The 65,212-nt window shown below is 45.5% G+C and overlaps 1 long non-coding RNA gene across 1 annotated transcript; it reads right to left on the reverse strand.

The window, feature by feature from the left end:
- Nucleotides 1-39,998: 39,998 nt before the first annotated feature.
- On the reverse strand, nucleotides 39,999-58,978 carry LOC144112419 (uncharacterized). The gene is made up of 4 exons (XR_013310253.1): nucleotides 58,951-58,978; nucleotides 58,630-58,659; nucleotides 56,035-56,084; nucleotides 39,999-40,086 (listed from the first exon to the last, which is right to left on the reverse strand). It is a non-coding gene; the product is annotated as an uncharacterized LOC144112419 (long non-coding RNA).
- Between the last annotated feature and the right edge of the window lie 6,234 nt (nucleotides 58,979-65,212).

The following is a 65,212-nucleotide window of genomic DNA, read 5'->3' on the forward strand; positions in this document are numbered from 1 at the left end:
GACACTGCATGTGCAGTGGAGGAGTTATTGCGCTCAGCTGCTGGCCCGAATGTCGCAGGTTCAATCCTTGCCGTGGTGGTCGAATTTCGATGGAGGCGAAATTCTAGACACCGTGTACTGTGCGTTGTCTGTGCACGAAAATGAACCCCAGGTGGTCGAAATTTCTGGAGTATTTCACTACGGCATCCCTCACAGCCTGAGGCGGTTTAGGGCATTAAACTTTTGAAATCAAATCATTTGTCGTTGATGGCGGCTTGCAGAGAGCGTAGGCCGTAGTGGATGACACCATTGGAGTCAGGGTGGAACCAGCGGAACACAGACGCAGGACAAGAAAAGGAGGTACACACACCACTTCGAAATAAATCAGTTGCAAGTCCAGCGGTGTGGTGTGTGTACCTCCTTTTCTTGTCCTGCGTCTGTGTTCCGCTGGTTCCACCCTGACAACATTATGAACCAACTAGCCCAGCAATTTACGCTCCTGACACCATTGGAGAGAACGAGTAAAGAAATCGAAGCGCAACTTTACAAAATAGCGCCTCTTTTCCACTTACAACATTTTCTGTGTTTTTATTTGCAAGCTGTTCAATTCTACAACGTGTCAGACCGGTCATGTGAAGCTATTATTTTTTTTCACTGTTTTTCTGTGCTTTCGCAGTCTCCATCGTCGTGTAATCCCCTTACGGGTAACTTGTAATTATTGAACCAAACAGAGAAATAATTACCATTGATACTGACCTTCCTTTGATGCAGTTCTTGCGTTCGTGGCGTGCAACACGACGGAGCAGTGCGCATCGATGGAGGCGAGCGCCACGTGCGCCGACCACCTGTGTGTCTGCCCGTCCTTGCAGCCGCTCTCCGAGGCGAGATGCTGCAACACTACCGGTGAGCTTGGCAGCTAGCCCGAATATTGTTCGCAACGCGTACTTAATGGGAACATAGTGATATTTGTCTTGACTACTTACAGAAGGAAATGTATTTCTGAGCTGAAATAACCCACATTTTGACACTTGGTTTGCTACGCTCTTGGCTTCCTCAGCTCCTTAGAGCTACCTGAGATTAAATCGACGCTGAGGACAAATACAAGTGGGCCTGTAGCGATTGCATACCGCAATCTAACCACCGAACGGCCTCCCTTATACAAAACGTATTTTTTGGAAAGGCTAAAAAAACCTTATCAATTACTCATTTTGAGCAGATTTTCCGCTGTCATAATAATGCATCAAATTTAAGAAATTATCGCGACTGAAAACCCCGCTACCGATCGCCACTGCGATCGTTCAGTTCAGTCTTGTCATAAGAGCAGCTGGCTTTGCCCAATTGCGCGCCGTGCGCGATATAACAAAGCACGCATAATAGACAAGATAAAAGCGAGTATCACCTTCGCTGAAGATACTCTCGGCATCCGTCTTTGTCTCCTTAGCTCTTATTGCAAAAAAGCAGAGGCCATGAGTAATCAACTCGGCAAGATCGCCCTATTTGTTTTAGATACTTTTGTCCCGAATATGCGCACTTCCACGCCGTCATTGTTCATGAGATTAGAGACGCCTCGCTACATCTCACAAGTGCTATACCACGCAGTTAGTAGCCAAGTACTTGCCACACAGCAGCAGCCACAGCTTCATCGTCCGGTTCTGCTCGAACCCGCGATGCCTACACATAGAAGGCTTCTGCGGTGAAAGACGCTGCGGCACGCCACACAACACAATTCGGCTGGCGTTCCACTGTGCAGTTTTTTTTACCTTTTCACCTCGTGGTATAGGCCGAGCAGTTATAAAATTTTCTTGTTACAGTGCACACTTCCAGTTAAAACGTCAAGCGCTATACCGAGTCTTGTCGGAGCAAATTGTTTCGCCGATTCTAACAGTATTGATTACGTGATCATGAGGATAGCGATGGAAATTAGTATCGGACATGTCAGAACGCTGACGTGCTAATGTAATTATACATTCTCAGCAATATAGGGTATGTGCGTTTTTAAATTTTTCGATGATACTTGAGACGATTAAACGGCACCACCTGGTCATTTCTCTTACATCACCCCCCCCCCCCTTCTTTCGCCTCCCGTGGCACTCCTTGATATAACAGACCCATTTCATAGGTACTCAGGCCTTAGATTCTTAGGTCTTCGGCTCTTAGGTCAGGCCCTCCTTACAAGTATCTGAATGACAATAATACATATCTTATCTTCATTCTCCAAGAGCATGGTTCTCGCTGCGGTTATTGGTGTATAACATCCGATCTGCCGAAATTAATAGCATTTAGGCATTTGGGTAAAAAGTTACCTTCGTTTTGGTCGCCTGATTATGTTTATAAATTCACAAAGTCTTTATGGTTGCACAATTACATTATGGTCCGTGAAATATTTAGATTATAGGAACAATGCAATAATTTTTACCTCCTTTGAACGGTATGCAGGTCATTATAGCGACAATGCAATTATATTACATAGTCACTTGAAATTAACTAGATATGAATGGAAATACATTGCTAGTTTCTGCAGTTTTCTTTCTTAGTGAATGTTTTAGATTTTTTATTTTAGGAACATTTTTGCAGGCGAATACGTTGCCAGTAGTGTTATACTGTGTAAACAGTTTCATTGGTATAAAAAATTATTTGACTAACCTTGTCTTTCAATATGAGCTTTAAAAGATCGAACAAGAGTACAGAACGAGCGGATATGATATTCCAAAAGAAAAAGAAAATGGTCACGGTTAGTAATTCACCATGAGAAATGCCGAAATTTTAGCTGTGAGTGCGTAGAATATCTTGGTGTGTTTTTCACAGCACAATTTTAATGACTCTGTGATATCAAACATTTAACAGCTAGAGATTGATAAAGACAACCGGCTTCCTTAGGAACAATGTTTTGGTAGAAAAACTAAAGTCTTTATCTATACAACGCAAATTCAAACTTCAAAATCCTTCCACGGTGTAAAATGCGTGATTAAAGCAAGATGTTTAAATGTTAGAAATGCATCCTTTTTTGGAGAAAATTTTCACATGTAATTATTTAGCGTAGTTTAGCTTGCACGTGGGGAAAGCAAGCACAAGAGAAACTCTTGATTAAATAAGAAAACGCAAGTTTAAATGTGTCCCATATTATCTGCAGAAATATCTAATAAGAAAGGCGCGTGCCGAAACTTAACCACGAAAAGGCCATGTTTGAGACACGTGTCCATTTTTCAACACAGAGACTTGCGCACAACTTAATTCTTCCCAGCAAAACCCGAGGGGTCACCGTTTACATCACTTTAAATATTCTTCGATTCACTGTGAAGTCGACCTTGCAGCTATAATTGTCCGTCTCCGTCGTTTACCACTGCATGCTTGCCGCGATTTCTTGAGCGCCCGGCGATACGTTTTGCATTTTGTTCATTTTTGTATAGTGTGCTTAGCCCTCCATTGTGTAATCTGAGTTCAGGAAGGTGCATTAATAAATATATAGTTACTGCAATATAACAATAAATAAATATTAGAATTCAGAACCTTCAAGTTGGAATTTTAATGATAACGAAACTACCCAGGTCTTTTAATCATTAGTTGGTTACGATACATAGTAGGAATTTGTATGAATGGAAACTCTTCGGTGCACGCTTATTTTGCGAGATTCTACTTGCAGATTCCAACCTGCCACTGGTACTGGGGAGTAACTGCAGCGTCAGCGCCCAGTGCTCGAACATGGCAGCGTGCTTGGATGGACGATGCGACTGCCCCCAGGGTTACCAGCCTTCGGACGAGCGCCACTGCCACGCCATCAGGCAAAGCGGTACGCTTGCTGCGGCACAGCGAGATGCGGGCGGAGGCTGTAAGGATTGGTTGGACTTTGTTAAAGCGAATGGCCAGTTTACGAAGCCTCACTCGAAACCTTCTGTTTAAGAACTCGACGCACTGAAAAAATATTTATGTGTTCAAGACGAAGGCGAAGCAATTTAACCAGGAAATTTGTCAGGTGTTGCGCCTACTGCGAAACCAATTCTTCAACCAGTTGAAGCTGCAGAGATATTGCCTGAAAAATACCACAGAAATCTAAAGTGATCTCTTTGCTGAAGCGCCTTCGCTGGACGCTTTATGCTTTGAAGTTACAGCCGTCATTCCTCATTGAAAAGGTTCCGTCTCACTAAGAAAAAGTAACAATCTTTTAAAAATATCGTTTTTATTAGACTGCATCCCAAAAATAAATCTAGAAATATTGTATGTTTAAAAGATTTTCTTCATATAAATACTTATTATTATTTTGATGTTGTATTTTGCTGAAAAAGCTTTTCGTGGTTAAAGGAAAGCAAGCTTCATCGCGATGGCACGCAGTCATGCATTAGGCAAAATGTTCAGTCATTGCGGCAGATGTGTACCCGAAGACGCATATTTCTTTTTTCTTAAAATGTTTGTGCAATATTTTCTAACTACCACCTGAACTAAAGTGATCGCTTAGTTCTGTCGTGTTCTATTTCCTTCGCGCCCTAAACGTTGATGACTCGTGCCAGATTGTGCGGAAGTTTGTCATTCGGTTGGACTGTGAAATTTACTTTAGTGTCAAGATTAGTGAAGTTCGTTCTTCTTGGGTAACAATTGACCCGTTGAGGCCATGGGCATATAATTTTAGGAGGAGACCCGTAATTACAGCAAAGTGGTCTTATGCAGGCTCAGAAAATAGGTTTCTAACCAGAGAAACGCTTCTTTATTCCAACCTTTTGGAACGTTTTTGTTTCAGTTGCGTTGTAAACATCAATACTAATGCCGTCTGCCAAACAGCGCCATAGAGCTACGACGTAACGAACACCAGTATTAGACTCGTGTGGATCTGGGCTCCTTTTATTTCTCCTTCTAGAGCCGGGTAAGGAAACCAATTTTTGTAGTACAATATATACAACAGCAAAGATGTAAAGAGTTGCAAAGTTAAGCGTAGTCGATGTTTACCCAGGTTGCTTCTTGGGGCTGCAAATCAAACGATACAGTCTGAGGAAGCGACTATTATCAGTGTCTTTTTCCCTATTTTCAGCACTGTCAGTTACGTCGTGGATGGCCATCATGATCATGACTTCCGGCTTTCTTTTCATCCTGTTGCTTATAGTCTACGTCTACGTACTCGGCCAGAGGTGAGCACAAGTTTGCTTCGGTAAGCATTAGTGTCAGAGGCCGGGAAATGTCGTAGTGAAAGCATTTCACTACTTCCACTCTGGTAAAGCTTACTAGAATGAATAGCCTTAATGCCAGCTGCACACAAGAAGAGGTGCTCCAGATGTTGAGAAGATTTAGACCACCTATAGCCTGGAAAATCCCCAATTCATTCAGTATTAGAAATAAATTTAAACCAACACATAAGTTTACAGCACAGTCTTTGAACGCCGCAAAAAATTGGATGAATGTGTACCACTTTGGAAGCTTTGGTGGGGCGTCCGAACAGAGGGCCTTTTTTGATTGTTCGGAATACCTATCTCATGCACTTCTTACGCTCCGATCGAAATTCGTAAAAATTGCTGTAATCACGACGTTTCCACCTAAGCGTCCTTCCCATACCTGTAGCTACAAATAGAAGCCTCTCGGTGTGTGTTGCTGAAAAGCAGAAAATTCGCAGGCACAATTTTTGGCTTGTCATTTACTTTCTGGCTGAAGTTCCTGATTTATTGTAATATAAACGTTATGGAAACAAGACCCACATCCAGTGTACTGACCCCGTGCTGCACGGACGTATCCCCCTGAGACCTGGAAATGAAAAAAAACGTCCGGCATATTGGCTTTCGGACTCGCAGGCTCCGCAGCTATGCGAGGAGGTATGGCCGTGTAGAAAGCTACTTGTCGGCTGCTTTAAACTGATTATGGCCAAGGCTGCATTGTTGCGCTCCTCATCAGGAGCTCACAGTGAGGCTGGTAGCGCCTAACGTGCTGGCTATAAGGCTGTTTTATGTGGCAGATTCTGCTTCGTTAACGTTTCAAATTATAGGAAGGTGAAGGGTATGGCAGCCCTCATCATTGCAAAAGCATGCCGGAAGATCCCCTGTTCTTATTGTAGCACCAAATGCCTTCGTCTCTTTACTGAGAAGGCAGTGTACACTCGGCATCGATACATCACGGTGGTTTGGGCGAAGCATAGCATATAGAAACATTAAAGATTAAATTTTATTTCTGAACCATGTGAAGGGCGTTTTCGGAGCATATAAAGTTTGGATGCGAAGACTGGCCCCAGATGCTTCCACCGTGGTATATTAACAGCAAGTTCTACTGTGGTCATGTATACCATACCGATATTTTCGGAGCATTTTAGTGACTGATTTCATAAAGCGTTTGCGTACTATGAAATATGTTATCTAGGTATATAACATTAAATTATGCGTGGGATATGATATAATGCTCACATTAATTTTTTCCAAATAACATTCTTTGCAGACAATCGCAGTGGGTAATGAACTGATATCTGTACTGTGCACTTCCCTTGGCCTTATTTAAGGAAAAATAATGTCGTGATAGAAACTAATGTTTTTGTAGTCTGCGATACTTTGACACTTCATTCATAAATCTGAATGAAGTGAAACACAAAAGATATTTTTGAATTTTAGTCCGAGATTGAGAGGTATTAAAAAACTACAGCGAGAAGATTCATAACAGGAAACCGACCGGGGAGTGCTCATACGGGCCAATGGAAAAAACGAATCTTTATCGCACCTTTGTGCATAAATTTCGCGCATAGTATGTAGTCATCTGAAATATTTCACGAAACAGAGACATAGGCATTTCGATTAATGCCCGTTCAAGAACTCTGCAAATGCAAGCGTAGTGCATTCGAAAATATCCTCTATATATATTCACAGTTGTCAGAGCACACCGGAAGCCATGTTAGCGTAGTTACTCTGTTTTCGTGTTGTTTATATCTTTATCTTGTCCACATGCCCTAATCTCTAGAACCCTGACAAATATGTACATAGGTATAAAGCTTCGACACGAGCATGGCCTCCCTCTAGGCCACTTTACCGTGGACTACATCCAACGGCCGAAGGCCAACTTGGGAAACTGCCTTCGAACTGGAGGCACTAACCGAGACTTTATGCAGAATAAACTTTCGTCTAGCAAAGAATGTACTATTCCATGAGTGACACTTCAATGGCATGGCAGTAATTCTTTTTTTTCGTGTCACGAATCAGCTAGCGCTGATCACTCGTTGTTCTCTTCGCGTAAACAGCTTTATATGCTAATGCCGTAGCATTAGAAGCCGAATTGAGCGAAAATGCATTCTCGGTCATAAAATTTGTCCATTGGCTGGGCGCAAATGACGTCACCAGTCGGCAGCATTCTTGTTAGCTATATGGCAGTGACGTCAACAGACCTGAAATTGCGTCACATCCGGTAAATCCATCGACAGCTGCTAGTGCTATGCACAGCCAAATTATGAGTCCCTGGTAATTTTTGCTTCAATTTCTCTGGATTTGTTTGAAATATCCCGTCGCTGATTTATTTCGAGATGTGTATGTTATGCATCAACTGAGAATACTTTACACACGACGATAAAACTAATAAACTAAGTTTTTACTTGTAACCAACAGGATGTGAACAGTGAATTATATCTGTGTTCCAATGATACTGTAATCCAGCTCTCTTAAGGATGTGATATCGTATGATAATGTGTGTAATTGTTTTGCTTGCCATGGCTTACTATTGCATAGTACGGTTTGTGGGATTTATTGTCCAAAGGATGCGCCATGCGCTATGAGAAATGTCGTAGAGGCGGGCGCGGGACTAATTTTGACCACCTGTGGCTTGTTATCGTGCCATAAAATTGCGCTTAGAAAGGGCTTTTTAAATTCTTGTGCATCGAAATGCGGCCGTCGTGGCCAGAATTCAATGCTCCGGGCTTCAGCTCAGCGCAGCACCTAAACGACGAAGCCACTTTGCTAGCGCGGCGTGTTCACAGATCGAAACATTACGATGACTAGCACAAGAAATAGCACAAGAAATGTGGGGATAAGTTCTCCCCTTTCGATGCTACCTCCATATTAGGGGAAAGGTTCTCGAGGTTTTCCTGAAAGAATTATGAGCACCCCGTTAGCAGGCCTGGTTCCTCTTCGCATTCTATATTAATTATACTTCCTCTGAATTATGACCTTTTGAAATACGTCTTTGTGGCGGCGGCTAAGACGTTCTTTATTGCTGCTTTTTCTTTGTTGGTGCTTAATCTGCCCTATTACTTTCCTGCTCCAATTCAGTTTCTGGATTCGAAAGGACGGTAAGGCCAGTTATCATAAAAAGAAAGTACGCAAAGTGTGGCTGAACGACAACGTCGTGGCGCAACAAGCCATGCCAGTGAGAGCTGGAATGTTACGCCGCTTGAATGGGTTCTATTGTGGGCAAAAATTCCATTTTGCCACGACCGATCCTCTCAGTGACAGTTAACGAATCTCTACTGGTAGTTGGTCATCACATCTGAACACAAGACGGATTATGCATGTTTAAGCTCTTATCACTGGGCCACTTAAAACCTTTTCAACCTAACTGCCGCCATATTGCTCGCTGGACTGCTTTTTCTGCCTGTAGGTACGTATCCACCGCAGCTAAGTAAACAATAAGGAGATCGACGCCCAGGGAGTGCTCAGTAGCGCAAGGTGTAAAAACCAGTCCAGCGAGCAATATGGCAGCAATCAGTTTGGAAGTGTCTATGTGTCTATGTGACTCCATGTGCATCCCTATTCAATACAGCACCTATGCGACCATATTTGGGGTATTGAGTGTGATGATGTCCTATCTTGGAATAAGCAGGTCGAGTCTGTATGCCGGAAGCTAAGGACCCTGTCAGCACAGCTGTACCCCACGAAAACCTGCACAACCCTAGATTAAGAAAATTAGTGTTTAAACCTCTACGCGAAAATGTGTTATGTTATGGGATCAACCTCTAGGGATTTTGTTCGGACACGTTGAAGGATTACGTAAATAGAATCATATCCAAATGTATAAAAATATTAAATATGATGTTGCAAAGGGTGACATGAATAAAAATATTATAGCCGTGTTCGCAGATGTTTTGCCTACAAAGTAGTTACGTGATTACGTCATATATTCAAATCAATATTTAAATCATGCCCTTAAAACTGTTAAGCCTGAAAGTAAATTTAAAGTAAGGAAAACTGAATTTTACACATCCCTAAATTATACACTAAATATACTAAAAGGTGCAGAAATTGTAATGTACAATTTTGACTTCACAAGTTATCTGAGCAAGAATTATGCTTTTGTTCGGTTGCACGTGCGAAGCGAGCTCTAAGAAACATCTGTTTTACCTATTGTTGGAAATTTTGATGGTGACGAAATTGATGTCATTGCTTTCGTTTGTCATTTTTTTCTTTAGAACTGTGCATTAATTGTACAAATAGCTGTCTGAAGCCTTGTTTTTGAATATGCGTCACTCTAAGCAGCTTACATATCCGCATTTTGTTAACTTTGCTAAAACAAATTGTTACTTATTTTGCGTGACGAACCACTTGTGTATCTTGTTGGCTGCCAGTTCCGCACACAAGCACAATGTGCTTAAGCGGTGCAGGAGTATGCAATTGTAAATTAGCGACAATAAAGGAATTATAATTACACAGTTTGCAGCAAGTCCCATATTGTTTCTACATTCATTTTTGGGCAAACATCGCAGGCGCCCACCGCACACAAGTACCATGATGTATGGCCAGGTGGCCTCTGAGCCGACGCCGAACGTTTTCCTGGTACCTGTCACGGCCATGGGGCCGGGAGGCGAAACACCCGACCGCGTTCATATCAGCACGGAGCTTGGCGCTGGCAGTTCTTCTTCTTCGAGGTCCTCACCATACCCCGGGGCCGTTGAGAGGTGGCAGGCAAGGAGTTTCCACTACGTCAAAACATTTATGCGTATAAAGAAAGTTCAGAGAAAAGACGGGAAATATTTATCTGTGTCCTGAAAACCTTGGCTGATGTTTTTAGTGCCAGCATTTCATGAGGCGCCAACACAGACGAGTCGGCAGAGGTTTAGCGAGCAGAATGTCTGAAAAGCGAGTGATTTAAAATTCAGTGCCTTGTTCCTGCAAAAGCAGCCAAAGTAATAAACAAAATTTCAGTTAGTTAAGCATTAGACAAAGACCAATGTTTTCTCGCCAGCAGCTTAAAAACTATCGGTCTATGGACAGTTTTTTCTCTTTATCCTAGGCCCCATATTTTTTACAGTGCTTCAAAACGCAGCCAGCATTGGTTGTTATTTTGCTGAACGGAAGTGACTAATAAAAAATCGCAACATTCAAGAAAGTTCACTAGTGCATGAAATCGGAGTTCAGGCATACGTATTGGCTGAGGAGCTTTGTGTTCAGAAACGTTGCATTAAAATCTTGAAATCTAGACTGAAAGGAAGGCTGTGCGGCTTGCTGAGGCCTTTGATGGAGAACAGTAACAATAAAATGAATCGACGCTAATTTAATATCAATTCCTGCTTAGCTCTAAAGCCACTCCAGCAATATGGTTATGAGAAGATCAGCCTATGTTCTCACAGGTAGATACTTTAATTCGGAACCAAATATGTTGCCCGTTCCCCTCAAACTCGATTGGACAAAAACGCTATCTCATCTACCTTTAGCTTTACATGTACACGCTGGGTAAATATTGGCTTGAATACTTACCCGCCGCGGTGGCTCAGTGGTTAGGGCGCTCGACTACTCAGGAGTTCCCGGGTTCGAACCCGACCGCGGCGGCTGCGTTTTTATGGAGGAAAAACGCTAAGGCGTCCGTGTGCTGTGCGATATCAGTGCACGTTAAAGATCCCCAGGTGGTCAAAATTATTCCGGAGCCCTCCACTACGGCACCTCTTTCTTCCTTTCTTCTTTCACTCCCTCCTTTATTCCTTCCCTTACGGCGCGGTTCGGGTGTCCAACGATATATGAGACATACTGCGCCATTTCCTTTCCCCAAAAACCAATTATTATTATTAATATTATTATTATTATTGAATACTTATAACTGCTCGGTGCATGCAAAACCTGAGGAATAACGATTTAGGAATATGGAGTGTTCTGTAGCAAACAGTCGTCTCCAAGAGAAGCGCGTTCAGGCTTTCATTCCAGAAACTGTTTGCCTACACGTGGCATTCCTCGATGGAATGTCTCCCCATATTTTTCGCAGCACGCGTGTCCACCTCCTGAGCACAGTCGCTAAATTAAAAAATTTGAGGACGCTTAAGCTTCGCCTTTAAGAGTGAAACGCGACAGCATGTTGTAGCACTGCCAGAGAGTCCACGGAACGCCATTGCCCGTTCGGCGCGACGCTTTGCCCGTTAGACAAATAGCTCTGCTATGTAAGGTGAAACGGACGGGCGGAGCGGCAAACCACGTAGAAGCGCTGCCAGGCGCCTTGAGCAAACGCACTGGAGTTATGTTGCAGCCGTAGTTCGTCGGCACATCGGTCTCGATAAATCTGATGCCACGAAAGCCAGCATAGTTTCCGCGCCGAACGAACGGACAGCAAGCCGCAAGCTTCATGGTGAACGCGCTTTGGGTGTGCGCTGCGTGTTTGCTGCTAGCCGCGTGATTCCTGTGTGTCCGCACGGCCCCACCGCGCCCGAGTGAGACGAACGGGATGCGCTAGTGTTCCTGTATATGCTCCCGCAGGGAGCAGAGTGGCGCGGCTGTTTTCCTCGCGCCGCTCTTGACGCCATTCGCCGAGCGGCCGTCACGTGATTCCGCAGACGACGTTTGTTCCATTTTGAAGTGGAGGAGCCGACTTTCCACGCGCAACGCCGGTTCCTCGCCAGCCCCAGTACCCTCTCGGCTGCCATCGTGATCGGACGCGTCCGGTGCAGTCGGCTGCGGTGCAGTAGGCCGCCTGGTGCAGTCCGGTGCAGTCGGCTGCCTTTTCCGTGCGCTCCAGTTGTATATATTTTGATAGTGTGCAGTGACGGCAGCCTAGTGTGATAAAAATTACAGTTCAATATAAATTATAAATTGTTCAGCAGGCTCTCTCAAACTCCATGCGGCGACTCATGTTTGCCATCAACAAATTATCTTAATGTTTCCTGCAACGCTACAAGTTCCAAATGAAAATGTGAACAAAGGTTTTGTTCCTAACCTAACTGTGTACGTCACAGAGCATTTCTCATGTGCAGCCGCTGCCTACCTGTCTGCTTATTCTGCTGCCACCTCCAGCATTTTGCAGAAATTGTTTGTTTTTCGAAATAAAGAATGTTTGACAAGCAAACTGTATGTGAAATTTTGTTCTAGTCCCAGTCTACTACACAGAAGTGGGAGGCCAGTCTCTCTGCATGAGAACAAGCTTTGTCTAGGCTATTTAACTATTTTATTTGTTAAGAGTACCGTTAAGGTTCCACTGACAAGGATAGATAGATAGACAAAGAGGAGGAGGGAAAGGCAGGGATGTTAACCAGAAAGGGCTTCTGTTGGCTACCCTGTTAACAGTGGAGGAGAGGGGAACAAAAATAGCATGAAATACTTGAAGGCAAAATTGGATTTTCAGATAATTATTTTTCCTTGAGTAAAAGCATGGAGCAGTCCAAAACAAAGATATTTCAGAATGCAGTGAAGGTACATATACTTCGAGTAGGTGAAGAGAAAACGCAATAGTGCTTAGGGAAAAACGAGCAAATAACAGCACCAGAAAGAGATACACATCACTTTTCGAGATCCGTAGAAACTAATTATTAAAGTACGGCACGTGATGTGTTTGGCTTGAAAAGATGACCATAGAGGAAAAATGCAATGGAGGGCTAGAAGTCAGAGCAACAAATGATACGTATATTTTGTGAAAGATAACGCGCGAGTTTGCGATATCTGTGCCTTTGGTTGGTTAGATTTAATTGCGTGCAAAACGCATTGCTTTAGACTGCCCGTATTCACATCGTATGCAGCGTGGTTCCACAAGCTTCATGCCACATCGGCGGTCGCAACCCTATAGAATAATGTATTTCAATGTGGTTCTGCAGGGAGATGCATTACCGCACTTCTCTTCATCACACAACTCACGCAGGTTTTTCATTTTCAAGCATTTATGCGCCATTAATGTCCGTACTGCGAGCTATCGCTGTCATTCCGCGATCTTTCTGTCATGCTGTATGATATTTTCGGCAAATCAGATTATTTTTCGGTGTTTTTTTCAACGAAGTATGAAGGGCTTAGCATCGATCCCTGAGCACTGAGACAGTAAAAGGAAAAAAGGATGCCCGCAATCCAGCGCCGTTTGTAAGCTTTTTTAAAAATAATCCGAACTGGTCTACAACGCCAGCCCCGTCATTATACCAGCTCCCGTGCGCTCGAGGAGCTGCTTTTCCGCACAGCCTGGAACAAAATGGCGGACCTTCGCGCAACTCTGCTCCCTGCGGGAGCATATGCAAGAACGCTAGGATGCGCTGCAGTCGCACGCCACCTGTGGGGCAGTGGCGTACATTCCGCGGAGGAGGAGGAGAGAGGAGGGGGAGAGATTTTTCGCTCACGGCTGACGCCGACGACACCTGATTTTCTGCGACACGAGCTCCTTAACGCTGTCGCATTAAAACTGTGTTCCCAGAATTTCAGAATGGAATGCTCTGATAATTAGCCAGATGTGTTATCTGTGGTGTTGTGTGTTAAGACCTACACCGCCATGCATGTTAACGATATGGTCAGTACTGCATGCAATTCAGATTTTGGAGCAGTGCTTATCCGCTGTTGTCACACCTTAGACTTCGCATAACGTGGATGGATGGATGGATGGATGGATGGATGGATGGATGGATGGATGGACGGATGGATGGATGGATGGATGGATGGATGGATGGATGGATGGATGGATGGATGGATGGATGGATGGATGGATGGATGGATGGATGGATGGATGGATGGATGGATGGATGGATGGATGGATGGATGGATGGATGGATGGATGCAAGGTAGGAGAATCCCCTTTGAAACGGGGCAGTGGTTGTTGCCACTATGCTCAGTTCTTTCTTTCCTTTATTTTTGTTTACTCTGCTGTAAGTTGTTAATACAATTCGCCATTTCCTTTAAAAAAACGTCTTCCTACACTTTAAAACTTATGTCACCTCTCTGCTTTTGTGCCACCAATCCTCCAATCGCTTATTGCTAATTTCCACCGCAGATTTATTTACATGACTATTGTTACCTCTAAACCCTAAGGCCTCAGGAAGAGTAACTGTGCCTGCATCGACATCGGGATGGATACCATCGCATTTTAGGGTGAGGTGTTCTATTGTTTCTAAAGATTTACCACACACAGTACATGTGTCATCTTCTTCGTTAATTTTTTTTTTCTGTAGCTGCGCGTTCTAAGACGCCCTGACCTAGCTTCAAAGAGGAGGGCACTGCCTCTTGAGTTATCATAAAACGTTTCCTTCCTGATCTGCCTTTTCTAGCAACGATATAGTTCTACACTATGCTTCTTTTCCATTGAATCTATCGAATTTTACCTTCGACGTTTTTACCCGGTCGTTTAATGCTCTTTCTTTCTCCTTCCTCGTCTCTGGCAAGCTTACTGGCCAGCTTTCTAGTTCGTTTGCGCCACTGTGTGTCAACGCTCTTTCTGTACAGGTATTTAAATACCTTAGCTGCCCACCTGTTATCACCCCATTTCCTCAGGCGTTCATCGTATAGTACTTTACTCTGAGCTTCCCGTACTTCGAACATTTCCCAGCCCATATCCCCCTGTACTGCCTTGTTTGGTTTGTGGTGTTCCCGTGGGTACCTAGTGGTAATCCTCCGACAGTTCTCTGATTTACTTCTAATCACGACTGAACTTCAGCCCTTAAGCATAGAACCGCATTTCCGAAAGTAAGGCCCGGAACCATTATTTCTTTCCAAATACCTCTGAGGACTTCATACCTGTTGTGCCGTTGAAAACCATCACACATGACTTAGTTGCGCTAAAACTGAAACCTAGACTGTCTCCTTGTCTCCACAGCAATTCACCAAAGTGCAAATCTTCCTGGCTATCTGCTAAAAGTACAATATCGTCCGCATACATTAAACCCGGTAGTCGTTGCTCAACAACCTTTCCGCCTAATGTGTATGACAGATCTTAACCTAGATTGCTTCCTTGTAGCCTTCTTTCCATACTTATCATATAAAGCATGAACAGCAGCGGTGATAGAGGACAACCCTGCCTTAATTCTTTGTGTATCTGGACAGTTGTTGTACTCTTAATTCCTTCCCATGTTATATCAACTTCATTTTCTCGATATATTTCCTGTAGAAAATTATTTACTTCAAGACTGACACCATCACCTTTTAATATTTTCCACAGGAGTTCCCTGTTCACGTTGTCGTATGACCGCTTATGTCGAAGAAGGCTAAATACAGAGGTCTGTTTTCCGCCTTAGCTATTTCTATGCACTGGGTAAGCATAAACAGGCAACAATCTAAGCGCCTACCACTTCTGAACCCGTTCTGAAGTTCTCCCAAGGTAGATGTACACTGGTAGCGAAGGCTCCATAGACGCCCATTGGTCCAAAAAATGGCGGCTCGTGGGCACTCCAGCGCCCCCTGGATTTTGGGGGGCAAACTACGCAAACGTGACGTAGAATGACGTCACGCACACGTATGCTTTGGCGCGAATTATAAAGCGGTCTTTCTGTAGAATCCGCGTTTTCGAGCCCGTACCTCTCGAAGGTTGCTGCCTTTCAGCGCGCCCCAACCTTTGCCAGTCAAATGTGCTCGCCTTGTGTGCTCGAGTTCCTGTTAGTTATGGCCTTGTTAATGTGCAATTGGGAACGCAATGAAAGTGACTGGTAAAGGAGGGGCAGCATAGAAAGGCAGCAACACTTCCAGACACTGGCATGGCCGGGTTAGCCGGGTATCGAAACAAGGCCTGCAAAGACGCGCTGTAATGCACCGCACACTCATGAATAGGGGGCAGGTCAAGAGTGTTGCAAAAATACAAATTTTGCCAGGTTTTAATAAAATTACTTACCTCTTTCATAAAACAAGGTGCTAGTATATTTTTTCTTTTCTATTGGCAGATTACATTCCAATTTTGTAGCTTTATCATTTCTTTATATGAGTGTTTTGCCCCCCATCCTCTGGTTGTGCTGCAGTTGCGCTAGACCACTTTTCGGCCCAGCCTTCGCCACCACTTTAAATCCGCCTTGGTTCTCCGAGTATTCTATTACTTTCTACCCGTGAGTGCATTTTATTTTCACCGCCCGCATCGCCAGCCTGTATGTAACTGATGTTATCGTAATCGGTCGGATAGATTTTATGTTCGTCTTATTGCCTTTTCCTTTATAAATAAAATTCATGTTACTCTGTTTCCAGCTGTCTGGAATTTTCGGATTCGTTATGACTGCCTCCAATAATTTTATCAGCGTTTCCTTGCCTCTTGGGCCAAGTTCATTAATTAGCTTCATTGGAATTTCGTCGATCCCTGCTGACGCACATCTTGGAATATTTGCTTCCGCCTTTTTCCAGTTAAGATTCGTCAGTTGCACGCTGTTTTCTATTGTGTGTTCCTGTGTTGCTCCCTCATTTGGGGTGATTACTCTTTCGTCTTTCTTAAATGACTCAGCTATAACTGATGAAATGTAGTTCACAGCGTCGTATCCATCTAAACATTTTCCTTCAGCATCGTGAATCTGTTCCTGCTCTCTGTGATTCGCTTTGCCCAGCCAGCTTATATGGTTCCAGAATTTTCTTGGCCCCCCTTTAGTTGCATCGCGAACTTCAGCCAGCCAGCGATCAGACGACTGCTTTATTTTAGCCTGAACGAGGACCCGCACTTGCTGTTTCTTTTGTCGATGAGATTCCCATTTTCGGCCTATTTTCTCTTCAGATAACTGCGCCCTCTTTGCTTCTCTGTGTTCCCGTGATGCCAACCGTCGTTGTTCGATGGCCTCTCTAATTTCGTTATTCCACCAACTTCGTGGCTACCTCTTTCCTCTCCAGCAGTTTACTCCTTTTACTTGTTTTATTTTTGTACTAATGAGGAGTTCTAACTTATTATAATCCCACTTTTCCATGGGATGTGTCTCTATTGCTTCCTCTATGCACGCCGCTATTTGCGCTATTAGTTCGTCATTTGATTTTCCGCACTCTGTCTGACTCCCCTTCATTTCTCTTCTAAGCAGGGCTCCAAACTGTCGACTATTACGCTTATGATCACTACCGAGGCTGTACTTCCCCTCTTCGTATATTTCCATCATTGCGAGCTTGCTATACATCCCCTGCGAGATTAAGCAGTAGTCAATGGTCGTTTGCCTGTTACGGGAATCCCACGTGACTTTTCCCTCACACTTAGTTTCTCTATTTACAATAACTAATTTGTGTCGCTCACAGAAGTCTAGCATCAACTTCCCGTTATAATCTGTTTATCCATCCAGATCCTCGATGTGGCCATACATGTCCCCCAACAGAAAAATATTGGCGCCTTCTACAAACTCGTCATTGAGACACTTAACTAGATCCGTGTTCTCTTGCCTGCATTTGTCCCCTGTCCCTAAATAAACAACTCCTAGCCATGTCCTTTTACAGGCAATTGTACCCGTTACCCAGACATGTTATTTGCAAGTTGACTTTATTCTTTGCTCATTTGTTCCTTGATGTATCAGCATACCTGCTGCTCCTCCGTTCCTCTCCGTTGTTGTTCTGTTGCTCCCTTCCCATACGTAGCCATCAATATATGGTGGGTCTTCTAGATCCCTGAGATGTGTCTCGCATAGCGCGTATACACCTACTTCTTCGTCCTTCAACTGCTGTTCTATCTCTAACCACTTCGCTCTCTTTCTACCGCCTTTCATGTTCATGTACCTGATCCTAGTGTTAAATATATTTTTTGTAGTTTTCTTCCTGGACCTTCTTCTGGCCATTTTATATGGCGTCAGCCTTCATTGCTACACTTTCTACTTTGCTTCTACCTGCCCCTATGCCTTGAGCCGCAGTGGACCCCCTAAAAAAGCTACTGCCCGGCCTGCCAGGCGCCACCCAATCTCGGCTCCTAGCCTTCTATTAAAGTGGATGCATTCTGGTGTAAAGACTCCGCCAAAGCCTGCTCTGTGCACTTCCCTGTTTATGTCTGCCACTTCAAAGCCTTTCTTCTGGCTTAACTTCCATATCTCCCGATTAACAGCCACAACGTCCTTGGCAAATTCTCCGTTCCGTCCTTGCACTTCCGGCACTGTACACACCACGATCAGGACTTGCTGTGCTATCGCCCTTAAATCGTCGACTCCCTCCGCTAATCTCTCCACTACTTTTGCGGCTTCACCATTCAAGACATCATTTAGTCCCGCGCTATCACTACCAAATTGCGCTCTTCAACATTCTTAGAAAGTACGTTTTTTTTTCTCTCAGCACTGCATCCATTTTCCTGCCTGGGAATGCACCAACTGCTACCTGCTTATCACCCTTTACACGCTCCATTATAGTTCTTTTGCACCTACTCATATTTGAGTTGCTCGAGGCATGAGCACCCTCTCTGTGCCGAAGGCATAGATAATAAGTTTGTGTTTAGGCTGCGAGCAGTTGTAAGGAAATGCGTTAGTAGGACACTTGTAGAAAGTGGTCGCCTGGACCGCGCCGTGAACAAAGGCAGAAAAGAAACCTTAACAGATGAATGCAATCGTGCCTCGCCAGCACGACCCGCCTAATATGCACTACTCGAATTGTGGAAAATTTTCCTAGGAAGAAAATTTCTTCAATGTACTTGCGCCTGATTAATATGGAAACCCGCTCTCTGGGCAATGCACAGAGTGAAAGTGCACAGAATTGATTGATGTGCATGCATTTTTTCCGAGCTCATAAGGACAACTTTCACTACCATATCTTTCCTTTGCTGCATTCTGATTGCAGGACCTGATTGAAAAGCAGCAGGAACGTGCAAATGCTTAAGAAATCACTTTTTTTTTGGGGGGGGGGAGGGGGTGGAGGGAGGGGTTAAACTTTACAGCTTCAAGGCGCTCGCCCACGCGCTTTGCCGAATACTACCAATTTCCTGGACTGCATGAATAGTTGGGATGAAAAGTCCTTCTGTTGAGTACAGAATATTCAAAGCCGCATTAAGCAGCTGTCTGCCGACTGAGCACATATATTTGCTAGCGGGTGGTGAGATGTGAACAGTCTTAGTACGAGATACGTCATGACGCCACTGGACCTCGTCACGTGTCTCATAGAGCACTGGGTGTTCAAAACTGCACCAAATTGTTTTAAGCATAATGACGACTAGGATAAAATATTCGAAGCTCCGAAGGTTTTGATAATTGCTACTGCAGTTTTCACCACTATGCTCATAAGCAGACCTAGCTGGAGTGTAAATTCTTTTCCTGAGCATTTTGTATTCTTCACAATTCGTTACTGCATACGATTCGCTTTAAATTTACGGAAACCTTCGCACAGGAACCGAGGTTTCCAGATTAAACAGGTACTAAAGCATAGTTAAAAAATAATATTTGTGTAGGCGCTCGTAGGTTGTCGACATTTGAGCTGCAATCGTAAACTTTTTAATTTTGTTATTGAACTTTCCAAGCTAGCACCAGCCTAATTTAGTCTCAGCACTGTTCTTTTCTCCAGATCTTGGCGCAGCACGACAGTACGTTCAGCCTATAAATCCGCTAGATTCCTGCATCCTGACTATCAGCTTTTCAAACGTTTACTCCCAATCATGACGAATGGAGATGTCGGTTAAGAGCTACACTATGTGGAAGATATTTGGTTACTGTGACAATTTACTCGTACCACACGCGCGGAAAACGCTAACGGAAGTACTGCAATTATCGCGTAAGGTTCCCTTTGTTTTCTTGCTACCAACAATCTGCTAACTTTAAAGTAGAAAATACGTCTATATTGCGTGAGCAAGTGGTAACTAATTTGATAGTGAGGCTCAGAGTAAAACAATAAGTAAAAAAGGTTTTTCTGCGTAAGAGAAAATGTCATGTTCTGTTTTAAGGAGCAGACAAGTTTTCCTCTGTTAGACTCGTAGCGTTTCAACGACGAAACGAAGATGACTATATATGAAAAAATGTCCACGCGTTCTGGTGAAAACTGACAGCTTGCGTGACAATATATATTTTAGCTATGGAATGTAGGCTTCTCCTCTCAAACTAGCAGTGGTCATGGAACTTTGCGTTGAAGGTGCAAGAATACGCACACGGCATGACGAGTGGCTCTCAGGATACGGTCCAAGCTTTTAGTTTTTTAAGCGGGAAAGTAAAAACCACGTCCAATTGAGAGCTAATTTCACTGCGTAGCTAAAAACAGCAACTTCTCGTACATTCACAACGCGGGCGTTCATTGGCGATATATCTCTTTCTCTCTGCAGGCTCGCATTGCGCGTGCCGCGAGCGAGACGCCGAACGTCAGCGAGCGTAGCCGCCAGCTTCGTTCGTGGAGCGATTCCTCCATTCGAATTTCACGCAGTGCCAAGTATCCGCTGCTGCAAAACATCAGCACGCCTTCTCGACACGTCAACGTGAAGAAAGGCAGGCGGAAGACCGGCACTGCGTCCCAAAAGGTGTGGCTTGAAGGTTTTCAAAGAAGATGGTTTGGAGTACAACCGGAGCACTCTACTAAAAGTATCGAGGGCCAAAGAAACTATCTTTTCTGATGCATTTATGAAAGCTTCACTCACTACCATGACATTCACATCAAAATTCTTAAAGACGTTTCGTACACAATACATCCTTGAATATAATAATCATAATGGCAGGAAGCATCATAGTAGCCCCTCGTTTGTTTTGTTTCTTTAATATCTTTTTTCGTGGAATGGATTTAAGGCGTCCTCATTTTCTGTGTTATTGTGGAGCGAAGCTCACAAGCAGCGCTCACAAATTGGTATTTCAGGGGGCAACCGATAGACTAGCGCTTAACCTGTAGGTGCGCTGGCAACGCCAGCGGCGCTTATGAAGGTGAAGCTGGGAGCGCGACCTGGCTCGCACAGAAGATAACGCTTTCGCCAACCGGCCTAGCCAGCAACGTCGACAGCCCGCTACGCCGGCTCACCAGCCGCGGCTACCAGGACTCTAATAAATGTGGATTCACCTTCCACAAACCTTTATATACTTGGTCCAGGAATTTTGCATCAAAGAAACCGAGCGCAAAGCCAGAGGAATGCTTGCGTTAAATGATGAGGCAGTGGGTATGCCGTGCATTGAAGAATTGATTCAAGTAGGTATTGTCCGGTAATAGCGGCTCTCTGCTGATGTTCCATGCCTCGAAAATTTTGTGTAACTAGCCATCCAAAACGACGTTCGCAAATTTTTGCTTTAGTGAAGTACTACAGGCGTTATCCTTGTTGGCGGAATTGTATTTTAGTGCACCTAATCTATTTTCACTTGCAGGTGAGAAGGAAGAAGGGAAGAGATTTGTCCTCGCTGCCCGTCAATAAAGGCCAGCGCCGACATGAAGACCATCCTTCGAGTGTGAACCAGCACGTCGTGACACCAGCCGAGAATGTGCACCGCCACGGGTCCAACGCTGCTGCAGCGAAAGAGAGTGTAGGCGTTGCGCCCGAAAGCAGCAGCAGCTGTAAAGACCAGCTGGCCCTTTCGACCGTGACTTGGGGAAGCATTGGCAAATCGCTGGACAGCCTGCTCTCCATTCCTGTGGTGGCCAGAGTCCACACTTGCCCCAGCACGATCCAAACAACACTGGAATCTGAGGGGGATCTAGTTTTAACACCGCATAAGCTTTAACTGACAATAGATATTGAAGAAGACGTACGAGCTAGCTAGGACAGTGAATAATTTTATACACATTGCTCTCGCATTGCATTTTTTTTGCTCGTTAATCCTGATAAGCGCTTCCACTGGATGTTCGGTATTTTACATATTGTTTATCTTCCTGCTAAAGTAAGGTTTTGTTGTTTACTTGGCCCTTTTACTAGCTCTCTTGCGCTAGTAATCGTAAGGCTTCTGTTTCATTTAGCATTTCCAACCATAGCAATACAGGGACAGAATGCATCAGCTGCGGGAACTGCCGGACGTACTTAGCTTATAAGATAACATTTGCGTAAATAACTTTTTGGGAGAGCAGGAGCCGTGCAAGCAAGCCGTGGTAGCAAAAAAAAAAAGCCAACCGAAACCTAAACTGACGTTTGTGCTGCGCGGCCTTGCTCCTACCGGCAAAATATAACGGACGGAATCTCCGTGCCACCTGCAGCGCCAATTTTGAATGCGCGTTTACAGCCCACCCGACGTTACTCTCCAAACAGATGAGTCAGACAAACACGCCCTTCAAAGAGTGCGGAGAATTGTTTCGTTCACCTTGACGTCAGCGAGCTTCCGAGTGTGCGTCATGCAGACGTGCGCTGTCACTTTTGAATGACGGCCTCTGGGGCGACTTGGTGCAGGACTTTAAAAACTATGTCGCAATGAAGACAACACAAGGAAGAAATAGACGACACATGCTCCCACAACCAACTGTTTATTGGAAGAAAAAGGGCACATTTATAATCCTCATTTACCATATGCCACCGCTCTATTGCTCACAACCCAGTAACAAGTAATATGCAAATTACAAGTTTAAAAACAAAACGCAGAAGGATTATATTCAATTCGCTTAAAGCCCTAGCTTATGTAAAGATTACACTAAGCACTAGGTTATATTAGAAAGATAATCCAAACAAAATCCTAGCAATAGCAGTGTCATGCATTCGATGTATGCAAAACACTCAAAACCTTAAACGTAAAAGCAAAACAGAAACAACATAAAAGAACAAAAATAAGCATAATAAATACTACAACAACAGCCCCACCCAGGTTTGGGTGTCGGACGCCGGAAAGGAAGAAAGTCGTCTTGGTGGCACTGTTTTTCGTAAAAACGTTTCAAGATAGCAGATTAATTATTTCGCAGAGCCCGAGCTGTATCACTAATGCATGCGATCTCCTTCTTTTTAATCATAAAGGCCACATCATAATCATAAAAAATGGTGTCACATGTTAAGTTAGGTTTGTACATGCGCCCCGTTTCTTTCAATTGCATTCCTCCTGGAACGGTAGGGGAATTTGCAATGCGGTCAAGAAAATTTGTGATGTGGCGGCCGCCACCCCTAGCCTACCCTTGGCGCCACCACTACAGAGGAGATTGTAGTGTGCTTTCTTTGAGCTTGTGAAGCAGGAAAAGTAAATTTATTGCTCACGTAACATGTACAAAGAGCTACAATTACTTTGCGGTTTTATTAACCTTTGCCTCTTAACCATACTAGACTTCTCGATGAGCCAGAATGCGAGCGGCTGAACAAAGAGCTATTGAGGTTTCTGTATTTCTTCGTGATCGCAATCATAGTCTGTTTACCCGGTACCTAGTAGATTACCACGTAGTTATCTATAGTTATCAATGTATGAGAAAATGCGGAACGTAACAATTTTGTTCCTTCCCCCTTTGAAGGTGGAGTTGTGGAGTTTTGGGGGCTGAAGCCGATTTAAAATAGCCTTTTCCTTGCCTCCTATGACTGTACACTGAAAAGAAATAGAGATTATGTATGTACAACATTATCGAGTGAAAATAATGAACAATATCTATTTTAGCCGCGTTTGTATCCATTTATACTGCACATATGTATATACTCTCATTATAGCCTGATGTGAGAAGGTGCGCTGATGTCTTCATTACTGCAATCTTTTTCTTCATGCAGTTAAGTGTATAACAGCGCCCATTTTTTTGAATAAAGCTGTCCTTGTTGCATACGCTGCACTGCAGTTCAGTAAGGCGGCTTGATTGCACTTCAGAGTTTACTCATACTTCCACAATGACTAGAACGAAGTGTGCCCACTTTGTCGATGACCTAGCCGTCCATGCTTCGCAATCATGCAGCTCGGGCATCCATCGGCTGACACATATATGTCTAGCCGATGGCTGTGGGGCCCTTGACAACGAAACGTTGGCTGCACTGTGTGCAGTGTGCCGCCATGTCTTAGCTGATCCAGTTGTGCTTTACTTTCCCTCTTTCTATCACAAGCAGAAAGAAAACACCACAGTCACATCGCAGAGGAAAACTTCGTTCAGTGACTGCGCACGTCTGCGTGACGCACTCTGTGCAGGTCGCAGACGTCAAGCTGAACGAAACAATTCCCAGCACTGTTTGAAAGGCGTGTTTGCCTTACTCATCCGCTGAAAGCACACATCGCAACTTGAAGAGTAACGTCGGATGTGCTCTAAACACGCATTCAAAGTTCGCTCTGCGTGGCATTGAGATTCCGGCCCTGAAGTCCACGGGAGCAGCAAGGCGGCGCTGTTCAAACTTCAGTTTCGGTTTCGGTTGAATTTTTTTATTTCCCACGGCTTGTTTGCACTAAAACACACTTTTATTTTCAATAAAATAAAAACTAAAAATTAAAAGGCTCATTCAGCGGGAATCGAACTAGTATTCCGCGTGTGAAGCGAGTTCCCTAACCACTACGCTACGCACCGCGGGTTCTGCCACCTTTAAAAAAGTATCTAGGGGAGGATAACGTTCGCAGCAATCCTAGCGAAATTTACACTTCTTTTGCCTCACTTTTCGGCCTTCGTCTAGCACGCTCTATCTTCTAGTTCACTCTACGTGCGGTAAACAAACCTTCAGCACATTTACGCCACCCAGTGTGGCCAACAGATGTTGCACATCTTGGCGAAAGATGCAGATATGCCATGTAATGAGTCGCGATGAAACGTTGTGTGAATTCGCAATTTCAGGCAATGTTCTAAAGATATGAAGAAACTTGCAGAGTGGGCAAGCATGGTGCGGGGAGAGAGCCAGTTACATCCACATGAGGGCTGCTCGTATGCACCGTCTGCGTTAGCATGACTAAAACGCTCTCTTTTGGAGCGTCGCAAAGTAATATTTGAGCAGCAGGCAGATGTAGTGGTAAGACACTGACAGTATTCAGAGCCATATCTCGCATCGTTGCCGTTGTTTTTTATCTCTCGTCACATCCCTGCACTACACCTTCAGTCTTCAGTAGCCGGCGGATAAGTTTCCTCGTCAGAACTTCATTTTTGGTTTTTTAAGCGATGAGAGAAACGCGTGGCCAAACACGAATTAATGTAGATATTCTAATTTTCCCCAGTGACAAGCCATATTAATTGGCTGAATAAACATTCGTCTTTTACATCAAGCTGAGTACCTTGAGGCATATGTATTGTCTCCAATAGTCTTAAGGAACAGCTGTGAATAAGAAAGCACAACTGGAAGTTTATTTCAAGTTCAAGCAGAAGCAGTGCATTTTGCTGCTCTAGCCAAAAGTGAGATTGCAGCGTATGTCCGATTTTTAACAGAAAAATTTCGTACTCTTCGTGGAACACATTATGTAGGGCAGCGGAGCTCACTCGGCTCGTGGTACGACTGCGGGGCTGCCGCTCATCTGTAGCTCCGCCTAAGCTCACAGCCCTCGAACTTATTGATTGCGAACGTGGCACTCATAGTGGAAAGTCACACATGATCGCTGCAGTGCCGAGCACCGCTCTCTTTAAGTAGTGCGCCAGGCTGAGCACTGTGGACGGAGAAAAATGAAGCCATCCACAAAGCGGCACCAGGGCGCTCCGCAACAGCCGCGGCGTGACTCGTGCTTCGACAGCTGTGTCGTTCTTGGCACGTAACTGTGCCGTCCCTCAGCCATTCGCTATCGCGGCACATTACTCCCGGTCGGGGCAGCATCCAGAAGTGCTTCGTGAATGTCGCTGTGAGCACCAGAGCAACCGAGAAATGCCCGCCAGAGAGATCGAATGAGAGACTTAACAGCGAGACTATACTAATGAGTGTGCTTAGGATGCCGAAAAAAAGCATTAACTGTGAAAGAACCAAGAAGTGCCTGCACCTCCTGCTGTAGCCTTACAGCAGACATCATCAACTGTTATGGTTCAGTTTAGGAGGTAACCAGCACAGGACCAATCTATGGTGTAATGAAGCCAGCAGTGTGAAGGAGGCGTATGGCGTCTGTGCATGCTGGGAAGTCTTCTGAGCCGGTGATTATCAGCCTACCAGTGTTCCAGCCCCATTTATCTTGTAACAGGCAATGGCGCAGTTGGACTGGACCATTTGGCAACCTCAGCATATGTCCAGTAACTGAAACGCGTCGATATTTCTTTGCGCCTACACGTTAAGCACGAATACCCCTGTATGGGAGAAAAAAAGAGTACCTTATGCTCTAGCACACTCCCTTTAACATTATTTATTTATTTATTTATTTATTTATTTATTTATTTATTTATTTATTTATTTATTTATTTATTTATTTATTACAACCTCAAAAGCCCCATTACAGGGGTATTACATGAGGGAGTAGAATTCAGGGCACATGGTTGATTCGATAGATTTTTTGAATGACGATGGGTCGGAGTGAAGTACGATGGTGTTGGGCAAGTCATTCCAGTCATTTGCAGTGCGGACAAAAAATGATGACAGGTGAGCACTAATCCGGGTAGGGGAAGGGTAAACGGCCTGCTGGTGGTTCGTGCGGCTGGAGATGCCGTGGGCAGGGCTGATAATAGACTTGGTCATGGGGTGATAGTAAAATTTATGAAAAAGGCATAGTCTTGCAATAGTACGGCGGTATGCCAAGTTTGTAAGATGAGCATTACGGTTTAGTTCAGTGACACTTACATGATAGAAATAGGCTTAGTGGATAAATCTTGCTGCGCGGTTTTGTGTTGCTTCCAGTAGGTTAAAAAGGTTACTTTGATAGGGGTCCCAAACCGCGCATGCGTATTCAAGTTTGGGACGAATGAATGTTAAACAAGCTAACATCTTTACTGATGGAGGAGCTAGGCGAAGGGTTCGGCGAAAATAACCGAGAACACGATTAGCATCGTTAATATTCTGCGTTCCGTGATGTGACCAATTGAGATCGCGGGTTAAATGAACACCCAAGTATTTATACTCCATTACAGCAGTGATTTCGGAATTGGAGATTGAGTAGCTTGAAGTAGGTTGGGAGCGACGTCGATGAAAGAATAGGAGAGATGTTTTCTTCGCGTTTAAAGACATTAGCCATTCGTTACACCAGGTTATTACACAGCCAATGTCGGATTGTAGGAGTTGGATGCCACTACTGTTGGTTATTGGGCGGTAAATAACGCAGTCGTCTGCAAACATGCGCACGTTAGAACACAAGTTAGCTGGTAAGTCAGTAATATAAATAAGGAAGAGAAGGGGCCCCAGGACGGTGCCTTGTGGCACCCCAGACAGAACAGAAGCATAAGAAGATGTACGCTTATTAGCTAAAAGAAACTGCTATCGGTTAGTAAGGAAGTTCCGAATCCATTCCAAAACAAAGCAATTAAGATTTAGGCGTGAAAGTTTTAGAAAGAGCCGCTTATGAGGAACTTTGTCGAAGGCCTTTTCAAAATCAAGGAACAGAGCGTCAACTGGAATGTTAAGGTCGAGGTTCGAGCTTAAACCGTTAACAAACAATGCTAGTTCAGTGTCGCACGATAAACCTTTCAGAAAGCCATGTTGAGCAGGCTGAAAAAAATTAACTGAAACTAGGAATTTCATAATATGCGAGTATATTACACACTCCATTAACTTTGAAGGAATGTTAGTGATGGATATGGGTCGGTAATTATGACGAGAAGACGATGGGCCATTTTTTGGGACTGGAAAGACTTTGCCCACTTTCCAGTCATGTGGTATGACACCTGATGAAAGACACTGGCGACAAATATGGGACAGTATGACGCTAGTAGTATGCTTTGTGTTTTTGAGTATTTTTGCGTTAATGCCGTCGATACTGTAGATGACATTAGTTTCAAAGAGTCTCTAAGTTTTACAATACCATTAGGGTCAAAAGTAATATCAGGCATGGATGGGAAATCAAAGGAAGAGAAAACAGGAAGGTCACCATCTGGTTCGCGAGTGAAAACAGAGCTAAAGGTTAAATTTAAGATTACTGCAACGTCTTGCTCCGCGATTGGATAATTACCATCGTGGCAAAGGGTTATCGTATCGATCGACATAGGATTGATGTACTTTTAGAATTGACGGGGGTTTGTGCGTAGCATATTGGGCAGTGTAGATGAAAAAAATGAAGTGCATTAGAGGCCATCTTACTCCATTTTTACTGCTTTTTTGTTTATGAAGGCGAAATATTGATTTAAAGCGAGCCCATGTGTCGGCGCGGGAGATAATTCGTGATTCTTTTCACCTTGGGATTGTATGCCTCTTTTGACCCCTCCCAAAATAGATCAAATACTTGAAAAAGATAAATAGAAACTATAGGAGTAAGGCGAGAAACCTGTACGGCTCCTACAGGATTGATAAATACCACTGTTGGAATTAATAAATGTCCTGTTTTGTACAGCGGCGGACTGATGTCAAACGGAAAATATGTCGGCGACGTTTTCTTCTTTCTGCCCATTGGAGGCGTCACACCATGCATTTTTACCAAAGGACTGAAACGTAGAGTCCATCCGGAGTGGCTGAGGGTGATCTGGATGACGACGCATTCCTTGGACCTGTAACAACGTCAACCTCTACTCAACTGCAGTGAGACAACCAGGAGCTTTGCCCGCTCATCGACTACCTTGAAGGCCGCACGTCACGCCCACCTCGCCGTTTGTCGCATGCGCTGACCTTGTTTTCCCTCCGCAACGGCGTCTTGTATAAACAGACATTTGGCGCCCCTAAGCCATTGTACCTCCTCGTCGTAGCTGTCGCTCTTCGCGCCGACTTCCTGCGCGCCTGTCATGATGAACCCCTTCTGGCCATATTCGCTTCGCTCGCACATTGGCCCGAATTCGCCAGAAGTACGACTGGCTCAAGTTTGCGGCCACAGTGCCACTATATGTGAAATCTTGCCGTGACTGGAAATGCTTGAAAATGAAAAGAAAAATGCTCGTGATGTATCTGATATCAAGGCACAGTTTTTGGTACGATTTGAAGCTCTGGAATCCCCCATATCAGCACTAAAATCATTTTTCTGTGGTCAAAGCCGTGAAGAGCCGCGTTCTTTATCTTCTCTAATAAATGGTATAATTTCAAACTTAATTAGTAAGATGGATGACTTGGAAAACCGCTCGCGACGTAATACCGTCATAGTTTATGGCCAGACTGAGGAAGAAGAGGACACCAACAACACATTGCTCGCTACTTTGTCTCAGTTTCTTACGGAAAAACGAAGTATTGAATGCCCTCAGATGAAGCTTTGCCACAGGATGGGCAAAATGCGCAACGGTCAGGTTCATCCAGTTTTTCGAAGACTCCTTGACTTTCGCCAAAAAATCAATGCAATGAAGAATGTGTCTAAGCTAAACTTATATTACGGAGCATATTTCGCTTAGGTTGCGCTATGTTCGACAAAAACTGTGGGACGCTTCGGCTTCTTTTCGCAGCAACAGTTGGCGGGTGCGGTTGCATTTTCATCATTTGTTTATTGATAGCGTCTGGCACGATTGGAATCACGCTTCAAATTTCTTGGTTAAGCTTTCTGGTACACCAAATAATACGGGTAATCCTTGTGTGCATAATGTGTCTCCATCGTCCTCGCTAAAAGCTGGTCCGTCAACTTCATCGCAGTCTTTCCCGGCCAGTATACATTCTGAATGACTTGCTTGTAACTCTGCGGAAAGTCTGACCCTCTTAAATATTAATGTTCGAAGTATCTACAAAAAATGTGTCAATCTACTCTCGCTCATTTCTTTCTATTCACCTCATATTGTTGCCATGACTAAAACTTGGCTGCATGGTGGCATCTACGACTATGAATTCACTCCTCCTGGTTATACTGCATTTCGGGGACATAGGCCAATAGGTAGAAGAGGGGGCGTTGCTATGCTTGCCCGATCAAATTTTAAGGTTACACTTTTGACTAGTCCCCCGGATACGGAGTCTGTTTGGTGCAGAATAATTTTGTCAAAATGCTGCATCGTTATCTGTGCCGCCTATCGGCAACTTTCTTAATTTGAATCAGTTCAAATTTCAAAACAATTTCGGTGCATCCAGCCTCGTGTGTATGGCTAATTTTATAGCATCTGGCATTCACTGTTCATCCCCTGGTGCTACTGGTAAGGACATTTTCATTTGCACTGAGCTTTTGGATATTTCTACAACCTTTGGTCTTTCATAAATTGTCGATGGTACAACTAGAAATGATGCATTGCTAGACCTAGTTTTCCGAAGTTCTGATCTCACAGCGAAAGGTTACAATTGTGAAATAATATACGAGTGCAAGTTTCGATTACTTGTCCCATTCATAAGCCGCGGTATGCCTTCACGTCCTCTCCAGATTTCATTAGTGCTGATAATGTTTCGATCACTGACTGTCTTGCTGATCGTTTCGATTAATGTTTGGTACTTAGTAAAACAAGTCACAACGACACTTTAGTTGCTTTTTTAGAGTGCTGTTAAAACCTGCATTAATTGTTAAAAATTGCCTCTGTTAAAAATAAAAAGAAACACTTAAATGCTCTCTAGATTACAAGGAATATTTTGCATCTGTCACGTCGGATAAAAAGGTTAAGATCATCGAGAGCATGTTCTAAACCCGAAAGCATTGCCCAGTTTAACAAAGCGAAATAAGAGCTCCATGGTTTGAAAAATTCTGCTAGAGGTTTTTATTTTCGTGTTCAACTGTAAAATTTACTGATCTGCAACCCACAAAACATTTTGATCCACGATCCTTCCTAAGGGTACTACATAAATTTCATTTATTGTTAACGACCAATTAATGCAGAATCTCAAGACCATTTCGGACGCTTTTAACTCATTCTTTCAGTCTGTTTTTGAACATGACAATTAAGTCAATCAATCATTCCTCTATGCCGAATCACCTTCAGTTGATTATGTGACAATTTACTTGGAGGGTGTTGTCAATATTATGCTGAATTTGGTAATGAAGAAATCAAGCAGGCCTGATGGAATCCCTAATGCATTCTCCATTAGGTACTCATTATGGACCCTAAGTCCTGGATATTGGCAAATGTTCTGCCGTTATTTAAGTCAGGCAGTAAGCAACATCTTGGAAACTACAGGCATATATCGGTTACGTCGTCATCTTGTAAAATGTTTGAGCATATCATCCATACACACATCGTACAATTTCTTGAATCGAATAATATTTTATCCAGTGTTCAGCTTGTCTTTAGGCGGGGTTTTAGCACAACTACCCAATTAACAGAATTTGTGCACGACATTACTCATAATCTGGACTGTGGTTGTCAAACAGACACTCTTTCATTGAACTCTAAAAACATTTGACGCTGTTATTCAATCTAGGCTAAGGTTCAAATTAAATGTTACATTGAGGAATTCAACCTTATAAGTAACCTGGATATCTAATTTCCCCTCTGAGCGCTTACAGTTTATTAACTAGAGTTCAGCCCAGCCTTTCGTCGCCTCCGTAAATCTGGTGTGCCACTAGGCCCTAAGGACCTTTATTGATTCTATTGTATATAAATAACATCACCTCGAACATTCGCATGTGCGCTGATGACTGCGTTTTATATGACATGATTCACTCTTCTAATGATCATTCTCGCATTAATGAATCATTTTATAGCTTCTGTAGGTGGTGTGAAAGTTTGCAGATGAATATTAACTTTAGTAAAACTATTGTCTTGATATTCAGCAATAGTTCCTCTTCACCGCTTTTTGATTAGTTTTTTCATAACATACCTCTTCAAAGGGGCTCCGAGTACAAGTATCTAGGAATTATTTTTAATTTTTTCATAGCATTTACTATTCCAATACTGGCATAAACCGTGACCTGTACATCCATTCACCAAACTATATTTCGCTACGTCGTGACCATCGATTAAAAGTTAAGGAAATTACCTGTAAATCAGAAATGTACAAATATGCTTTTTTCCCTAGGTCGATAAGAGATTGGAACCGGCTCTCTGAAGAGGTGGTATTAATTACGTCAGGTGATTTATTCTCTTCATCTCTGAGTGTTGTTTTTATGCTGTATTACTGTTGCATCATGGTTTCATTGTATGTGCTGCACTTTGTTACCTTTCTTTTCTCTTTGTATGATGTGTGATCCCCCCCCCCACTGTAATGCCACTTGTGGCGCTATGGGCATTACAATAAACAAATAAACAAATAAACAAATTCTACTTTACCATGGCCCAAATATATTGACTTCATCTGTAATAGAGCCCTGAAAATTGCTGGTATCTTAGAAGATTAGCTCAGGCTGCGAAAGAAACAAGGTTTCTAACGTATAAATCCCAAAACCGTCCAATTCTTGACTATGCTTGTTTCGTGTGGAATTCTTACAAAGTAACAGAGATCGAGAAAATTTAGGCCATCCACAGAAAATCACTTCGCTTCATATGTAATAAATATCGCAGTGATCTTTCAATCTCTTCTGCCATGAAATCATTACAAATAACTACCCTCGCTACTGCCGGCAACTAGAATCGTTAAAATTTCAGCTCTGTGTCGTTAATTTGCACTATCGATTCTCAAGCGGCAGTTACATCACGATTACCATACCATCGTCAACAGTAAGTTATCATAGTCTTAATTTTTCACCTTACTTTCCTTGCACTAATGTGTTTAAATACAGTTTCCGCGCACACTGGAATACATTGCCCGGTCTAGTGCGTTGCCTCCCTATAAACAAATTTATAATTTATACAGGCCATAACTGATTCGTGATCCCTTTATTTACTGTACCCATGCTCCCAAGTTATGCAATTTTTCCTATGTAATAAACTTTATTTAATTTAATTTTTTTAAATTTTTGCTACAACGTCTTTAGTTTTTAAATGTACATGTCCCTCCTGCGATAGCCTCTGTAGGGGCTGCAGTATGTAAAAATAAATTAAAAGTATAACTGAACACCGCTGTCTCCGAGACATACAGTCGCACTCCTGCAGGTCATTGCAAAGTGAGCTATGAGACTATCTCAAAGCTACCTCGCATTTCTCGCCTTCGGGTCCTCGAATTTTACACTGCTTCTTGGATAACTGGTGTGGTCTCTGCAGAATGAAAGCTGGCGAAAATTATGCCCGTTTTGAGACCTGTAAAGCAGCCAACAAGCTACGCATCTTTCCGGCCATCGCCCTATCGAGTTACGGAGTTAAGCTTATGGACAGAATGATCTACCAGGGCATCACATTTTCCTTAAAATCCAAATACAGAATCCCCAAGAAATGAAATGGTTACGCCAAAGGCGGTCAGAGGTTTATAATGTCATCCCTCTCGTTTCGTCACTTAAAGAAAACCGCCATGCTGGGCGCATCACAGCAGCTGACTTTCTCTATATCAAGGCTACTTTCAATTATATTTTTCATCACGCCATACTCGCAGCCTTGGCCAGTATTAGAATTGGAGGAATAGTATGCAAGTGGACTGAAGACAACTTAAAAGATCGGCAAGATTTTATCAGTACTCCAAACGCTCCAACGTCGTTTCACATATTAGAGAAAGGAGCACATCAGGGGGCCGTAGTCAGCTCCTGGTGTTCACCATCACCCTGATAAAAGTAACAAATATACAACGAAGAATACACAGTAGGATTTATTCCTATGAGATCTGGATCTGGAACGCGTTAAATTCCCCCCACGTTACCAAGAAACGTCCCCAGAAATTTATTGAACATTCTAATGTATTGTCTCCCAGTTGGTCTTCAACTCTCACAAGAAAAAAAACGCTGTCATGGCTTTTACGGAAACAAATGACCAGGTGTCCGCTTTTCCTAGGTGGACGTGTGATACCAACGATTCGTTAGCATTGTTATAGATGGGAATCTCTCTTGGACTCCCCAAAGTAAAATGCGTCACGAGAGAGTTGCCTCAGCACCCCTAGTTTTCAGATAAAGGCGCGAACACCATGGCGCTGCGATTGACGCTCCATGGTTCTTCTTCGAAAAGTCTATGCTGAAGGAATGTTCCGTTACTTCCTGCCAGTTTTTCACAAAGTATCGCCACTAGAGGTCACTAGAGGCCGCGCGGAATAAAAGCCTGCGAACTTGTCTTGGCCTCCCAAGGGGTTCATCGGCTTCTCGAACAGTAGCGGAAGCAGGATACCTTTCCCTCGACGTCATCATTTCTCAGGAAAGCTTGCGAACACAACACACACATGTGCTCCAATGAAAAACGCACTTCCTGCACTGAATACGCATACGCCACAGTAAATTTAGCTTTGGCCAAGCTGCGAAACCGCTCAGCCTCCCTATTATTAGTGAGCCAAATAAATTCCTGCCTCCAAACTTTCCACCCTGAACACTCTCTCCTCTAAAGTTAAAGCTGCACATATCGTGCGTAAGTAGGAAAAGACATATGCCAAAAGCGGTGCTACTGAACGCTACTCTGACTTCCTTTGCTGAAAAATTCGCGCATTAACTCTGCATACATGCACGCCTTCACAGACGACTAGAATTCACTAGAGTCTTCATCTTGTGGTCTTTATGTGCTTTCGACGGCCCCAACAATTTTCCATCGCCTGCTACGAAAGACATCCTCGATGGCAGCAGAGCTCCGCGGGATTAACAAAGCGGTCTCCTATATCTCGCTCCGAAGCCCTGGTCGTTGGGTTGTCTTTATGGAATTTCAAACAGCGCCACAATCTCTGTTCGAACTCCTAAGGAAAAAGAATCACTAACCACTTTCTGTGTACAATGATTACATAAATCAGCGGGCTATTTTTGCAGGCCACTCTATAGAATTTTAGTGAATTCCACCTCACTACAACCACAGCCAACGAAAAAGTGGCGAAGACCGCTGAGGACATCAACACCTCAATTACAAGCTCATTTGCTTCATGTTGATTGATGCCTTCCAACTAGCTAGAAAAATCGCTTACGAGGAAAAAACACCGGCTGTGCAGCCTGTCAACATATTACAACCAATTTCTGCTCCCCAAAGACCCACACCTCAGATCAATACTGTCACCCAGACTGTATTGCCATCTGGAAACGCGTACTCATCAATTTCGTAGGGTGGAGGCCCAGAGAACATGAAAGGTCGCTTTCCACAGATGACGGGGCGAACTTTGCCTAAACATTGCAGGAAGCACAAATGCACTCCTCTTTTCAAGAAGACTACAATTTTTGGACGCGGTAAAACTAAGAGTCAACGCGAAATTCTAGAGGCATACCATATTATTAAACAAGCAGATCGATGTGTTAGTGACACGACGCTTATTCTATTCGATAAAGAAGTTAGATTCTTGAACACCGTAACGTAATGTGTTGCACAATGATTGCGGTTCTGATGATTCTCTGTGATACTGCAATCTACCTTTTCTTGTAAATATCTCATGTGTGCGCAAGCGTTGTTTGATACTTAAAGGTATAAATGTGATCGTTTCTGAAATAAATGCAGTCTATATTCCAGCAACGTCCTGTGCTCCTGTTCTATGTCTCCGTGCTTTGCGCTGGTTTTCTTTCCGCAATCATCGATTTCGTCAAAACGCTGATTTAACAAGCGCTCTGCAGTTCCGTTTAGCTCAAGCGAAGAGTCCCTGTTGCGACAACTGCTGCTTAGCAGAAACAGTGAAGCATATTTTCTTAGAATGCCCAACATATAAGAAGGAGCGTGCACAATATGAACATATTATAGAATCACTCACTCAAGTTCCTCTAACGCACGACTGCCTATTTGGACCCTTACTTAACCCACCATAGGTAGCACAGACACGCCATGAACTTTTTATTGGATTATTTAGAAGACGTTGGTATCCTAGACAATCTGGAACTCCTACGTTCGGCAATCTCACTGCGCATTCTCCATGCAGTGAAGTCTGCCAACCCATTTCCTACACTTCTCTCACCACATATTTCGCTCCCGGTATTCCTTATCCATGCAGAGTAGGGAATCAGCGGATTTAAAAGCCAGCTAAATTCTCTCTTTGTCAATTAAAGAGCTTCATCGTATTCTCAAATATGAAATGAATTTGCTCTAAGTATATTTCAAATCTACCAAATGGGAAATCAACCTAAACATACGTGCAGAATTTTTGTAGCTGGCATGGAACCATCTAGTCCTCGAAATCACGTTTCAGTGAAAGGTCAAGACATTTCATTTTCTGTTGTCCTTTCGCTTGTCGTTCGTGAATTATAGCAAGCAGACAACCACCACTTAATCCCATTACCTGTGCAGAACGCGATAGCATTAGGCCGGCAGGTGCGTCTGGGCACCTCCGGAGCCGAACCTGTCACCAAAAAGGACCCCCACTAGCAGGCCCGACCGGCACCTATAGGCGCCCATGCATATTTTGGTTGACAGTTCGACTACGGATCGATGCCTGACGCAAATTGCAACAAGAAATCGGTTCTGGATTTCCAACAGATTTGAATACGACTGCTACCACACTAGAGCCACAACTTGGGGGCCCACATTCTTTGCGCCAGAAACGCTCTAAAAGGGTCATCGACCAAAGTGTTGCGTAAGCTTGTCAATGAAGAATGCCGCCGTCAAATAAATTTAATTCGTCTCGCACATTTTTAAAGCCTAAATGTATCTGGTGTATCTTTAACGTGCAAGATATATGCTAAGCGGGCAAAAGTTTTATTTTCGACATATTAGCAAGAATGTTCGAAATTTTGCTCTTAGCTTACTCGGAAAACATTCATTTTTGTATTTAGATGTAGGAATAAAAGAAAACAAAATTAATACTGTAAAATCAATACCACACGTTCGAAATGCATTTTAGCACGACCGTTTTTCGCTAAGGGCTACCATGTCAGTATAAATGTTGCCGCGATTTGTATATATTTGAACTGTGCATTCCAAAGAGACGTCAACAGCTGTGCATCTTTTATTTTTGTAACACACCATCAGATAGTAGAAACGGGCGTACACAGAGAGCCGTCATTCGCCTAGTTATAGTATCTTGAAGCATTGCTCCATCGTGCCATTTTTAACACAGGTTCCGTTCTTGCAGACTCCCACGGCGCACGATATAGAGGGATAAGTTTTCAGAATCTCGACCTGTTGAGCGGTCAAGTTCTGAGAGAGAACAAAATAAAAAAATAAGCCTCGCGCGTGAGAAATTGAAGAAATAAAAACGTTTCATGCTCCCAGTTCAAAACTGCAAAGAAAGAGGTCGAGCAATACACGAAAATTTAGCTGCTCATCATGCGTTGAGTAAGTATTATCTGAATAAAAAGGCACAAATCGTTAAGCATTTTGTCACAATATTTGAACAGAAAAAACTTTACTGCCGCAGTCTATTCTGTGATAGAAAAATCTGCATACCAAAGTTATGAGGTACACCAGCCCTGTGTGTTTTATTTTTGGCCGTTCGTTACCAGTGTCGACTGAAACAGTACTGATCACTGTCAGCTCAAAAAGCAAGCAATGACGCAAAAACTACTCATGAAAATATGTACAAAAGCAGCCTTGATTTTGATAGCCGAAATAGAAGAGGTCCCGTTACATGTGTCTGGCATGCCGGTGCACTGATCAGAAAGAAGCTTCGTGAAGATCTTTTACGTTAGGGTTTTGTATGCAGCAGGCTGGGGAGGAGAGGCGTACATTTTGCTTTATCTCACTGCTTCATGCCTTTTTATGACGTGCTCCACATGGAATGTCACAAGGTCTTTTAAGTTTATTCGTTAGATCATTCACGGTGGCAAGGCAATTAATTGTAATGACGCACAGAACATATAGTTTATGGGATAGTGAATAATGATTATTGATGTTACCAAGAACATGATGTTATGCCCTAAAGAAATAATTACCAGGAATTTATGTTAGGAGCACCTTATGTCGAGTGTTGTATGATAAGAATTCTTTTGCGTTTATGGCCCTCTTGTTTGCCCAAGGCAGATAAAAAAGCAAACTGCCAAACTGAACCTGAGGTGTCTTCTGGCGGGCTAAGCGGTTCGTTACGTTAATCTTAGAAACTGCGAGAAAGAACACAGGACAGAGCAAGGGACACACACACAAGCGCAGACTTCCAACTAAGTTTCTTGCACAAAATAAAAATTTTAATTTTTGAGTATGGCATGCAACCGCATCTTTCTCAACCAAGCTACATCTAATACGTTCTATCAGTAGTTTGGTTTGGTTTGTTTTATGGGAGTTTAACGTCCCAAAGCGACTAAGGCTATGAGACACGCCGTAGTGAAGGGCCCCGGAAATTTAAATCACCTGGGGTTCTTTTACGTGCACTGACACCGCACAGCACACGGGCCTCTAGAATTTCACCTCCATCAAAATTCTACTGCCGCGGCCGGGATAGAACCCGCGTCTTTCGGGCCAGCAGCCCAGCACCGTAACCACCTGCCACCGCGGCGGCCTATCAGAAACTTCGTCTCGGCAAGTTGATTCATAGTTTGAAAAGTATGTTCTTGAGGAATAGGAGAAAGGATGAAATGTTTCGCTCAGTACATGTCATGCGTGTTTTGTCCTGTGTCTTATTGCACAAGAACGTACTTTTTAAACTTATAAGCGTTCATTTGGGGCGCAGAAGTTCACTATTTAAGTCTAAATAAAAAATGAATACCGCCGCCCACAGTACTGCTTTTATGCCACCTTGCAGAAATGTGAATGTACAGGATTTGTCAACCATTCCTAGGCCATCCAATTGGCGAGCGGAGAGCATCGAATGTCCGCTATTGTGGCGCCAATTTCGCGTGCGCCGTATCGCGGCCTCCGGCTACGAGGATAGACGCTGCAAGTGTTCCCCTTTTGTATTTTTATCGTTGTCCTTAAAAGTGAAGCACGAGAAACCTTGTGCGCAATTTTTCCTTATTACGCTGCTTTGGATTTGGTCTTGCATTGTTGTACATGACGCCTGGCTCACCAAACTTTTTTTCTTCTCCCTGTACAGAGCACGACCTTCTAAATGAAAATTCCACCTTTGCGAATATCTCGCAAGCGCTCCAGGTGGATTAGTACGGGTGGCGTTTACGCCAATCTCGTGCTGCAAAAAACTGATACAAAGACAGCGTTCTTGCTGCAAACGTTAATGCTGAGGTTGCTGGTTCATATTCTTAGAAGGGTCGTTGGTATAGCGACGAGACGGCACAGAGATGACGCAGCAAAGTAGCGCTGTCTGGTTGCCTCCTTTTTGTTGTCCTGTTGTGCTAAGAAAGGTCATTCTAAGGACATCGCTTATGCACTTTGTTTTTTATTGTAAATGCGAGCAGATTGTAAATATTTTGCTATTTACCAATGGCGAATTCTTCAATGGCTTGATTTAACTATTGATGCCGCGTTAAATTGCCGAAAGGTATTGCGAAAGAGGAAAAATCTGCTCGCGCAGTGATATATTTTAATCGCATTGCTCTGTGCCGCGCTGAACTCTACCTTCCGCCAGATATTTTTTTATTTACCCATTATTTACGAATTTTGTTTATTTTCTGTACAAACATAGGTCGTTCCTACAGGCCGTTTTCCTGGCGGAAAAAAAAACATGCGCAATAAATAATCAACACCATAAAGAAACGGCCATGCGATTGCAAAGCTAAATGCGGCAGCTCTTCGCCCTTAAGGGTAGGAACAAGAGGCAAGAAGTTTTGCGGGAATCAATGTGAGACACAGGAGAGAGAGAATAGGAGCATTCTCAAAAACTCAAGAGTAATTTCCGAAATACCACCGTTTCGCTCCTTTGGCTGATCACTTTTCCAGTTGATTTGTGCTGAGATTCTACTAGTTGCAGTGTGCAAAATCTTCCCTGCTGCCAAGCGCCTTAACGCAGCGCATTTAGAAGCGTAAGCAGTCAAGTCAAGCGACACACTGGTTCTCCGCAGAATTCATTATGTAGGAGATCAAGAAACTGAACACTGTACCCCTCGCAGCATCTGTCCTCGCAGCCGGCGAGTGCCGTAGCGCGCCTGCGATACTAGCGCAGCGCTAGTCCGCTCTTGCCTACGGCGCGGTGGCATGGGAAATTTTTTCCAACCTTCTGTTTGTCCATTTTCGATCACGATTGCACGTGGCTGTCGCAACAAAGGCAGCACGTGGAAGTTAGCGCTCCTGTATGCACTGTCGAGATATTCTTTTTCTAGCACTAACGTTGCTTGCGATGCTCGGAAAACGCTTCGAGCCTCCATGGCTTAAACTCCTTGTTAATAAACAATGAAAGCAAGCTTCGGTTGGTCGCAGTGAGATCGCAAATTGCTAACGATGTCGCAACACAGAACCAGGCCAATAGCAGTATGAACAGAAGTTGAAAAAAGTCGTTATTTAAGAACAAAATGCCAAAGTTATCTAGTAAAATACATACATAACATGAGTAGCCATCTGGTGCTGTACAGAGTGTGACGTTGCAAAAGTAGTGGCATCCCAATGGTTTCTGGGGGAAAACAAGAAATATATGTCGTGCGGAAAAAAATTCTTATTTCACCTTGTTGTCAAAATTGCCGTTTTATGAGCAGCTTTTAACTAATCTTGGCGATTATATAGAAAAACAACAAAAGCGCGCACCAACCCCATTATAAAAGAATTCCTAAAATTTAGGCGCTTGTTTAGATAATTGTTCAGAATGCGCTTTTAAACACTTCGCGAAACTGCGGAAAGACTACACGAAACTAGATACTGACGAGTGCTCGGTGTCAACAGAATTATTTTGATTGCGAAACCAATATATGGGTGGCACGCAACGAAACCCGCAGTTGGCGCTGACCAGCAGTAGTGGCCCCAAAATTGGCACATGGCGTCACCGTGGTATGAAAAAAAAAAGTTTCTTCAAAACTTCCGGGGAATTGAACCTAGGACTATCAGATTGCGAGGCGCAGATTCAACCTCTGGGATGAAAACACCGTTTCGACCTAACGAACAAAGGTTAACCTAGTATATGCATTGCCTTACGAATATGCTAATGATGGTTTATTTTATGGGGTTTTAACATCCCAAAGCGACTCAGGCTACGAGGGACGCCGTAGTGAAGGGCTCCTGAAATTTAGACCACCCGGGGTTCTTTAACGCGCACTGGCATCGATCAGTACACGGGCCTCTAGAATTTCGTCTCGATCAAAATTCGACTGCACCGGCTGGGATCGAACCCGTGTCTTTCGGGTCTGCAGCCGAGCACCATTGCCACTGGGCCACCGCGGCAGCCGACTGTGCTAACGATAATGTGCGTCATTAAAAAGGAAGAAAAAATGCAATGAATAAAAACAAAAACAGTGTTCTCGCATTCAAATCACTTAAGTAGTTTTGAGAGCTCATTGTAATTAGAACTTTGAGAACATATAATATCGGCGAGAGAAGCTCCACTTGGCGTACGAAACGCGACTTAAGCTCATAGGTGTGATATGTGCAAACAGGCACCTGATTTTTTCTACCGCGCCTCGAAGCAGACGAATCCGGCTTTTTCTCGAGGAGAGTGGCCTCGGAGCACCAGCCAACAAAGCTATGCAGTGTATTTCCTGCCGCTTTCTTTGGACAGTTTTCTCCCTGATAGCAGACTACATAAATCTTAAGAACGCTGCGAAGAGACGTCAGAAATATAATTAAGCAGCACTCCGCAGGAGAAAACAGGGCGCACACTGGAGGTAAACGCACCGCACATGGTCATCATGTCAAATATGGGTAAGGCACTTCTTTGTGAGTCATCGCCACGAGAGGGTAGATAATTGAAACATCTTGTGTTTTTGTCATTTGAAAGACTTGAGCAACGTTCTTCGTATGTCAGGTATTTGCACCTCAAAATTCATACGAAGACGCTCTTTGCTTTTACGTGCCCACCTCTCCACATTTTCTCAGCACTGGCCATGCGCGGGTCAGAAAAAGTACGGCGTGCATGTACAATCGTCCACACAGCTGTCCAGAGCGCTCAAGCGGCGCACCGGGGAGCAGTCCTCCATCATTTACTGGCGGCCGAGGGCTCCAAAATGAGACCTTCTATTGCCGGGACATTGTTATGGATTGTGATTTAACTCTTGATGTATTGAAAAGCGGTGCCAGCGGTGTACGTGCACTACTGTAACTACCCAGCCGCTGGTCAGGCAGGGTCTTTCACAAGCACTGGCCTTTCGACAACTTCAGCGCTGCCTTTGCTACCGCTGCGTGTAACTGCTTTCCCGTTCAACAATCTCTAGATCACAGCTTCTCTACGGTGCTTATCCTCACCACTGTTCTGGGGTGCCTTGCGCACAGCACGTGGTGACGTACTTCTCGCCTCCCACACGCATTTTCAGCGGTTATATCGCCATGGCCCCCAGTTACGTGTAGGGTAAAGTGAAAGGCTATGTTGTAGAAACCAACCAAGGAAGGGCCAAAATACCAGACTGAAAAGCGTGTGGGGCGCGAATGGAAAGCACTGAGCGAAAGGCTTTCCCTTGTCACACTGTCGAGAATTCTACTCCCCTTCTGCAATAACAGAAGCCCCGCTGAATGCTTTGTGATCTAGATGCTCATTTGGACACGTCCATTTTGTGGCATGCCATAAAGACTAGCTGTACGGCTGAAAATTATTTACATAATTTGGATGTACAAATTATCGTAATTCCTTTCATTTGTGAGTTGTGTTATTTAAATGTGGTGTGCATATGCGGTCCGCGACTTTGGAAACAAATTTTTCACGACCCTCTGCGGTGGCACTTCTTTCTTTTTTAGAACTGGGATAGACACAGACACAGGGGAATCTTGGCGCTTAAATACAAAAAATTTGTTCTTATTTTTTCCGCATAGCTACACGGAAGCGGTTCTTACACATGTCAATATGCTATGGCCTGTCTTTTGCTTCAATATCGGCAGTCTCATAGTAGTGAGGTTTGCTAATGAAACATTGTTTGTGAAACTTCCCTTTGTCATTCTCTTTTATGAGTGGACCAAAAATTTAATATTTTTATTTACTGACAAAGCTAACTACGGCAGAAAGAACGATCATACTGTCACGAGGTGGTGACGGGAACTCCGCCGGGGTCACGTAGCACCAACTGGGGTCCAGTCTTGAGGAAGGCACAGAGCAGCTCGTAAGAGAATACTTTAATAGGCTGGCTTACGCCCACTAAGAACAGCTCTGCAAACACTAGCGGCAGCGATAGCAGCGAACGTGCTCGGCGGTCGTCGACTAACAGAATGCCCGCCGCTCTTAGCCGTGCTCGATTTTTAAAGGCGGCAAGGAAAGTTCCAGAACATAGTAGGCACACTTGCGCGAGGCTAGGAAAAATCGAGATAACTCTGGTCGCGTCTCGCGTCCCAGAAAATTGATAATGCGGCGTGCCTGCCGCGATAAGAAGATCAGACAAAAAGCAAGCTTCGCGGCATTACTCCCCCCTTAAAGAAGCATCGACCCGATGCTTAAAACTGGGATAACGGACATAAAGATACAGAGCATACAAAATAAATACTCATAATGTAAACACAAAGAGTCATTAGCGCGAATAGTAAGGCTTCAGACGGGCGACGTGGACAACTTCTGAGCGTGTGCGGCGTCTCTGGTATGCTGTAACTCCGTCAGGGACGACTTCATAGTCCAGATTACCCAGTCTGCGAAGAATCCTGTACGGGCCGACATAGCGGCGCAGAAGTTTTTCACTCAGTCCGCGGCGGCGAATCGGCGTCCAAACCCAAACTCTATCGCCTGGCTTGTATTGCACTGCGCGTCTTCGAAGATTGTAGCGTCGGGCGTCGGTGCGCTGCTGGTCTTGTATTCTCTCACGGGCAAGTCGTCGAGCTTGTTCTGCGCGCTGCAGGTAGGCGGCGACGTCGAGGTTACTTTCGTCGGTAACGTCGGGCAGCATGGCGTCGAGTGTGGTCGTGGCCCCCCTCCCGTGGACGAGACTAAATGGTGTCATTTGGGTGGTCTCTTGCACAGCGGTGTTGTAGGCGAACACCACATAGGGAAGAATGACGTCCCATGTCTTGTGTTCTGCGTCTACGTACATAGAAAGCATATCGGCGATGGTCTTGTTGAGGTGTTCTGTAAGCCCGTTTGTCTGCGGATGATACGCAGTTGTTCTCCGGGGACTTGTATAGCTGTGCTGCAGAATGGCCTGGGTTAGCTCCGCCGTGAACGCTGTCGCCCTGTCTGTTATCAGTATTTCGGGGGCGCCGTGTCGTAAAAGAATGGATTCGACGAAGAATTTGGCGACTTCTGCTGCTGTGCCGTTCGGGAGGGCCTTTGCTTCGGCGTACCTGGTGAGATAATCGGTCGCCACGATAATCCACTTGTTGCCCGTCGTTGATGTTGGGAAGGGGCCACGTAGGTCCATACCGACCTCCTGGAAAGGTCTCGATGGCGGTCGAATCGGCTGCAGGAACCCTGCTGGTCTTTTCGGTGGCGTTTTCCGGCGTTGGCATTCACGACAACTCTTAACGTAGTGCGCGACGTCGGAGGATAGACGAGGCCAGTAATATCTCTCTTGGATTCGGCGGAGGGTGCGAGTAAACCCGAGGTGGCCAGCCATTGGTTCGTCATGCGGAGCCTGCAGAATTTCCTCCCGAAGGCTCTTCGGGACGACGAGAAGGTAGGCGGCCTTGTTCTGTGAGAAATTCTTCTTCACGACGATTCCCTGTTGCAGACAGTAGGACGATAGTCCACGCCTGAAGAGGGCAGGAGGTGAAGGAGACTTCCCCTCAAGATACTCGTGCAGGCGCTGTAGGTCAGGATCAGATTGCTGCTGTCGTGCGAAGTCGCTGGAACTTAGGAGTCCAAGGAAAGCGTCGTCGTCATCGTCTTTTGGCGGCGTGTCGACAGGGGCTCGTGACAGGCAGTCAGCGTCGGAGTGCTTTCGCCCAGACTTGTAGACCACCGTGACGTCGAATTCTTGGAGGCGCAAGCTCCATCGAGCGAGACGGCCAGAGGGGTCCTTCAAGTTAGCCAGCCAGCACAATGCATGGTGGTCGCTCACAACCTTGAACGGGCTCCATACAAGAAGGGACGGAACTTCGATGTAGCCCAGACGATCGCAAGGCACTCCTTTTCAGTGGTCGAATAGTTCGCTTCTGCTTTCGACAATGAACGACTTGCATATGCTATTACTTTTTCGACTCCTTCGTTTTTCTGGACGAGCACGGCGCCTAGACCAAAGCTGCTTGCGTCGGTATGGATTTCTGTCTCGGCGTTTTCCTCAAAGTGCCCTAGCACCGGTGGAGACTGCAGGAGACGCTGAAGTTCGTTGAAGGCTTCCGCTTGTGCCGAATTCCATGTGAATGGTACGTCTGCCTTGGAGAGCTTGGTCAGAGGTTAAGCGACGTGCGAAAAATTCCTCACAAAGCGTCTGTAATAAGCACACAATCCCAGAAATCTGCGGACCGCCTTCTTGTCGTGAGGCTGCGGGAAATTGGCAATGGCGGCTGTCTTCTGCGGGTCGGGGCGCACGCCGTCCTTGCTGATGATGTGGCCGAGAAACAATAATTCGTGGTAGGCAAACCGGCACTTTTCAGGCTTCAGGGTAAGTCCGGATAACTTGATTGCGTCGAGTACTGCCTTCAGCCTCCGGAGGTGTTCCTCGAAGCTCGCTGCGAAGACTACAACGTCGTCTAGATAGACGAGACAGGTTTGCCACTTGAGGCCTGCCAACACTGTGTCCATTACCCTATGGAAAGTTGCGGGTGCGGAGCAAAGCCCAAATGGCATGACTTTGAACTCGTACAGTCCGTCCGGTGTGATGAAGGCAGTCTTTTCCCGGTCTCTTTCGTCGACTTCAATCTGCCAATATCCACTCTTGAGATCCATCGACGAAAAATACTTGGCGTGGCAGAGCCTGTCCAGAGTGTCGTCGATCCTCGGGAGGAGGTAGACGTCTTTTTTCGTAATCTTGTTCAGTCGCCGATAATCGACGCAGAATCGAAGAGCACCGTCTTTCTTTCTCACTAGAACGACCGGTGCCGCCCATGGGCTCTTCGAAGGTTGGATGACGTCGTCGCGAAGCATTTCCTCTACTTGGTCCCGGATGGCCTGTCGTTCTCGCGGCGACACACGGTAAGGGCTTTGGCGGAGAGGTCTGGTGTGTTCGTCGGTTATAATTCGATGTTTGGCTATCGTCGTTTGTCGCACCTTTGATAACGAGGCGAAACATTCGCTGTAACTTTGAAGAAGGGTGATTTTCTCTTGTCGGTCCCGGGGTAATGCTGGGTTGATGGCGAACGTGGGAGCATGGTCTTGCTTTAGGCTGTCATTTGCAGGTTCGTCGGAGATGATGAAGGCGTCCAGTAAATCAGTTGCTTCGTCCAAGAACGCAATTGTAGTGCCTCTGTTGAGGTGTCGGTATTCTTCGCTGAAGTTCGTGACCAGTACTTCGGCTTTTCCATGCCGCAAATGAGCGATGCCTCTTGCGACGCCAAGTCGTCTGTCTAAGAGCAACTGCGTGTTTCCCTCGATGATGCCTTCTGCGTCTTCGAAATTTCTTGCACAGAGGGGGACGATGACGCTGGACCGGGGTGGTATGGTTAGTTCTTCATCGAGAACACTGAGGGCCTTTGACTGCTCTGGGGTCGTTTTAGGAGGTAAAGCTTCGTCCGTCGAAAGCGTGATGGACTTGGACTTGAGGTCGATGACAGCGCGGTGCTGTGTCAAGAAGTCCATCCCCAGAATGACGTCACGGGAACATTTCTGAAGTACTACGAATACTGTCGGATATGTGTGTCCGTTGACAGTCAGTCTCGCAGTGCACCTTCCTGATGGCGTGATGAGGTGTCCGCCTGCTGTGCGCATCTGCGGGCCATCCCAAGTCGTCGTCACTTTCTTGATCCGGTCGGCGAAGGAACCACTCAGCACGGAATAGTCAGCTCCCGTGTCGATTAGAGCAGTAACGTTTCAGCCGTCGACAGTCACCTCTAGATCGGAAGTCCTTGCTCTTGCGTTGCACGTAACTTTCGGCGTCGGGTCACGGCTTGGTCGGTGATTGCGACTGCGGCTGCAGGGGCTTGTCGATGTCGGTGGCCTGGGGGTCTCTAAGTTGCGTCGTGTCGTCGTCGGTGCGGCGTCGCCGTGAGTTCTCGTCGTTGGAGGGTCTTCGTTTTTTTTTGCCGGGAAGCAACCTCACCTCCTAAGGTTGCTGTTTTCAGTTTCCCCTACGGGGGCTGGGGGACCTTCCTCGCACAGCCGCTGCGTAGCTGTGGCAGGGTGACGTGAAGCGCGAGGCTCGCGGCGAGGGTGAGCGGGAAAATCGGCTCGACACGTATTCGTCGCGGCGCAGGTAGTCGTCGATTTCTTGTGGATGTTGGTCGAAGCGTGGTCGTGGTGCGTCAACGGCGAATCCGCGAAGACCGATGCGTCGGAACGGTCAGTGACGCAGGACGTAACCGGCTTCACCGCAGTGGACGCACAGCGGACGGTTGTCACGGGTTCTCCAGGTGTCGCATTTCCTTGGGCCCGAACGTTGTTCGTAGGTCGGGTGGGCGGGGCCCGGAGGGCGGCGGTCCAGCACTGCTGGCTCACGTCGAATAGGGCTTGGGGTGGCACGTCGAGGCGCGGGCTTGCGTACTGCAGCGACGTAACTCATGGCTGGAGCTTGAGGTTCAGTCGTCGCAGAAGGGGAGCCAAGCGCATGCCGCACTTCTTCACGGACGACTTCCGTCAGGCTCGCTACTTGAGGTTGTGAAGATGATGGCAGCAGCCGGCGTAGTTCTTCGCGGGCGATTTCACGGATGATCTCCCGCAAGTCGCTGGTTGTAGTCGTCGTGTCCGGAAAGCTGGAGCAGACCTGCGGTGGTCGGTTGTACTGCCTTGTGCGGGCGTCCAGGGTCTTCTCAATCGTTGACGCTTCTTCGGCGAATTCGGCGACAGTCTTGGGCGGATTTCGTACGAGGCCAGCGAAAAGAGACTCCTTTACGCCCCGCATTAGATATCCGGTTTTCTTCTCCTCCGTCATATTCGGGTCAGCTCGGCGGAAAAGACGCTGCATTTCTTCGAGGTACATGCTGACAGTTTCGTTTGGGTGCTGCATCCGTGAGTCCAGCAGCATCTGCGCCTTTTCCTTCCGGAGAATGTTGGTAAACGCCTTCACGACTTCAGACTTGAATAATTTCCAGGTCTTCAAGGTAGTCTCGTGGTTTTCGTACCACGTTCTTGCAGGACCGTCAAGGGAAAAGAAAACATAGCGGAGCTTCATGTCATCTTCCCACCTGTTAAATGTAGCCACGCGCTCAAAGTTGTCTATCCAATCTTCCGGGTCGTCGCCAGGGTAGCCGTGGAAGGTTGGAGGCACCCGTGGCTGGTGGAGCATGACAGGGGTGGACGTCGCTGGCTCGGTCATGGTGGGCGCTGGAGCTTGTTGTCGTTGTCGAGTAGGATCCGGTAGTAATCCGTGCTGAGCTTGCAGGCCTTGAAGACGGCGGCTGTGTCGTACCTCAGGATCTTCTTGGCTCTCGTTCTCTACGGTGGATCTTCCAGGTTGGGTTGGGTGCATGTACCCAGCGCGTCCACCAGATGTCACGAGGTGGCGACGGGAACTCCGCCGGGGTCACGTAGCACCAACTGGGGTCCGGTCTTGAGGAAGGCACAGAGCAGCTCGTAAGAGAATACTTTAATAGGCTGGCTTACGCCCACTAAGAACAGCTCTGAAAACTCAGCGGCGGCGATAGCAGCGAACGTGCTCGGTGGTCGTCGACTAACAGAATGCCCGCCGCTCTTAGCCGTGCTCGATTTTTAAAGGCGGCAAGGAAAGTTTCAGAACATAGTAGGCACACTTGCGCGAGGCAAGGAAAAATCGAGATAACTCTGGTCGCGTCTCGCGTCCCAGAAAATTGATAATGCGGCGTGCCTGCCGCGATAAGAAGATCAGACAAAAAGCAAGCTTCGCGGCAATACCATTGACAAATGACTGAAAGCTGTGGCTTGTGCACCTCCTTATCTCCGTACTGGCCACCAATAGCAATACAAAAACTTGTTGATATGAACTCAGAGTGTTGTTTAGAGCAAATTGGTAAAAACGTTCACCTTATACTTTTATTAATTTCTTCCTCTGCTAAGTTTTCATAACAGTGGCAAACATTTCGTTTGTAGCTGTATGGCTGAGCTCGGTTGGAGAATTGACAATTATGCCATATTACAAGTGTGCCTCCTTGATTTTGGTGGTTAGGTTCTGAAGACAATATAATGTAACAGTTGTTACACTGAAAAGGAACTGCAGCGGCTGAACGAGGGCACCAGAGAAAACGGACCTACACTTCAGCGTCGTCTACTTCTAGAGGCTGCGATCTTTCTTCGTCTACTCCCAATCCTCGTGTCACTGCCCCCTCTTCAGGAGCATCGCCCCGATGCGGTGTTACCGTCAGACCGAATAGCGGGAGAAAAAGTGTTCAAGAGGTACACCACGAGTCTGACATCAGCCGGAAAGTCACTCGGGGGGTCGCTCGTAGTACGGCTTCATTCGCACCACATGCACAACGTCGCTGCGCTTGCCGTTGTGCGATGAACGAGCTGGTGACGCTGGTGCAACTTCGTACGTTACGTCCCTGAGGCGGCGGACAACAAGGTAAGGGCCGAAGTAGCGGCGCAGTAACTTTTCGGACAGCCCGCGACGACGAACGGGCGTCCAAACCCACACATAGTCGCCTGGGTGGTAGGTAACGTAGCGGCGTCCAAGGTTGTAGCGGTCAGCATCGATCTGCAGCTGACGGTGAATGCGGTGTCTGGCCAGTTGCCGTGCTTCTTCCGCGCGCTGAACATAGGTGGCGACGTCGACAACAAGTTCACTCTCACAGTCAGGGGGGTCCACGGGTAGCATAGCATCGAGGGGGGTGGTAACCTGTCGACCGAAGACTAATTCGAACGGAGTGAACTGCGTCGTCTCTTGCTGCGCGGTATTATACGCGAATGTTGCGTATGGGAGAATTTCGTCCCATGTCTTGTGCTCGATATCAATATACATGGAAAGCATGTCGGTCAAGGTCCTGTTGAGGCGTTCTACCAAGCCATTTGTCTGCGGGTGGTAGGCTGTTGTACGTCTATGGCTGGTGTGCGTGAGCTTGAGTACAGCCTGAGTGAAGCGGGCCGTAAATGCAGCTCCACGGTCAGTAATGATAGCTGCAGGAGCGCCATTGCGCAGGACGATGTTGTGGACGAAGAAGTCGGCGACTTCAGCAGCAGTACCGTTTGCAAGTGACGTGGTCTCAGCGTATCGGTTCAAATAATTTGTCGCGACCGCAATCCACCGGTTTCCTCTGGTCGACTTCGGAAAAGGGCCAAGGAGGTCTATGCCAATTTGCTGAAAAGGGGTCTTTGGTGGTGCTATGGGCTGCAGAAAACCGGCTGGCTTCAGAGGAGGAGATTTGCGCCGTTGGCAATCCCGGCATGTTGTTACGTATCTACGCACGAATGGGAGTAAATTGGGCCAGTAATACTTAAGCCGAATCTTTGCCAGTGTGCGACTAACCCCCAAGTGGCCGGCGGATGGTTCATCATGACAAGAGCTTAAGATTTCGGAGCATAACTGGGATGGCACAACAACAGAAACGTCTCTTTGTTGCTGTCAAAGTTGCGCTTGTAGAGGACACCACGCACGCCGCAGAATGAAGGTCTGTAGTCCACGGTGAAACACACGATGTACATGAGAATTCAAACCCTCCAGATACTTAACGACTGGCGCCAACTCAGAATCTTCTCGTTGAAGCTGTGCCATACGGGAGATGCTAATGGCACAAAGAACAGGGCAATCTTCGGGAATGTCTTACGTAGCCGGTTCCACGGGCGGTCGTGATGAACAGTCCGCGGCCTGGTGCTGCCGACCCGATTTATAGACGACCGTAACGTCGTACTCCTGTAAACGGAGGCTCCATCTGGCCAACCGGCCAGAAGGGTCTTGAATGCTGGTCAGCCAGCATAGCGAGTGATGATAGCTGACAACACGAAACGGTCGGCCGTAGATGTAAGGTCGAAACTTACTCAGAGCCCAGATGACGGCAAGGCACTCTTTTTCGATCGTCGAATAGTTCCGTTCCGATCGAGAAAGTGTGCGGCTCGCGTAGGCGATTACTCGCTCTGCGCCGTCCTGCCACTGTACGAGGATCGCTCCGAGGCCGACATTGCTGGCGTCAGTGTGGACATCAGTCTCTGCATTCTCGTCAAAATGAGCTAGTATTGGTGGACTTTGAAGGCGGCAGCGGAGTTCCTCGAAGGCTGCGTCTTGAGCACTTCCCCATTCGAAGGGTGTGTCATCTCGAGTCAAGGCAGTCAATGGCTCAGCTAGGCGAGAAAAATCTTTAACAAAGCGGCGGTAGTACGAGCAGAGGGCCAAAAAACGTCGGAGGGCCTTCTTGTCGGTTGGGCGTGGGAAACTGGAGACGGCGGAAGTCTTGTCGGGGTCTGGAAGAACACCTTGTGCGCTGACAACATGTCCTAAGAAACGGAGCTCCTCGAAGGCGAAATGGCATTTCTCTGGCTTGATCGTTAGTTGTGCAGACTGAAGAGCTTGAAGGACAATGTGCAATCGCTGCAAGTGTTGTTCGAAGCTAAACGAAAAGATTACCACGTCGTCCAGGTACACAAGGCACGTCTGCCACTTCAAACCAGCTAAAACAGTGTCCATCATGCGTTGAAATGTGGCCGGAGCGGAGCAAAGTCCAAACGGGAGCACCTTAAATTCGTACAGACCGTCGGGTGTCACGAAAGCCGTTTTCTCGCGGTCTCGCTCGTCCACCTCGATCTGCCAATATCCGCTTTTCAGATCTAAGGAAGAGAAGAACCTGGCGTCCCGGAGTCGGTCAAGGGCATCATCGATCCTCGGGAGTGGGTATACGTCCTTTTTGGTAACATTATTCAGTTTAGTGTAATCAACACAGAATCGCAACGTGTTGTCTTTCTTTTTCACCAGGACCACCGGCGACGCCCACGGACTTGTTGACGGCTGTATAACGTAGTCTGCAAGCATTTCATCGACTTGCGTCCTAACAGCTTCGCGCTCTTTAGGCAAAACGCGGTATGAATGCTGACAAACTGGTGGCGTGGCCGAATCGGTGACAATGCGATGCTTGGCTACCGGCGTACGTCCGACCTTGGAGCTCGCCGCGAAGCAATCTTTAAAGTCAAGTAGCAGCGCCGACAGAAGGTTCTTCTGATGAGGTGACAACTCCGGCTTGATTTTAACCTTCTGAAGGACGTTACTTAGTGCGGCATCGTCGTGAAGATTCACCTGTACGGGGCACAGATTCGGCAACCTATCCACGTCGTCGAGGAAGGCGACGGCCGTTCCCTTGGCGAGGTGCTGAATTTCGTTCATGAAATTTGTCAGAAAAACTGTCGCACAGCCGTCATTCAGTTCAACAAGACCGCGCGCAATAGCCACACCCTTCTCGAGCAACAGCGAAGGGTGACTTTCCGCAATACCTTCGTAGTCGTGAAACGAGTCGTTCCTCACTAACACCAGCACACTGGACCAAGGTGGCAGCATTACGTCGTCTTCGACTATAGGCAGAGCGTTGACTCCTGGGCCTTCTGTGTTACTGTGCGCCACGGCTTGCTTCGTCGAAAATGTGACTCGCCCCTCGTGTAGATCGATCACAGCACCGTTTGCCTGTAGAAAGTCGAGGCCCAGGATCAAATCTCTTGAACACTCGCTCAACACGACGAATTCACCCACGTAGACCGCGGATGCCGACTCGGGCTGTGCACCTTCCGGCCGGGCTAATGAGGTGACCTCCAGCCGTGCGAATGCTAGGGCCCAACCATGGTGTCAAAACTTTGCTCAATTCCTGGGCGAGGGTGTAGCTCATCACGGAATAGTCAGCCCCAGTATCAAGTAAAGTGATGGTGTCAGTTCCGTCAATCGTCACACGCAAATCAGAAGTAGCGCGTCGGATGCTGTCGCTACCCTGCCCCAGAGAAGAATCAGCGTATCGGTATATCGGCGGCGGAGGATCTTCAGTTTTCCCGACAGCAGCGGCCTTGCCTCCGGAGACCGCTGGAATTAGTTTTCCCGTCGTGGACTGGGAGAACGCCGCTCAGGGTAGCCGGCGTCTCGGCGAGGGCTTGGGGAACGGTAACGCAGCGGAGATGACGACCTAGGATCGTAGCGACCGTATGTCCCAGGCCTCTGACGGGCCGACAGATTAGCTTCAATTTCGAATGGTCGTTCGCCATTCCGGGGGCAAGGGTCGTCGGGCGCGAAACCACGCAGACCCACTCGGCGGTACGGGCAGGCCCTGTAAAGATGTCCCGCCTCACCACAGTGGTAGCAAAGGGGAATGGTAGCAAAGGGGCCGCCGGTCCGGTGCACGCCACACTTCACACTTCCGTGGCCGCTGATAAGCTGCTCGAGCAGGCACACGGGAAAGACCAGACTGCTGCACTGCGTGAGTCGCGGTATTCACGTCGTAGCCTGGCGTTGGGGCCCGGCAGAGGACAGATGCATAGGTTGTTCTGACCTCAGTCTGTCTTGGGATCTCAGGCAGTTGTTGCTGCTGCGCTGCTAGGCGCACCTCGTCCCGGACGACTTCAGACAGCGATGTAACAGACGGCGCGCTGGGAGGCAGCTGGAGGGCTTGTAATTCCTCCCTGACGATCGACCTGATTAGGTCCCGTAAAACGGCCGCATCACTCCCTAGCGGCATCGAAGAAACAGCGGGCCCAAGCGTGCTTACATCCCGATTGTATTGCCGGGCGCGTTGCAGGAGCGTCGTCTCCATGGTAGTCGCTTCCGTGAGGAATTCGGCAACAGTACGCGGTGGACTGCGCACAAGACCGGCGAAAAGTTTCTGCTTGACCCCGCGCATGAGGTGGCGAAGCTTCGTCTCCTCCGCCATGGATGGGTCAGCACGCTTGAATAGGCGCGTCATGTCCACTACATACATGCGGACGCTTTCGTTAGTCCGCTGGTTACGGGAGCGAAGCGCAGCTTCAGCTTTCTCCCGGCGGTCTGCGTTGGGGAATGTAGCTATGAGATTTTGGCGAAATGTCTCCCAGGTGGACAGGTTGCTCTCGTGGTTCTCGTACCATGTCCTAGCGGATTCCCCGAGCGCAAAATACACATTACGGAGCTTACGGTCGTCGCTCCAACCGTTGTAGCGGGCGACCCGCTCGAAGGTGTCCAGCCAGTCTTCCGCATCTTCGTACACGTCGCCGTGAAAAGATGGCGGTGTTCGCGGCGTGTGGTAGAGGATGGGCGCCGGGAACCTACTGTCTGTGGCCATTTCCTGTGGGACCGTCGGTCGAGGCTGCGTCTTCCTCGTCGGGTTGTCAAGAGGCCCGAACTTAGGTGTCTCACCGCGGAGGCGGCGGCTTGGGCGCTGATGGGCCGGTGTGAGTGCCGTCTTTATCTCGTAGGCGTACGCAGGTCGGGAAGCGACCCCGCACCTCCACCAGATGTGTAACAGTTGTTACACTGAAAAGGAACTGCAGCGGCTGAACGAGGGCACCAGTGAAAACGGACCTACACTTCAGCGTCGTCTACTTCTAGAGGCTGCGATCTCTTCGTCTACTTCCAATCCTCGTGTCGATTTAACGTTGGTCATAGAAAGTGTTCTAACGACCTTTACTTTTCAAACGGCAGATATATTGAGTGGCAGGATTTACTTAGTTTCTTCAATGTTCACGAATCGCTGGATATATTGTCACAATACCATCGCAGCTGCTCGCGAACAAGCTGCGCGCTCTGGTTAAGGTGCCAACGTGGTCATCGTAAGCCAATGTCTACAGCAGGAGAAAGGTCTCTCCCATATCTCTCCAGTTAACTATGTCCAGTGGCAACTGCGCCCGCTTGTCCCCACATACTTCGTAAACTACCCCCCCCCCCCCACTTCCCGACTCTCTTATGCCCCCTGCTGCTGCTCTTGCACTCCGTTGAAATCCTGTCCTGTACCCCTAAGGACCATCAGTTATCTTGCCCTTTGGTTACATTCCTTACTCAAGCTAATTTTATCTTCATTTCAACTAGGATGTAAAAAACTCGCGTTTTCTGCCTGGCCCGCGCTGATCGCTCCCGGTGCCTAAAAGTTATATGTATCATTTTTCTTTTTACTTCGCTGCGATGTTCTCAGTTTGAGTTCACATTTTTTGCTATCATCACAGTCTCTGGCTCCTATATGGTTGCCGCTATTATACAGCAGTTATATACATTTATTCGTGAGAGATATTTGTCAACCGCTTTTCATCACTTTGTATCACCGGTTAAATCCATCCCGCACCATCCTCACTCTCTTAGTAATTTTATTCTCGTAGTCAAAACATGCGGACAGTACCTGCCCTAAGTCGGTATATTGGCTTACCGTTTCCAACGCTTCCCTACCTATCTTAATCTGCTTCTCTGTTGCGAGACTGCTCAGCAAGCAGGAACACTTGTAAGTTATCATCTGAAGTGCTCCTAAAATATCGACCTATAATACTGCACACACTTTGTCACCAAAACGCCGCTCGCCAGTTAATAAATGAAGAACTAAATTAATGAATAAAGGCAGATGAAACTCACAACTGAAGCGTATCTGTGAAACCGTTAGTCTCCAGTTCTGTTAAAAATAGCGATGCAGAAAGATTGGGCACGAAGAGCTTTTTAAATATTTGGGATTGAAGAAAGTAACAAAATGTCCGGAAGTTTTCTCTAGCGGCAAATGGGTAAACTATTGGGATTTTTTTTACTAATTTCATCAACCTGAACGTGAGCACCTGTTCAAAACTATTTTTTTGAAGTGCAAAAGTTAAACCAGAAAAAGAAGACAGAACTTTATGAGGAAAAATAGCAACTTTTCGGAAATCTGAAAAACGAGTTAAACATCGCTCTAATTCTCAGTAGGTGGTTTAAAATATCACGAGGTGAAGACGTATGCTAGAAGAGATCGTTTGAGTTTTTATAGCTTCAAGTAATTGAATATATGAGAATGGTTTTGTAGAAAGAAGTAGCTACGAATTACAATGCTACATGTGATGGTATATAAATGCCACAGCGCGTTAATAAGCTCGTGTCTTAGAAAATCCGGCGTCGTTGACCGTGAGCAAAAATCCACGAAAAATCCTCAGAAAAGAAGCTAACTATAGAGGCGGGCTGGCCACTAGGGTCACGTAACCTTGCGGCGTCATCACAACCTGTCCACCGGACTGTGAGCGAAATGAGCTCCGTGACAGGTGGCAGTTAAACTAATGAATAGACGCGAGAGGTTGCTCGGTAAAAGCAATTTGGATCGCACAAGTGCCAACGGTGGCAGCACCTCCCATCGCAGAGCAGTGGCGCATAACTCAACCGCTGCACCACAGCGCCAGAAGAGGTATGAGGGCTCCCAGTTAACTGAATGCTAAGCTGAGAATGACGGATTCAGAATATATGGTCACTAACTCATTAGCTGTCGCGTAACACCCGTAAGGGGGAGCTTAAGCATCCCCTTCAATTTTAGACTCGTTTTAGAAATAAATTTTTCATTCACTAACCGGGAACGTTCCATTGGTGTTGTTAAGATGTGGAGATGGACACGAACACTCTGGAAAAGAAAGCAAAGCAGATAATTGAGAACTATTATTTTTGTAACAGCAAAGGGTACAGTCATTGCTAGTTTGCTAGTGAAAGTAACGCCAAAGCCCCTTGATTTACATATACGGTTGGGTTCGTATAAATTTCGCAATTCCTTACTTCCAGGAATCGAAGCCGATTACATAAATCGAAAGTAGCCTTTCTAACTACGCTAATGAAAGGGCGGCAAACATCCCACATCATGGAAAGTAATTCTGTAAGCACTAATCCTTCCTATCAACAGTTCCTTTTTTCGCAAAAAAGAACCGCTTCACTGCTGTTTGTTCTTGGAACAAAACGAACGCCTGTGATGCAAGGCTAGAATCTGCATCTCTACTTCGAAGTTTACTAGCTAAATCGGCCACTGATGGTGAGAAGTGCATACTTCTGTTTCACTTTTTCTACCCTGTGGAGGCTCCACATTGATTCAAATTAGCGTCTTCGCCATCCAAACGCAATAATCCATCTATAAAACCAATTTCAATTTGTCCTCAGTGTATCTTTGTTCTTTCCGGAATGGAGTGGTAGAACCGAGGCTTACCTTGAAGTATAGGAGACATATCGAGTAAAGAAATGTCAAATATGTGTATATATCTATTGCATCTAGTGGCGCAGCAAATGCATGAGCGGAAGGTGTCAGATGTTGTTCTAACCAACATGCTTTCTGCGTTACAAACCGCTTACATTCATATCACCATTTGTATCAGCTCACACACATCGTTGTTATAAGGAACGCGTCCTACAGGGCCAGACCACTGCACATTTATCTCATTTATACCGAAAATGGAGAGCGATTAGAACCACCTGCCCACCTCTGTTGCCGATACTTCTGACACGTGTTTATTTAAACCTGCCGCTATAAAATGTGTGTTTAACTGGTCTACTTCTTTACTTAATCTGATCTTGCATTCTGTACAAACTTATGCTTTTTCTTTACAGTATTACATTTTGTTTCTTTTTTGTTGCATCAAGAATTTACTTTTTTGTTCATCTTTTCTCTTCCTTAACACCCCTCTGGGGCTTCAAGATATATTATTGAGTAAACAGATAAATAAATAAATACGGCGTATAACTTATCTAAGCGCTGTTCTGTGCGATGCGGTAGTATTTACACAAAGGTGGGAACGAGTAAAACTAATGACAATTCGATCTCAAGGTTTCATTTGCCAGACTACAGTTCACATTAGAACAAATACAACGTGCACCATTGTAACTAGCTTGAGCTCATAGCCTACACTTGAAGTTTACAAATCAGGATAAAGCGAGAGAAATTAGAAAGCACAGATGTGGTGCAGTGTCTCTCGGTTAATAGTGTATGCACTCAATAAACTATATCTTCTAAACGGAATGCATGAGAAGATTTGAAGAAGAGAAGCGCGCTTCGTAATATTTCGGGCACACCTGTGATTCCAAAGTAGTTTATCTGTCATTAAACTTATCGCCTTTCTCAAGAAAAAGAATCCCTTTATGATGATGGTCGAATGTCCAAATAGTGGCCATACGGAAGCTCTCAGCCGTCAGCACGCGACTAAGGTGGTCGGCTCAGCATACCGCAAATCAAGTATACGGAGACATCGCTCGATTTGCGCCCAGCACTGTGCGCGTAAAGACGCCATATGTAAGAAAGCGCGAGCTAAGACATGACACTTGACCGTCTTATATTTTTCCTTTAACAAAGTTCAGCACGCAACCTACACTCCCGGTACGTCACCTCTGTGATACAATAAAGGTAGTAATTTACGCCGAATGAAGCAGCAATAACTGCAACTCTCTATCGGCGAGGTGACTGGTGAGTGGGGCTCACTGCTGATTGTGGTAGCAACCTAATCCCGTGATATTTGTGGCTCTCCTAAAGGGAGGTGGGGCGTTTTTGAAAGGTCTAAGCAGAAGATTCGGTAGCAAGTGACCTCTTTAGAGAAGCATTTAAAGAGGGCATCACTAAAGGACGCAGAGGAGGAACTAAAATAAACCATTTCATATCAGATAAAAATTAAAGGGCTACAAGAAGTCCACTTATCGAATATGCATTACTGCTGCTCCAAAGCATCGAAGGAGAAAACGCGTGCACCGACGTGCTTGACTTAAGTGTTCCAGTATTACGCCTGGATAAGTTTCAAGCCAATCTCTGCATATATATTTTTGCCGAAATACATTGAAAAGCTGCTGAGTTCAAATTGGTCGTGAGTTGGGGTTGCGTATCCGCCTTGACGTTCTCTTGTGAACAACATTCCGCACAAGAAATCTGGACTTAAGTTATTACTACTTCACAAATCAGAACAGAGATACAACCGTCTGAAAACGAGCACATAATATGAATGCAAATGTATAGAGCATCATCGATAATCGCAAAGATAAACTAAATCGGTCAAAGCCAGAAACCAAACTCAAACACCTAAAAAGGAATGCATCCGTAAAGTCTAAAGTCTCAGAAGTAGAGCCCAGAATTGATCATGGAACATGAAATTGTGCCGCTACAATTATTTCTGCAAGGTCATAAATTAGGATGGCATGCTTACCTTCATTATAATCATATTCAGTCAAATTACCTGCATAGAAGATGAGAGATAAATCATTATGTTTTTCACATCAAGCATCTAAACAGAAGATCCATTGGAGCACATATTTAAGTCGAAAGAAACAGAAACCTGAAATCTGTTACTAATGCGCGCAACCATTCGTTGAAAGATTCAGCTGATGACGTGATCATTAAATTGCTAAGTTCCACTTCTTTAAACCTAAGCATGATATAAAATACATACTGCTTCTTTTGTGTGCTAACGAGTTCGCTTGGAAATCTAGCTGCATCACTCGGCGTAGAAAGAGTGTGTTATACATACCATCATAGTTTTCAGCCCTACTCCTACCTGGAAAAAAACGAAATAAAAATTTGCGTCACAAGACACCTTACTTGGTTACATGAACTAGTTAATGTACGTGCGTACGATCACGCAAAACGACATACAGAGTGCGCTAGAGAGGATTGTTGCAGTCGGTTTAAACACTCTCCTAAAGGGAAAGAAATGGAAACGGTTGAACTAGAGCCCTGATGATACAGCATAACACTCAAGCTCGGAATTTTTTTCTCCAAGATTCAAGAACTAGTATATAGGTAGATATTGAGAAGGACAGGAATAGCGCATAAGATTATGCACGTTTTGCGTACCTTCTTTTGTAGTATTGCATTTTTTAGTTCCTATAAGGTGTGCGAGAAATGTAAACCGCTGCAACAGCACACACAAAAGAAAATTTACAGGCGGTCTGATGACATAATACGACGAGCTCATTAGCAGGATGCTATTTAAAAAAAAATGCACCCGTGTGGAGAACACAAAACGCTTCACCACAAAAAAAAATTAGAGACGATCAGATGGTGCACTGCAACGAGCGGCAGAATAAGAACTCGCATTTAGAGTGATGCTTTTGTATTTACTGCTGTCTCCTCTTGCCGCGTGCCGTTGCTAGGAGAATGCTTCAATTATTTCCCTTCCTTTTGGCAGTTTTTTATTGCTACTGATTTTATGCTCTGCGCTACCTGCATTTACACTTAGCATTGCTTAGGCTGGCGTTCTATTTAATGATTATGTTAGGTTTTACGTTTGTTGGATTGTGCCCATTTCGCCTTACTCGGGACACAGCAATCGATTACCCGATGACGCCCGCAAGATTTCCGCCCCGCTTTCCATCCTCCCCCCTCACTGCTCGCTTGTGAGCGTGTTTGCGCTATCCTCTGCGCCGATGCATATTTTCCCTCCCGCCATTCGTCAAGGGACGGTACTCGCGCTCAGATAGGTGTAGGCGCCGGAGGAAAAACTCGGCGGCCATACTAAAACACACGCCGGCATTGTCACCTAATAATAATAATAATAATAATAATAATAATACAGCCTACACAAAAAACAAACTGCCACAGGCGCGTCGCAGAGCACCAACGGCATGACATTGCATTCAAATAACCCATCCGTACGAGGCCTATACTGGGTAATCAAAATTACGCTCTGTAGATTGCTTAAAGTTATGCATTGGGGCGACGTTAGTTATGCCGCCAGGGGAACAGAAAGCGAGATAATAATTGTTACCACCGCGCACCTATATAATCAAAATATATTTTTTTTTGTCCTGTAGCTTGAATGGGCGTTGGCGTTTAGAAGCGGACGCATTCTTAGACTGCACCATTTGTAAAAATACGCATACGGCACACGCGTCTGGAGAAATTTGTTCCCATAGTTTCTACTGATTTAACGCTATTGTACATGCAAGCCGGTGGAATTCGACGCCAAACTCTACTGTAGTATCACACAGAAGTTCCTTAGGTTTTTTTTTCAATTTCCATAGCTCAAAATGTTTTAATGCGTCAGCTTTAAACGCCTTGTACCCAGAAAATCCGGTGTATGCGTTGTCGGCGTTGTGAGCGAAAAATCACGACCATGATTCTGGCAGGTGGTGCCCAGAGAGGAGGAGAGCTACCTAGGTCACACGACCTTGCGGCGTCACCACAACCTGTCTACCGGATAGTGAGAATACTGGCCACCGTGACAGGTGGCAATTAAAGTATTATTGTCCTCTCGGGATGAGCAACCTTGGCGCACAAGGCCCACCGCTGGGAGCAGCCGCCATAGCAAGTAAGTGGCCCATAACTTATCTGCCGCACCACTGTTTCTGGAGGGGTATGAGGACCCCCGGGGATCTATGATTCTGGAGCAAAAAGACAGTTGGGCTAGTTGGTTCAATTCCATATTTCTGCAACCCGCGTTTTTTTTCGCCTTCGTCTTTCGTGCTGTAGAATTACGGGATCTATGAATGTTACGTAGAGAATGACCTCCTGTATATGTGGGAATTTACCCATTACCCTATCGAGTCATATATCAGCCCCTACAGTGACTTCAAGAGCGCAACATACCCGCAGGACATGCAGAAAATAATAAAAGACTCTAACTAGGATGCACAACACTTCATATATTTTTGAAAAAATTGTTTAAACCGAGCGGCACCATAAAGCTTGCTTGAATTAATAAATAAGAAAGCGCAACGTCGTTGCGGCTATGTTGTTCACTCTTACATCTGGCGCAGATCACTACACAGTGGTGAAGTTTTTATTGATTACCAAAAACAATCCTCACAAGCAAGAAATTAACAAATAATTCTGCGCGATTAGATATAGTGGTTTGTCTTTAGTTTGCCATATAGCGAACATGCCTGAAAAAATTGGCGGTGGTTTAACACTGGATAAACCTGGAGTGACGCGATAGCTACAGCGGGCCGAGTGGAACTTGCTCAGTCGAATTGCAAAGTCAGTCTTTCGCCGTTCCGTTTCGCTGGGCGTCCCTGCATCTTAGTCTTCGTCCAACATGACACGGCGCATGCGCAGAGCTGTGGCAGTTAGGTTCCGCCGTCGCGCCGCACCGCAGGCAGCAGCAGCTGCTCCGCACCACATGACCAACCACGTGACTGCGTGGCGGCGCACAAACGGGGTGGAAGCGCAACCACATAGTGGCAGCGCAGCCAGAGGGTGGCGATGGCGCTACGCTAAAAGCTCAAAATGCTACCGTAATGTAGCTATCGCTACAAAATCTACGAATACTCTCATTGTATATGAGCCTTTCTGGTCAGTGAACAAAAACTGTGAGCTTGTCTCGCTCATTTGCATATCGGTTTTGAAGGGAGACATTACACATAATATTAAGACTATTCTTCAATGCAGCGTGTAATTAAAAACATATAAATATGACCGTACACGATAGTCAGAAGGTGCATCTGGGATATAAGTAATTGTCGCTTATTACATATGAAATCAAATCAAATGCAGTTTATTTTCCGTCAGAAAGAAATCAACGCAGGAGGCTCGAGCAAAAAGTGAAACGTGTTCACTTGATTGCGCTCAAGCCCCCTTTTACATGGCATGCAGTGACGACACATAGGTAGACATTATATAAAGCATACTCGTGGAATATGGAAATATGAAACAAAGCAAGCAAAACGTACAAGGTTAAACAATATAGAGTGGTTTTACAAAGCTCTCTTGTGGAACTTAAACAATTTTTTATATGTACAGCAAGTACGAAGAAAAAACAAAATAAACTGTAGTAATTTACAAACAGAATGGAACGTGCATAGGTACATATTCATAAAGGCAAACGGTTTTGCAACAGAATTGCATGTTATTATTCCAGGTGCACTAATTAGTATGGGTTGTCTGATGCTTGCTCCGACAGGAAAGACCTAATTTTTGAAATACTAATGTGGTTAATGTCAATTCCGTTATGTTCAAGATTGTTTAAAAGTGTTGGTAATGAATGACGTAGCATTTGTTGCCCATAATTTGTCCGGGAATAAGGAACTTTCCAAGGTTCTGAAAAGCGTGTATCACGTACATGTGTTGTTCGAGTTAACTGTGCCATAAATTTTAATTCTTGCTGGCTCTTACGAAGTTGTTGTTTGTATCTTTTTGCCAATGTATATAGGTATAGATTATGTACACTTGTTACATTAAGCTGCATAAAATATTCGCCTGTGTGGGCTTGCGAGTCGACCCCTATGATATGCCGAATAGATTTTTTTTGGAGTACGTGCAAACGATTTAGATTTGTGACGGTTGTTCTCCCCCAAACAAGAAAGCAGTAACTTATATGTGATAGAATCAAGGCATTGTATATGTGCAGTTTAATAAAAATGTTAACACAGAAACCGACAAAAACAAACAGATCAGAGAAGAACTAGCGCAGACACCACAACCCTTAAATGTTTATCAACAACGCACCGAGCGGGTTCGATTTCTGCCGCTACTTATAAACAAGCAAATTCAGAAGGTTTAGTGAGCGCTTATCGCTATAATATTCTTCATCGATGCTCGTACCAGCAGAAAATATAATGGAAAAAGCAACATATATTTTTCAGATCACGCATGCGTATAGGAGATCAAGTGAAGAAAAGTAACTAAAAAACATTTTCGGTGCCGCAATAATTACACAATACTTACGCTATGCGGCTCAAATCGCCAAACTCAAAGGCAGTTTCGTACCGTGTTATGCGTGTGATACACGCTGCTATATTGTGCTATTTAACGCTTCACAGGCGATGCAATAATGTTTCGTATGTAATGCATGATCCCATTTATCCAATTGATCGGTGTATTGGTGTGGTAAGTGACATCGTAAAGTTTGACCTCGACCCCACGAATCACTTTCGTTGACAATAGGCTAAATTCATAGACCATGGAGACTTGACGTTTTGCCTTACCGACCAAAATTGAACTGAGCCCGTAGTGGGGAATCTGTTAGACGCTGCTTGCGCGCAACTTCAATACCAGTGCTCAACTCTGTGCCTCACAGCGGCATCGGCATTGTGTGTGTTGCGATCAGATTCGTTGACTGTGTTGCATTATTACGTACATGAAGTGTTACGTATGGATAACTATAGAAGCAAGACATTCAGGCAGTTCTCAGTCGATGTTAAAGATTTTTCTACATCATACTTGAGGATGGTCTCATGAAATGGCTACGTGATGTCATCGACATCACGTAGCTTTCTAAAATGAGTATGGCGTCTCTGTTGACGGTTTCCTGAAATTGCCGTGGGTTTACCTAAAATAAAAGCTTGCAGAATGGAATGACTTTTGTTTCATCCGAATGCATGGAATCTATATTAGACCATGCATTCGTGCCGTCCTCAGCGACCTTTCATATTATGCATGACAGAACCAGACAGGTGTGCTTTGAACAAGCGGTCGTCCTGAAATTTTTCCGGTCGATAGATGATTTATTATGTCTCTGAGACTACGACAACGAAGCTTTTATACTAGAAGTAAAAAAGTGTTCAGTGTCCTTACGAAGACACTAGGATCACTTAAATTCGTCCAAAAAAACACTACGATAAATAGGCGCCCTTAAAAGGGCTAAACATGATGCAGGCCAGATCACATGTGCTGGGCCTTCGAGCACAGGCACAACAAGCCTGTTCTGGCATATCAAACAGCTCACTGAACGTAAGGGCCACCACGATGGCTCAGTGGCTTTGGCGTGTGGCCCCTGATCTCAATGCCACAGGTTGACATCCAGCCGCGGCAGTCCTATTTGGACAGAGGCGAAATGCAAAATCAACCTTGAGCTGCAAAAAGTCAGGACATATTATAGAGCTCCAATTCGTCTAAAGTAATCATGTGGCCCCCATTACTACGCCCTTCATAAATTTGTAGCCTAAGTCGAGAAGGGCAGGTCAGCTTTCACGTTATATAGCAGCAAAGAAGGTGCTTCGATCGTATTATGGAAAAGCGCAACAGTCTGTCGCAAGCGCTAGCCACCGTCGCCAGGCTGCCGGCTGTCAGACTGCTCAGAAGATGTGAGCGGCTTACTCATACGCGGCTTGCTGAGTGGGTGATACCACCGTCCAAACGAATTCGCTCCGGTGCATGCAATAGCCAGCGCCTTCACTCAGTCACATATGCCAGGAAATAGGCTGCGCACCGCGACATTAATGTAAAAGAAGCTGAAAAATCGTCTCTTATTTCGCGAAGCTGCCTTCTTCAATTGACTTGCTGTGGTGGGCTGCATACGCTGCGTGCTCCAAGACCTTGCGGGTATAGATGAAGACACCACGCAGGCGTATGCTATCCTATCCTCCTGGACGCATGGACAGAGCAACTCCTACATATACGTGCAGGTGCGGAGACTCGCGACGCGTGCACACGGAAAGTGCTTGAAAGGGACACATGCTCAGGGACCCCCACTGCTTTTCAAATCCTTCTGCGTTAAAGCTTGATGATTCATAGAAATATCCCCTGCTTTTAGAATTGCGTAATCAAGAATTGAAGAAGAGAATTCTTAGTAAGCGCTAGGAGTGTGCATGAATGTTCGTGTTAAAATGTGCATTGCTGCAAGGTAAGTATAATGAAGAACCCTTTGTTCTTCTCGAAGATTCCACCTAATCGACATTCCCGAGTTGATTGCGTCAAGGGCCCGAAGTCAAACATTGACGAAAGGCCGACAGCGTCCTCGAAAAGGAATTGCTGAATCACAGATACCAAGTCTATATCTCAAATGTTAAACAAAATCTATAAGGATTCCTCCCGCTACTTGCTATAATATATGCCAATGAATGTCGGGCTAA

This window comes from Amblyomma americanum, unplaced genomic scaffold (genome assembly GCF_052857255.1).
Source record: "Amblyomma americanum isolate KBUSLIRL-KWMA unplaced genomic scaffold, ASM5285725v1 scaffold_97, whole genome shotgun sequence".
In the NCBI taxonomy this organism is placed as follows: domain Eukaryota; kingdom Metazoa; phylum Arthropoda; class Arachnida; order Ixodida; family Ixodidae; genus Amblyomma; species Amblyomma americanum.